The sequence below is a fragment of the Loxodonta africana genome, chromosome 16, assembly GCF_030014295.1.
Source record: "Loxodonta africana isolate mLoxAfr1 chromosome 16, mLoxAfr1.hap2, whole genome shotgun sequence".
NCBI lineage: Eukaryota > Metazoa > Chordata > Mammalia > Proboscidea > Elephantidae > Loxodonta > Loxodonta africana.
Window position 1 is genome coordinate 21,118,129 of NC_087357.1, and position 60,948 is coordinate 21,179,076.

The window sequence follows — 60,948 nt, forward strand, 5'->3', positions numbered from 1 at the left end:
AGCACAGAGTAGAACTGCCCCATAAAGTTTCCAAGGAGCATCTGGTAAATTCAACCTTTTGGTTAGCAGCCAAACTCTAAACCACCATATCACCAGGGTTTCCGATTTCCAACCCAGACTTAGTGAATCACAAGGGACTGGGGTGGGATGCAGGAATCTGCTTCATAAACAGGTCCTCCAGGATTCTCAGGCACCCAACCCTAAAGCTTGAGAATCACTTGAGTAAAGAGCATCTTCTACTTGTTAACCTAATTCCCTCTTCTGTCTTATTGGGAGGCTGAAATGGAAGTGGATGAGCTATCTCTTCTGGGAAACCCTCTCTGAATCCCTAGGCTTGGGGACGCTCCCTCTTCTGTATTCCAGAGCGATGCACACGCAATTCTGTTAGCTCATTGGCCCCAATTTAATGATTTGTTTACCTCTTCATAGGCAAGCATCATTTCTTGGCCATCTTTTTAGTCTCAACCCTAACACAATGCCTGACATTTAGTAAAAAACAAAACAAAAAGCCAAAAACCAATTGACTCATAGCAACCAAATGTGTGTCCGGGTAGAACTGTGCTCCACAGGGTTTTTAGTGGCTTATTTTTTCAGAAGTAGATCTCCAGGCCTTTTCTCCAAGGTGCTTCAGGGTGGACTTGAGCCTCCAACCTTTCAGTTAGCAGCTGAGATTGTTAACCATGTGCACCACTCAGGGACTCTTTAAACGTATGCTGCATAAATCAGTCTTTGGTATGATTCCCAGACTTCTGGGAGGCCTCACTTTGAAAGGCATAAACTAGAAGACATGCTCAAAGATAAGCGAATGGCAGGTCCGGTACACCTTCTTCCACTCAAATCTTTCGTTGAGGCTCACATTGTCATTATCATCGTCGTCTTTGATAAGCACTTTGTGCTAGCATTGCACTAAGCCCTTCACACACATTATCTCATTTCATCTTTACAACATCACTATCCTCATGTGTCAAAGGCGGAAGCTGACGCTACACAAGGATTTCCTAAGGTTCCACCAGTATTCAATGGTCAAAGGACAGAGTTGGGATTAGAACTCAAATCAGACTCAAAGCCTAATTTTTAAACACTAGCGGTAAAAGGCACCTCTGCTAGCCCTGGATCCGCAGGATAGTTTGATGCTGTGCTGAGTTATGCCTTAAACAATTGAAGCTGTGAACAGCAGTTTAGATCAAACCTATCAGGCTGTTTACACTTGCCTCTCTTTACCAAATCCTTCCTGAACCTCATGCCATCTGCCTGGGTCAGGGTCAAGCTCAAGAAACGCTCAGCCTTATAAATCTGCAGCCATGACCCCTTGTGCCTCCCAAATTCAAATACTTTGACATACTTTGGCTTTAAATACTTAAATCAAATGTATTAGAGTATGCCATAAATATTTATAGGGGCCTATAAACCAAAACTCACGCCAAAGCCAACTCATTATTTGGGTTTTGCGTTTTCAAATGTTGGTCACATACTTTGAGAGGGTTGTTCAGTTCCGGCACAAACCTGTAAGCTAATGGAGTTTCCATGTCCACAGCGGTACTGCGGTGGTAGCTGGGGCCTTCCAAATACCTCTTTGGTGTGTTTGTGTTAATGATTTATCAATCAAAAAGAATTATTTGCCATCTGATCCAAAATAAAACCCTGAGGTTTATCAGAATGGTAGGGTAGACCGGCAGGGAGAGAATTCTCTGAGTGTCCAGTGGGCTCTGAGGACAGGTGGGGAGAGACACAGGCTTCCATCACAACAGCTCCTGCCAACGAAAATGCGCAAGGAATGGCTCCCTTAATCCCCTTCTGTTTAGGAAGGCATTTTAAAGGCTGCAATTCACATTCTCAGACACTTTGAGAACATATAAACAATTCTATCATTTGGCAGAAGGCTAATTTAAAGTGGAAAAAGGCACAAAAAGTAGATACTATACCATGTAAACTGGGGGCATCGTATACTTTGTTGTTGTTTTAGTTTTTAATACTTAATTTTTTTAGAGCAGTTTTGGGTTTCCAGAAAACTTATGCAGAAAGCAGAGTACGCCTATACCCTTTCCTTCCCCTCTATCATATAGTTTTAAAAAGGGGGCTTCGCTGAGAGTTAAGAGATTCCCGAAAGCACGTCTTCCTTGAAAGTTCCAAAACACTGGAGCTAATTCTTCTTAGGCATAAACTATGCTATCAGCTGTGTTCCTTCCCGTTAGTAGCTAAGTGCATTTAATAGTCTGCACCACCCAGAGACTGTGCATTACTGTGACAGGGACAATGAATAGAACAGTCTACTTTCCAAAGAAGAACAGCCTGCAAATTCCCGGAAGAGCAGGGTACATGGTTGTTCGTCTTAATTCATGAATCTCCACTCAAATTCTGAACATTGGTGTATTTTAGGTGGCAGAAAGCCAAGGACAAGTCTCATAAGCAGGCCATCAAGTAGCTTTCTTATTGGGAAAAAAAAAAGCCAAGAAAACTTTCACACCATCTGATTTTGTTGCTAAGTTAATAAATAGCAGCCTACCATAAACAGCTTTCCAAGTTGATTAATCTTTTATGTGAAGAGTGTCAGCTTCCTAAATGATTGTCTACTCATTATTTTATTAGTGTTTGAGCTTCAAAAGAAAAATTATTATATCTGTGTTGAGGTCAAGTTAGTACGACAATTTTTAGTCTGTTTTCTCATTTCCTCACAGCCATAAGTAACTTCTAAAGGAAGGCAAACTGAGGTTAAGAATCAAGCAACCATATTTTAATCAATAAATATGAACACCTGCTTATTAACCAATTAGGCAGAATAAAATTTATCCAAGAATTCAAAAGATACCACCACCTTGGAAACAACGTACAAGAATCTTTGCCATGAACTCTTACCCACTTAACAGAATTAGAAGTAACAAAAATTTACCCAGAATAAGGCCTGATACAACATAAAAATTTCCAAGTCTGTTTTAAAGCTAAAGCAGATTATTTTGCACAACGTGGGAAATACATAGATATCCAAAAACTCAATGAATAAAACCATTGCATGGATGAATTGCTGAACATCAGGGAAAGTGATTATATTCACATTATATGCAAGGCTTACATCTAGTTATTGCTCCTCCGCTGCCTCATTATCCCTTGCTCTGCTCTGTACCACAGGAAATTGCATTTCCCAGGCCTCATGCCAGCTGGCTTCCAGGTAGGAATAGGATGGTATGGCACTGGTGGGTGACCAGAGGGCAAAAAGGGTGAAACCAGGGTATCTCTCCATGTCTGATTTGGCTTTAGGACTGGCTTCATCACAGGCAGTGGCTTTGTCCCTGTCATGGGCCCATTTTCCACACTTCCTCCTGGGTTCTGTCGCCCACTGGGAAACCTCCATCAAGGTGCTAGCTCCTGTGGACGGCCCCAGCTTCTCAACTCTGGGAAACCATATCTCCTCCCATTATCCTGATAGACACAGGCATGGTAACAGCTTCCTGTTGTTTAGCTGTTCTTTTTTCCTCTATGTAAATCAATTTCCTGTATGAAATTCCCTCTGTCGAAACACTGAGAATGGTTTCTGTTTTCTTGACTTGATCCTGACTGATACATATGGAATTATTAAGTATTTTTTTTCTCTAAGTTATCAGGGCATTTTTGCCTGAGGATTTGCCCTGAGCCAATTTAAAAAAAAAAAAAAACCACTCAAACCACACTCAATACCCATTTCCTGCAATACAGGTGAATGAATATCCTCTCAGCTGTTTTTTGTCAAGTACTGGGATTCTTTCTGCCAGGTGCAAATATCAATCTGATTTTCTACCAGTGTCACCACTGATCACGACAGACACAACCAGGAGTCAACTCAGGAGGTCATTTTTGTTGTATGGACTAAGTGTGATAACGAGGTAGAAGGAATACAAACAGAAACTAATCTTAAGAGGAAACTGCAGTCATCAAATGAGTAACATTGTAAAAAATGAGTCTCTGGAAAGTCAGAGAAACAAGGCAATAGCAGAAAGTTTCTTCTCTGTTGAATCAATAAATTTTCCTGAAATTAAAATCCCTTAGAACTTTTGGATATTTCAAGAGCCTCAAAAAAAAAAAAAAAAAAAACCGATTCATCAATAAATGATGCATAGCTTCTTGGCCAGAGCACGCCCATGAGATGGTTATTTTTCAGAAGTAGAGTTCTTTGGTGAGCATTGAGACCACACTTGGGATCTGCTTCTTCTCATGAAAGTGCGGGTCATTAGACTGGGACTCAAAGTCCCTGGCCACCCTGTTGTTCACTCTGGTGAGGAGCTGCATGATCTCCAGGTGTTTCCCGTGCTCGTTCAGGACGGAACAGAGGGCCTGCACAAACCAGGAGCCTCTTCCTGGGTTCCTCCACGAGTAATAGCCTTCAGAAGGAGAGAAAGGAGAGGATCAAATCAATTGGCCACGGCTCGAACTCAGCACTGAGAATGAGCTCTGGGGCCTTCACACATGCTTTTCTGAATGGATTCCACTCTACTTTGCATGCGAGTCACTTATGAGAATTAGGCTGGTGTGCTCAGGGTGCAAGCACCCTAGATTTAGAGGGCTGCATAAAGATGCCCAACAAATGCTTTGGTGTTCCAGCATGGAGTCCCGTAACATACATCACTAAGGGCCAGTGTTGGTGGATGTCGCAGGGAACTCTACCAGTTTTGATGGAGGCACCCATGTGATACAACAGATACCTAAGTGAGTGGGAGATAAATCTGCACACGGAGTTTTCCCAAGGAAATGTAGAACTTACTTCAGAATTCTGGAATTCCTAACCACCCTTTCAGGGGATGAATGGTACTTTCTAACCCAAGCACAGCGAAAGAAACTTGCAGGGGGTCACCTGGAGAATTCTGAGATATACTTTTGCTGTTGGGGGACACAGAGAACTAGGGCCTGGCTTCTGCTGAAGAAATCTAGAGGCAAGACATCAGCTGAATGACTAAATGCCTTAGGGTTGGTCTCAGGGTTGGAGACCTGCAGCCCTGAATGGCCGGCTCTGCCAGGACAAGGGATGTCTATGGCAGAGAAAGCTTGCTCTCGGGTTGTCCTGGGTCCTGGCAAGAGGATCTCAGCAGGAAGAGGCTAGACATTTACCCTGAAGGATGCCCAAGAGCTGAAGAAGAAATCACAAGGCAACCCAGGAATGAGACGCAAACCTTCAGGCCAAGGAACTGCAGGATCAGGGGCCCAGGGGACCCAGAACCTCAGGCAAGAACCCAGCTTTAATCATCTGACTGCTCAGAGCACCTACAACCTGACTGGGTTTTCTACACAAATATATGCATCCATTACGCTACTTCCCTTTCGTGAGCAGTTACCAGTTTATCAGTTGCCACTGAGTGGATTCTGACTCATAATGACTCACACAATGTGCGTCGGAGTAGAACTGTGCTCCACAGGGTTTTAAATGGCTGATCCTTGTGGTGCAATGGTTACAGCAACTGCTGCTAACAGAAAGGTCAGTGGTTTGAAACCAGCGGCTCCGCAGGAGAAAGATGTGGCAGTCTGCTTCTGCGGAGATGGAAACTCTACGGGGTCACTATGAGTCGGAGTCAACTCGATGGCAATGGGTTTGGTTTTTTAGTGTGGTTTAGGTCTACCGCCAGGCCCTCCTTCTGAGGCACCTCTGTGTGGTCTCAAACCTCCAACGTTTTGGTTAGCAGATGAGTGTGTTAACTGTTTATACTACCCAGGGACTTCTTCACGAGCAGCGAGAACAAATTATTTTCTATCTTATAAGATCCTTAAAATTTGTCAAGTTAGCAGTCTCACCAAATCCTCTCTGTAGATTCTGCCAGAGCTGGTTTTCCCAACACATTGCCCTACTTACTATAACTACTACCTTTCTATCAAGCACTTGACAAAACTACTATTCTAGCTGGAAGAATTCTAAACGAGAAGAATTCAAAACAAAGGAAGGACTTTGACTGAACGCTCCGGCAAACATGGTGTTTGGTAAATGACTATGCTGGCTGATGACTGCTATTTTCTGGTACCTGTTTACAGGATAAAGTGGTTGGAACGCAAGTCAAAGCTGCTGGTCCGAGCCACAGCTCACTGTGTCCCCAAATCTCTATCTGACCTTGGGTATATCGCTTAAGCTCACCCAACTGTAATTTTTTTTTTTCCATCTGTAAATTAAGGACAGCAGTAACACTTTTTCTAGCTATCTGCAATTATTTTAAGGGTGATATGAAGCAGAAGGTATGAAAAGCACTCTGTAAACTTAGAGCACCACAGAAATACTTTTTCTTGTAATTAACAATAGCGATAGTAAGCATATATGAGAGAACTCAGCTTTCCTGGAAAGAAAAGTAAATACATCCCCGTAGTAGGCAAAATAATGGCCCCCCGCAAAGATGTCCACACCCTAATCCTGGAGCCTGTGAATATATTTCCTCACAAAGCAAAAAGGACTTGGAATTAAGGTTATGAGTCTTGAGATGGGGAGATTATTTCAGATTCCAGATTAGGCAAACTAGTCAGAGGAGTCCTTAAAAGTGGAGAACCGTTCCTGGTTGTGGTCAAAGAGACAGGTGCTATGATGGAAGAAGATCAGGGAGATGTGAGATTGCTGCCTCTGAAGATGGGGTAAGAGGGCCACAAGCCACACAGGCTGCCTCTAGAAGCTAGAAAAGGCAAGGAAATGGATTCTGCCCTAGTTTCCAGAAAGGAATACAGTCTTGCCAACACCTTGATTTCAGTCCAGTGAGACTGGTATCAGATTTCTGAAGTAAAGAACTCTAAAATAATAAATTTGTATTGTTTTAAGTCACTATGGTTGTGTTAATTTGCTGGAGCAGCAATCAGAAGCTGCATTTTGACGTTGGATTGGAATGGTCCAGTTAGCAGACAATATGTGTGACTTGATACCTGGAACTGTGGAATAAGCGAAGAGAAAGTCAGCTTCAACTGGAATCTTGTGTCGGGGATTAGCATCTGTGTCACTGACACTCCCTGAGTCAGCCTGGATCCCATCATCCAACTCTGATCCACGGCAAGCCTAAAATCAAAGCAGAGATTGCCATGGAGCAGGAACGGAAACGTGTGTCACTCACTGCTGTGTCCAAGAACTGTGCTTGGCTTGTACTAAGTCAAATTGATTTCAACTCATAGTCGGTCCTGTAGAACAGAGCACAGGGAACTGCCCCATAAGGATTCTAAGGAGTGACTGATGGATTTGAACTGGCAACCTTGTGGTTAGCAGCCGTAGCTTTTAACCACTGCACCACCAGGGCTCCAAGGTATGTACCAGGAGCTCAATAATGCGATAAATGAATGAATGTTCTGCTGAATCACTAAGCAAGGCAAATAAAGCAACTGCAGTGCTTCAAAGGAAATATACAAATGACCGACAAATACACAAAAAGATGCTGAACGTCATTAGTCATTAGGGAAATGGACATCAGAACCACGAGATACCACTTCACACCCGTTAGGATGGCTATTAAAAAAAAACAGAACATAGCCACTGTTGATGAGGATGTGGAGAGACTGGAACTCTCGTGCACTGCTGGTGAAAATGTAAAATTGTACAGGTATAGCAGCCATGGAAAAGTTTGGTGGTTCCTCAAAGAGTTAAATATAGAATTACCATATGACCCAGCAATTCCACTCCTAGCTAGACCCAAAAGAATTGAAAACAGGTACTCAAACACACACGTACATGCACATTCATAGCAACATTTTACAATTGCCAAAAGGTGAAAACCACTCAAATGTCCACTAATGGATGAACGGATAAACAAAATGTGGGGTGTGTATATATATATATATATACACACATACACACATAAATATATACACCAAAATATATATATATATATATATATATATATATATACATACAAACCAAAAAAAAAAAACCCAAACCCACTGCTGTCGAATCGATTACCGACTCATAGTGACCCAATAGGACAGCGTAGAACTGCCCCTATAGAGTTTTCAAGGAGCACCTGGTGGGTTCCAACTGCCGACCTTTTGGTTAGCAGTGGTAGCTCTTAACCACTACGCCACCAGGGTTTCCATATATATATATACACACACATATATATACATACACACACACACAAAGGAATATTATTCAGCCATAAAAAGGAATGAAGTATTGATACGTGCTACAATGTGAATGGTCCTAAAGACACCATGCTAAGTGAAAGAAGCCAGGCACGTTTATATGAACTATCCAGACATAGTAAATCTACAGAGACAGCAGATCAGTGGTTGCCAGGTATTGGGGTTAGGGGTGTAGAGAGTGACTGCTTAATGGGTATGAGGTTTCCTTTTGGGGTGATGAAAATGTTTTGCATCTATACAGAGGTGGTGGTTCTACAACACTGGGAATGTACTAGATTCCACTAAATTGTTCACTTTAAAATGCTTCATTTTAAGTTATGGGAATTTCATCTCAATTAAAAAAAATTAAATGGAAAACGAAAGTACTGCCGTGTCTTAAAGAAAATTTCACAATTGTGATCCACTGCAATAAATATGCCAACCATGTAAAAGGTAGAAAAACAAAACCCCACATCTGCAGATCTCAACTAAAAAGCACGCAGACTTGTAAAAATGACAGAGGCCCAGCAACTGTAATCTTCCCCCATTTTAACCGCACTGGCATTGAAAAACGATTACCTGAATGAAGAAGAGTTTGGGTTTCTCTAGAAGCGTTTTGCATCTATCACCCCTAAAGCAGGCTGTCAAATCCTTTATTGGTGTTAATCCATCTGTTCCATAAATTAAATTTTCCTCTCCGTGGCTTAACAGGATGCAGGCAAAGCAGGCTGAGTTTGAATGGTCCTCTTCCGAAGCTACAAGGAAGTGATTTCAACACTGAAAAATCAGAACATCAGTCCAGAAGGACCTCAGGTATAGTGATCCCCTCCAGCCTTGCAGCTGTCAGTGGCTGTGGGAGAGGAATAGGTGGGGAGAGAGGAGCTGGCAGACCAGGTTCCTCTGGAGGGATTGGGCTTCATCTGCGCCATTACTCTCAAACACTTACCCTAAATCCCATCATACCCTAGATGGCATCCATTAGATAGTGTGATGTAATAAAATGCATGCTGTTCCAGAGGCGAAGACCAGGGCTCAAGTTTCACTTCTACCCCCCTCCCCCAACTGTATATTTATCCTCTCTAAAGTCCATCCTGGAAACCCTGGTGGTGTAGTGATTACACAATGAGTCAGAATCGACTTAACTGGCATACAACAACATGGGGATTATTATTCTCTACCTGCCACCGGGGTGAAGGAAACCCTCGGTGAGATGGATGGCACAGCAGCCACAATGATAGATTTGAACAGGGTGGTGGCGATCCTGAGGGTGATGCAGGACACAAGGTCGACATGGGTAGGAATCGGCTGGAGGGCATCTATCTATCTTATCTACTGATCTTGTCTGTTTAGTTAATCAATCTATCTAATCTGTTTATCTTAGATCTATTGTCTTATCTGTCTACCTATTTATCTAATCTATCTTGTCTATCTATATTTACCTGCAACCAGGGAAGAGCTTACACTTACACTCCATTCTGGACAGAATGATAGAGAATTGTTACTTCCTGAGGAATTACCTGTCTGAAACTGAGAGTATTCTGTATATTCTGCTGTCAGTTAAACTGTCGCCTTTTGGTGGAGGTATCTAAGTTTCCTCAAAGAGTCCTGTTTACCCCAGAGACAGGTCTGGACTGGAAAGAACTGAAGGAAAGACTTCCCACTCTGGAATTCCTCTGCCCTGCCAAGGCTTCCTCCTAAGGCCAGTGTGGGTTCTGCCCCTCTTGGGCACAGGAAAAAGACAAGAGGGCGGAGGGGTAAGCACGCACCTTGTTGAAGCAGGTTCTGCATCTTGCTACGAGAGCAGTCGTTGTAGATGGTCACCTCAAAGCCCAGACTTCGGAAGCACTTGAAAAGGGCCTCGGCATCTTTGTCCGTTCCAGTCCGGGTGCCCATACCTGTGAAAATCAAGCAACAAGTCTGTGGATGAGCAACCTCCGGCCAAACACTGGCGTGTGGGTATCATCAGGAGTCCCTGGGAGATGCAAATGGTTAACAAGCTCTGCCGCTAACTGAAAGGCTGGAGGTTCATGTTCACCCAAGTGGTGCCTTAGAAGAAAGGGATGGTGATCTACTTCCAAAAAATCAGCCACTGAAAACCCTACGGAGCACAGTTCTACTTTGACAGACATGGGGTCGCCACGAGTTGGAGTCAACTGGAAGGCACCTGGTAGGGTAGAAAGGTATCATCATGCAAGGCACTGAACGCAGGTACAGTGTAAATCCTCTGAGTACATACAGTGCCCTCCAGGGTCACATTTTAATGGAGGAAATGAAATGAAAAGTGACCCCAAATGACAGATTCACTCAGCCTACCCACAAAAGGTAAGGCCCACCTTGATAACCCTCAGCTCCGGTCAAGGCCAAACGGCTCCTGTATTCTGCCCTTTATTCTTAGTCCTTCGGTCAAAGTCCTACATCGGTTAATACATAGTGAGATGTCAGACTGAAAGCTCCTGATTTCCTGGCATTCCTTTCCCCTGGAGAGGAATACATGTCTTGATACAAGTAAAAGGAAATGGAAGGGAATGTAAAAGGCCAGACCATGTCCATAACACCTACCTGTCACTTGATCAAAGTTCTTGTTGTTTATTATGATGCATTTGCCCACCTTCTTGAAATTCATGTTGTACCGATATGCAGACACACTCTCTTGGTCCTGGGTTTTGATCGACGGTGTAGAGCCATTTTTTGTCTTCTTACTGGGGAAATAATAAAGGTGGTCAGGGGCTATGGAAGAAGAGGTTTGGAGAGCAACCGCCTCTTGATTTTACTACTAAAGGAGGCTCCCAAGAAAGCTGCCACCTGGGGTTGTTTGTTCATATTAAAAAAGGAACAGGTTCCTCTGCTAAACTTCATTAGACGCCAGAGAAATGCAAATTAAAATCACCACAAGATAACAGTGCACACTCACTAGAACGGCTACAATGTAGAAGAAACCGTGTGTTGTCCACCACATTTAGCACCTGGAATTTTCATAAACTGCTGATGGCAGTCTACTTCCTACATCCATTCTGGAAAAGAGGCAGCATCTACTAAAATCGAATTTATGCTTGGACTATGACAGAGCAATTCCACCCCTGGATACATATCCAAAAGAAATGCAAACACACATTACCAAAAGACGAGTCCACAAATGATCACAGCAGTACTATTTAGCAATAGTCCCTGTTATGGATTGAGTTGTGTCCCCCAAAAAGATATGCTGAAGTCCCAACCACCAGTAATTGTGAACGCGACCTTGTTTGAATACAGGGTCTTTGAAGATGCTGTCAGTTAAATTTACATGAGGTCATACCAGAGTAGGGGGGTCCTAATCCAAGATGAGTGGTATCCTTTAAAAGAGAAGAGACACAGACACAGTGACACACAGAGAGAAGAAGGCCGTGTGAAGACCGAGGCAGATATTGGAGTGATGCATCTACCACAAGCTAAGGAAGACCCAGGATTGCTGGTCATCACCAGAAGCTAGGTGAGAGGCATGAACTTATTCTACATTAGAGCCCTCAGAAGTAATCAACATAGCTGACATCCTGATCTCAGACGTCTAGCCTCCAGAACTGTGAGCCAATAAATTTCTGTTTTATTAAGCCATCCATTTTGTGGTACTTTGTTATGGCAGCTGTACTCCCAAAGAGGAAATAATCCAAATGTCCATTTATAGTTTTGCTGTTGTTAGGTGCCGTCAAGTTGGTTCTGACTCAAAGTGATCCTGTGTACAACAGAACGAAACACTGCCCAGTCCTGTGCCATCCTCACAACCATTGTTATGCTTGAGCCCATTGTTGTAGCCATTGTGTGAATCCATCACGTTGAGGGTCTTCCTCTTTTTCACCCTCTCTCTACTTTACTAAGCATGATGTCCCTCTCCAGGGACTGATCCCTCCTGAAAACATGTCCAAAGAACGTGAGAGGAAGTCTCACCATCCTTGCTTCGAAGGAGCATTCTGGCTGTATTTCTTCCAAGATAGATTTGTTTGTTCTTTTGGCGGTCCATGGTGTATTCAATATTCTTTGCCAACACAATTCCAAAGCATCAGTCTTTCTTTGGTCTTCCTCATTCATTGTCCAGCTTTCACATGCATATGAGGCGAATGAAAACACCATGGCTTGGGTCAGGCATCCCTTAGTCTTCAAGGTGACATCTTTGGTTTTTAACACTTCAAATGTCTTCTGCAGCAGATCTGCCCAATGTAATGGGTCCTTTGATTTCCTGACTGCTGCTTCCGTGGATGTTGACTGTGGATCCAGGTAAAATGAAATCCTTGACAACTTCAATCTTTTTTCTGTTTATCATGATATTGCTTACCATTTACAGTAGAATGGATAAATTGTTGCATAGCCATATAATGCTGAGTGAAGGGGCCCATATACAAAAGGGTACATATTGTATGATTCCATTTTTATAAAGTTCAAAAATATAATCCCTGGTATTAGAAGTCATGAGAGTGTTTTTCCCTATGCTGAGTGACTTAGGGACTGGAAGGGGACAAAGACTTTCTCAGGTGCTGGTCATATTCTGTTTCGGATCTGGGTGCTGGCTACACAGGTGAATCAGTTGATGAAAACTCTTGGGTACGTGTACTTTTCTATATGGATGTTATGATTCAATACCATTTGCATTAAAAAGAAAAAAATGAATACGGCAATGAAAAAAATAAGGAGGCTCCTTCTACCCCCAACACTCTCCAGTTTACCAAAAGTTTGGCCTATAGACACTGTAGCTGGAGCATCAGACTTCATTGAGAGGGGAGAGAAAAAGATGCTGAATGACAGAGTTAGAAGCAGTCTTACTAGTCATTCACTCAAATGTAAGCTCCATGAGTGAAGAGATTATCAGTTCCGAAAATTGTTGAATCCCCAATTACAAGAACAATGCCTGGTACATAATAGCTGCTCCATAAATATGAATGAATGAATTGCGTTTTGTCCCCTTGTTTTATGGATAGGTAACCTGCAATCCAGAGAAAGGCAGGGGTTTTCCAAGGTCTCATACCTGGTCTGCAGACTTCCGTGTCAGAGTCCCAAAACTCCGTGGTTTGAATACTTGTTAGGGTGCTTCACCGGACAGTCTACCAACACTCTTGTCCAAAGTGGGGAAAAGCAAAGTAAAAGTAAAAACTAAGCTTATGTCACCTGACAAATGTGGGTCTAAAGGTGTTTTACTCTGAGTTTTGCTTTAAATGAATCTTTCCTGTTAGAGTTTCTCAGGATCCCTGAAGGACATGGCCTTTCACTTTGGTCCAGATTACAGATCAGCTATAACCTTCACGTTCCTTATTGCCACTCCTTACTGCCACTTTTATACTGCAACGTGACTTTATCCTCCACTTTCATGGGGGTCAAATTTCTTCCACGGTATCACATGACACCATTTTTCTTTTTAAAAGAGAAATACCCTGAATCTGTTTTGCAATCTTTTCTAGGCTCTTCCCTCCCGTTGCTTTCTGTCTGGTCTACAGGAGTGATGCCACTTTTTTGTTTTTAACATCTTTTCCTGTGTTTATTTGCCATCCATATATCCTCTCTGGTGTAGTGTCTCTGTATGTCTACTTTTTTTTTTTTTTTTAATTAACTTTTATTAAGCTTCAAGTGAACGTTTACAAATCCAATCAGTCTGTCACATATAAGTTTACATACATCTTACTCCGTACTCCCACCTGCTCTTCCCCTATTGAGTCAGCCCTTTCAGTCTCTCCTTTCGTGACAATTTTGCCAGCTTCCCTCTCTCTCTATCCTCCCATCCCCCCTCCAGACAAGAGCTGCCAACACACTCTCAAGTGTCCACCTGATATAATTAGCTCACTCTTCATCAGCATCTCTCTCCCACCCGCTGACCAGTCCCCTTCATGTCTGATGAGTTGTCTTCGGGGATGGTTCCTGTCCTGTGCCGACAGAAGGTCTGGGGAGCATGGCCGCCGGGATTCCTCTAGTCTCGGTCAGACCATTAAGTATGGTCTTTTTATAAGAATTTGGGGTCTGCATCCCACTGATCTCCTGTTCCCTCAGGAGTTCTCTGTTGTGCTCCCTGTCAGGGCAGTCATCGATTGTGGCCGGGCACCAACTAGTTCTTCTGGTCTCAGGATGATGTAGGTCTCTGGTTCATGTGGCCCTTTCTGTCTCTTGGGCTCCTAGTTGTCGTGTGACCTTGGTGTTCTTCATTTTCCTTTGCTCCAGGTGGGTTGAGACCAATTGATGCATCTTAGATGGCCGCTTGTTAGCATTTAAGACCCCAGACGCCACATTTCAAAGTGGGATGCAGAATGTTTTCATAATAGAATTATTTTGCCAATTGACTTAGAAGTCCCCTCAAACCATGTTCCCCAGACCCCAGCCCCTGCTCCGCTGACCTTAGAAGCATTCATTTTATCCCGGAAACTTCTTTGCTTTTGGTCCAGTCCAATTGAGCTGACCTTCCATGTATTGAGTGTTGTCCTTTCCTTCACCCAAAGCAGTTCTTATCTACTGATTAATCGATAAAAAACCCTCTCCCTCCCTCCCTCCCTCCCCCCTTCGTAACCACAAAAGTATGTGTTCTTCTCAGTTTTTACTGTTTCTCAAGATCTTATACTAGTGGTCTTATACAATATTTGTCCTTTTGCCTCTGACTAATTTCGCTCAGCATCATGCCTTCCAGGTTCCTCCATGTTATGAAATGTTTCACAGATTCGTCACTGTTCTTTATCGATGCGTACTTTTCCATTGTGTGAATATACCACAATTTATTTACCCATTCATCCGCTGATGGACACCTTGGTTGCTTCCAGCTTTTTGCTACTGTAAACAGAGCTGCAATAAACATGGGTGTGCATATATCTGTTTGTGTGAAGGCTCTTGTATCTCTAGGGTATATTCCGAGGAGTGGGATTTCTGGGTTGTATGGTAGTTCTATTTCTAACTGTTTAAGATGATGCCAGATAGATTTCCAAAGTGGTTGTACCATTTTACATTCCCACCAGCAGTGTATAAGACTTCCAATCTCTCCGCAGCCTCTCCAACATTTATTGTGTTTTTTGGATTAATGCCAGCCTTGTTGGTGTGAGATGGAATCTCATCGTAGTTTTAATTCGCATTTCTCTAATGGCTAATGATCGAGAGCATTTTCTCGTGTATCTGTTGGCTGCCTGAATATCTTCTTTAGTGAAATGTGTGTTCATATCCTTTGCCCACTTCTTGATTGGGTTGTTTGTCTTTTTGTGGTTGAGTTTTGACAGAATCATGTAGATTTTAGAGATCAGGCGCTGGTCTGAGATGTCATAGCTGAAAATTCTTTCCCAGTCTGTAGGTGGTCTTTTCACTCTTTTGGCGAAGTCTTTAGATGAGCATAGATGTTTGATTTTTAGGAGCTCCCAGTTATCGGGTTTCTCTTCATCATTTTTGGTAATGTTTTGTATTCTGTTTATGCCTTGTACTAGGGCTCCTAGGGTTGTCCCTATTTTTTCTTCCATGATCTTTATCGTTTTAGTCTTTATGTTTAGGTCTTTGATCCACTTGGAGTTAGTTTTTGTGCATGGCGTGAGGTATGGGTCCTGTTTGATTCTTTTGCAAATGGATATCCAGTTATGCCAGCACCATTTGTGAAAAAGACTATCTTTTCCCCAATTAACTGACACTGGGCCTTTGTCAAATATCAGCTGCTCATACGTGGATGGATTTATATCTGGGTTCTCAATTCTGTTCCATTGGTCTATGTGCCTGTTGTTGTACCAGTACCAGGCTGTTTTGACTACTGTGGCTGTATAATAGCTTCTGAAATCAGGTAGAGTGAGGCCTCCCACTTTCTTCTTCTTTTTCAGTAATGCTTTGCTTATCCGGGGCTTCTTTCCCTTCCATATGAAATTGGTGATTTGTTTCTCTAACCCCTTAAAATATGACATTGGAATTTGGATCGGAAGTGCGTTATATGTATAGATGGCTTTTGGTAGAATAGACATTTTTACTATGTTAAGTCTTCCTATCCATAAGCAAGGTATGTTTTTCCACTTAAGTATGTCCTTTTGAATTTCTTGTAGTAGAGCTTTGTAGTTGTCTTTGTATAGGTCTTTTACATCCTTGGTAAGATTTATTCCTAAGTATTTTATCTTCTTGGGGGCTACTGTGAATGGTATTGATTTGGTTATTTCCTCTTCGGTGTTCTTTTTGTTGATGTAGAGGAATCCAAGTGATTTTTGTATGTTTATTTTATAACCTGAGACTCTTCCAAACTCTTCTATTAGTTTCAGTGGTTTTCTGGAGGATTCCTTAGGGTTTTCTGTGTATAAGATCATGTCATCTTCAAATAGTGATAACTTTACTTCCTCCTTGCCAATCCAGATACCCTTTATTTCTTTGTCTAGCCTAATTGCCCTGGCTAGGACTTCAAGTACGATGTTGAATAAGAGCGGTGATAAAGGGCATCCTTGTCTGGTTCCCGTTCTCAAGGGAAATGCTTTCAGGTTCTCTCCATTTAGAGTGATACTGGCTGTTGGCTTTGCATAGATGCCCTTTATTATGTTGAGGAATTTTCCTTCAAATCCTATTTTGCTGAGAGTTTTTATCTTGAATGGATGTTGGACTTTGTCAAATGCCTTTTCTGCATCAATTGATAAGATCATGTGGTTTTTGTCTTTTGTTTTATTTATGTGATGGATTACATTAATGTTTTTTCTGATATTAAACCAGCCTTGCATACCTGGTATAAATCCCACTTGATCAGGGTGAATTATTTTTTTGATGTGTTGTTGGATTCTATTGGCTAGAATTTTGTTGAGGATTTTTGCATCTATGTTCATGAGGGATATAGGTCTATAATTTTCTTTTTTTGTAATGTCTTTACCTGGTTTTGGTATCAGGGAGATGGTGGCTTCATAGAATGAGTTGGGTAGTATTCCGTCATTTTGTATGCTTTGAAATACCTTCAGTAGTAGAGGTGTTAACTCTTCTCTGAAAGTTTGGTAGAACTCTGCAGTGAAGCCGTCCGGGCCAGGGTTTTTTTTTGTTGGAAGTTTTTTGATTACCGTTTCAATCTCTCTTTTTGTTATGGGTCTATTTAGTTGTTCTACTTCTGAATGTGTTAGTTTAGGTAGGTAGTGTTTTTCCAAGAATTCATCCATTTCTTCTAGGTTTGCAAATTTGTTGGAGTACAATTTTTCGTAGTAATCTGAAATGATTCTTTTAATTTCATTTGGTTCTGTTGTGATGTGGTCCTTCTCGTTTCTTATTCGGGTTATTTGTTTCCTTTCCTGTATTTCTGTAGTCAGTCTAGCCAATGGTTTATCAATTTTGTTAATTTTTTCGAAGAACCAGCTTGTGGCTTTGTTAATTCTTTCAATTGTTTTTCTGTTCTCTAATTCATTTAGTTCAGCTCTAATTTTTAGTATTTGTTTTCTTCTGCTGCCTGATGGATTCTTTTGTTGCTCACTTTCTATTTGTTCAAGTTGTCGGGACAGTTCTCTGATTTTGGCTCTTTCTTCTTTTTGTATGTGTGCATTTATTGATATAAATTGGCCTCTGAGCACTGCTTTTGCTGTGTCCCAGAGGTTTTGATAGGAAGTATTTTCATTCTCGTTGCCTTCTATGAATTTTCTTATTCCCTCCTTGATGTCTTCTATAACCCAGTCTTTTTTCAGGAGGGTATTGTTCATTTTCCAAGTATTTGATTTCTTTTCCCTAGTTTTTCTGTTATTGATTTCTACTTTTATTGCCTTGTGGTCTGAGAAGATGCTTTGTAATATTTCGATGTTTTGGACTCTGCAAAGGTTTGTTTTATGACCTAATATGTGGTCTACTCTAGAGAATGTTCCATGTGCGCTAGAAAAAAAAGTATACTTTGCAGCAGTTGGGTGGAGAGTTCTGTATAAGTCAATGAGGTCAAGTTGGTTGATTGTTGTAAGTAGGTCTTCCGTGTCTCTATTGAGCTTCTTACTGGATGTCCTGTCCTTCTCCGAAAGTGGTGTGTTGAAGTCTCCTACTATAATTGTGGAGGTGTCTATCTCACTTTTCAATTGTGTTAAAATTTGATTTATGTATCTTGCAGCCCTGTCATTGGGTGCATAAATATTTAAAACGGTTATGTCTTCCTGATCACTTTTCCCTTTTATCATTATATAGTGTCCTTCTTTATCCTTTGTGGTGGATTTAAGTCTAAAGTCTATTTTGTCAGAAATTAATATTGCTACTCCTTTTTTGCTTATTGTTTGCTTGATATATTTTTTTCCATCCTTTGAGTTTTAGTTTGTTTGTGTCTCTAAGTCTAAGGTGTGTCTCTTGTAGGCAGCATATAGATGGATCGTGTTTCTTTATCCAGTCTGTGACTCTCTGTCTCTTTATTGGTGCATTTAGTCCATTTACATTCAGCGTAATTATAGATAAATAAGTTTTTAGTGTTGTCATTTAGATGCCTTTTCATGTGTGTTGTTGGCCATTTCATTTTTCCAAGTACTTTTTTGTGCTGAGACGTTTTTCTTAGTAAATTGTGAGATCCTCGTTTTCATAGTGTTTGACTTTATGTTAGTTGAGTCATTACGTTTTTCTTGGCTTTTATCTTGAGTTATGGAGTTGTTATACCTTTTTGTGGTTACCTTATTATTTACCCCTATTTTTCTAAGTAAAAACCTAACTTGTATTGTTCTATATCGCCTTGTATCACTCTCCATCTGGCCGTTCAATGCCTCCTGTATTTAGTCCCTCTTTTTGATTATTGTGATCTTTTACCTATTGACTTCCATGATTCCCTGTTATGTGTATTATTATTATTATTATTATTATTTTTTTAATTAATCTTAATTTGTTTGTTTTTGTGATTTCCCTATTTGAGTTGATATCAGGACATTCTGTTTTGTGACCTTGTATTGTGCTGGTACCTGATATTATTGGTTTTCTGACCAAACAATATCCTTTAGTATTTCTTGTAGCTTTGGTTTGGTTTTTGCAAATTCTCTAAAATTGTGTTTATCTGTAAATATCTTAATTTCGCCTTCATATTTCAGAGAGAGTTTTGCTGGATATATGATCCTTGGCTGGCAGTTTTTCTCCTTCAGTGCTCTGTATATGTCGTCCCATTCCCTTCTTGCCTGCATGGTTTCTGCTGAGTAGTCTGAACTTATTCTTATTGATTCTCCCTTGAAGGAAACCTTTCTTTTCTCCCTGGCTGCTTTTAAAATTTTCTGTTTATCTTTGGTTTTGGGGAGTTTGATGATAATGTGTCTTGGTGTTTTTCTTTTTGGATCAATCTTAAATGGGGTTCGATGAGCATCTTGGATAGATATCCTTTCGTCTTTCATGATGTCAGGGAAGTTTTGTGTCAGGAGTTCTTCAACTATTTTCTCTGTGTTTTCTGTCCCCCCTCCCAGTTCTGGGACTCCAATCACCCGCAAGTTATCCTTCTTGATAGAGTCCCACATGATTCTTAGGGTTTCTTAATTTTTTTAAATTCTTTTATCTGATTTTTTTTCAGCTATGTTGGTGTTGATTCCCTGGTCCTCCAGATGTCCCAGTCTGCATTCTAATTGATCGAGTCTGCTCCTCTGACTTCCTATTGCGTCGTCTAATTCTGTAATTTTATTGTTAATCTTTTAGATTTCTACATGCTGTCTCTCTATGGATTCTTGCAACTTATTAATTTTTCCACTATGATCTTGAATAATCTTTTTGAGTTCTTCAACAGTTTTATCGGTGTGTTCCTTGGCTTTTTCTGCAGTTTGCCTTATTTCATTTGTGATGTCTTGAAGCATTCTGTAAATTAGTTTTTTATATTCTGTATCTGATAATTCCAGGATTGTATCTTCATTTGGGAAAGATTTTGATTCTTTTGTTTGGGGGGTTGGAGAAGCTGTCATGGTCTGCTTCTTTATGTGGTTTGATATGGACTGCTGTCTCCGAGCCATCACTGGGAAACTAGTTTTTCTAGAAAATCCGCTAAAAAAAAAATGCAGTCAGATCCCTATCAGAGTTCTCCCTCTGGCTCAGGCTATTCGGATGTTAATGAAGCCGCCTGGGGAGGGTGGGGAAGGGATCAGAGAGATAGGAGAGTAGCAACTCAGAATATAGCCAGAGTCGCTTGTCTTGCTTGGAATGACTATTATATCTGAGATTTCCGTGGGGCACGTCGCCTATGTGTGCTGGCTGTGTGGAGATTGCCCCCGGGGGGTCTGGCCCGCTGGAGTCACGGTCAGATCCTCCGCTGCCAGCCTGGGATGGTGCACTCCCGACTCCAAAATCAGTCGCTGCCTCCCGGGGACTCCCCGTCCCGCCTGCCGCGTCGCCGCGCCACCTCCGCGAACCGGCTGGGGCCCCTCCCGGGGTCAGCTCAGGAGAGCGGAGCTGCTCCCTGCGCCTGTGCCGCGACCGCGCGTCCCACCTGGGACGCCACTCTCCCCGCTCCAAGACCCTTCATTGTTTCCTGGGGCCTTCTCCCACCGGCTGCGTCGCCACGCCACCTGCGCGAACCGGCTGGGCCCCCTCCTGGGGTTAGTTCAGGGGGGTGGAGCAGCTCCCCGCGCCCATGCCCCGCCAAAATCCCGGTGCGACGGCTCCCCAGCTGGGACGCCGCTCTCCCCGCTCCAAGACCCGTCACTGTCTCCCGAGGACTTCTCCCACTGGCTGCGTCGCCAGGCCGCCCGCGCGAACTGGATGGGCCCCCCCCCGGGGTCAGTTCAGGGGGGTGGAACTGCTCCCTGCGCTTATACCGTGCCCGCGGTCCGCCAAAATCCCGGCGGGACGGCTCCCCGTCTGGGACGCTGCTCTCCCCGCTTGAAGACCAGTCACTGCCTCCCGGGGACTTCTCCCACCGGCTGCGTCGCCACGCCGCCCGCGCGAACCGGACGGGCCCCCTCCCGGAATGAGTTTGGGGACAAGGGCTAGGCCCCTTGTTTGTGCCGTCTGCCCCCCTGGGCTCTGCCCCAAATCGGGGGCTGAAGGTCACCTGACTGGTACGCTGGCTCCAGGCTCTGAAAACAATCGCTGCCTCCCTGTATTTGTTCGTTCTCCGTCTCTAAATCTGTGTTTGTTGTTCAGGGTTCGTAGATTGTTATGTATGTGATCGATTCACTTGTTTTTCCGAGTCTTTGTTGCAAGAGGGATCCGCGGTAGCGTCCACCTAGTCCGCCATCTTGGCCCCACCTCTGTATGTCTACTTTTTAAAAATTTTTTATTCATTTTGTTGTTGAGAATATACACGGCAAAACATACACCAATTCAACTGTTCCTACACGTACAATTCAGTAACATTGATTGCATTCTTTGAGTTGTACAACCATTCTCACCCTCCTTCTCTGAGTTGTTCCTCCCCCATTAACATAAACTCCCTGCCCCCTAAGGTTCCTATCTAATCTTTCAAGTTGCTGTTGTCACTTTGATCCCATACAGATGGTTCTTAAAAGAGCATAATGCTCAAGGCAGATCTTTTTCTACCAGTAGCTAAACTACTATTTGGTTTTAAGAAGACTTTGGGGGATATTTTGGTTTAAGGTTTAAATATTACCTCAGGGCAATCATTCTGGAAGTTCATTCAGCCTCCACAGTTCCAGAAAGTCTGGAATTTGAAATTTTAAATTCTGTTCTGCATATCCCCCCTGCCTTTTGATCAGGATTCTTCTAGGGAATCTTTGATCAAAATGTTCTGTAATGGGGCAAAGCCAACATAGCTCTACAGACAGAAGCACCATGCTGTCCCTTTGCAGCAAAGACCCAAAAAACTAAGTAAAGCAGATACAAATATCAATCCTGGAACCCTAAGCATCAAATGAAGGAATAAAGAACTTGATCAAGCACTGAATAGGGTAAGAAACTGACAGAGAACAGAGAATGAAGAGAGCTACGGAGTGGAGGTCCCCTAACAGCTAATGCAGCACAGATTCACCATCTTGGACTATAGCCACCAAGGAACACAGACAGGGAATACGGGAAGGCAACTGCACAGAACTCCCAACAGGAGAGAGCACACCTGCTCCAGGGATACATGCTTTCCCACCACCCACCCTTCTTCCCTGTACGAGGCCTCTGCCACTTTCCAATGGTCCGTGGTCACTCAGCCAGAGAGATACCAGCTCACTGCCGCCCAGATCTGCCATCTTCGACCTCAGTTACCAAGAGCCGCAGACGAGATTTTGCTTGTGATCAGAGTTCCACAACGGGGACAGAAACAGAAAACAGAGAGAGGATTGGTGAAGACTTTTCCGACAGAAAACTTCCCTAATATCATGAAAGATGAAAAGCCAACCTTCTAAGAAGCTCAACAAACCCCATACTGGATAGACCCCAAAAGAAAATCACCAAGATGTATCATAATCACACTCCCTAAAAACAAAGACAAAGAAAGAATCCTGACAGCAGCTCAAGAAAAAACAAAAAGTCACATACAAAGGGGAAACAATAAGACTAAGCTCTGATTACTCAGCAGAAACCATGCAGCCAAGAAGGCAATGAGATGGCATATATATAAAATCTTGAAAGAAAAAGCTGCCAACCAAGAATAATATATCCTGCAAAACTATCGCTCAAATATGATGGTAAAATTAGGACACTTTCAGATAAATGGAAATCATGGGAATACATAAAAGCCAAACCAAACTTACAAGAATTATTAAAGTGAGTCCTTCAGTTAGAGAACCAACACCATCAGACAACAGCCTGAATCTAGGATGTAGGACAGAATCAACCAGATACCAACCTAGGTAACAAACTCTCAATGATAAAACAAACCTAAAAAATTTATATCAGGGAACCACAGAGGTCAGTCTGTAAATGACAACGTCAGAACAATAAAAGAGGAAATAAACAGTGTAGGTATAGAACTTTCAAATGGAGAGGAAGTCAAGGCTTTATCAAGTAATAATAGCCTTGTTTAAACTTAGGAAGACGGAGTTAAACTTCAAGGTAACTACAAAGAAAGTTAACAAACTTACTCATCAAAATAAGAAAAACATAAAGTCTCAGTAAACACAAAATCCACAAAAACGAAATAAAAAAAAAGAAATTCAGCACAGAAAAGAAGAACAAAGAAAACATCAGCAAGACAAAAAAAAGCACTACAAAATGACTGCAATAAATTCACACTTATCTATAATCACACTGAATGTAAATGGCTTAAATACACCCATAAAAAGACAGAGTGTGCCAGAATGGATAAAAAAACAGGATCCATCAATACGTTGTCTACAAAAGACACATCTTAGAAACAAAGACATAAATATATTAAAAATCAAAGACTGGAAAAACAATTATCAAGTAAACAGTAACTAAAAAAGAGCAGGAGTGACAATACTAATCTCAGATAAAATATACTTTAAAACAAAATCCACTACAAAAGACAAGGAAGGACATCATATAATGACTAAAGTGACCATCCACCATGAGGACATAACTATGATAAATGTTTATGCACCCAGTGACGGGGCTCCAAAATACATAAAACAAACTCTACCAGCAATGAAAAGAGAAACTGACAGTTTCACAATAGTAGGAGACTTCAACACACCACTCTCGGCAAAGGACAGAACATTTAGAAAGAACCACAACAAACATACAGAAGATCTAAAGGCCACGACCAACCAGCTTGACCTTATAGACATATACAGAGCAATCCGCCCAACGGCAGCAAAGTACACATTCTTTTTCAAAGCGCATGGAATGTTCTCCAGAACAGACCACATCTTAGGCCGCAAGCAACCCTCAAAAAAATCCAAAACACTGAGATAATACAAAGCATCATCTCTGATCACACCACCATAAAGGTAGAAATTAATAAAAGGAAGAGCAAGGAAAAAAATTGAATACATAGAAACCAAATAACACCTTGCTTAAAAACCACTGGGTAACAGAAGAAATCAAGGTGGAATAAAAAAATTCCTATAATCAAATGGGAATGAAAACACATACCAAAACCTCTGGGACACACCAAAGGCAGTGCTCAGAGGACAGTTTATAGCAATAGACTCACATGTCAAAAAAGAAGAAAGGGGCAAAATCAAAACATTAACTATACAACTCAAACAAATACAAAGAGAACAGCAAGAGATACCCACAGCCACCAGAAGAAAGGAAATAATAAAGATAAGAGCAGAAATAAATGAAATAGAGACTAGAAAAACGATAGAAAGAATCAACAAAACCAAAAGTTGGGTCTTTCAAAGGATCAACAAAGTTGACAAACCACTGGCCAAAATGACCTATGAAAAACAAGATAGGATGCAAATAACCTAAAGAAGAAACGAAATGAGGGACAGTACAACAGATCCAACTGAAATAAAAAGGATCATAACAGAGTACTAAGAAAAACTAAGAAAAACTATACTCCAACAAATCTGAAAACTCAGAGGAAACAGACAAATTTCTAGAAATGCCCTACCTACCTAAACTTAGACAAACTGAGGTAAAAAATCTGAACAGACCCACAACGAGGTGAGATTGGAAAGGCAATAAAAAAAAACTCCCCAAAACAACAAAGAAAGCCCTGGCCCAGATATTTTCACTTGAGAATTCCACCAAACATTCAGAGACCTTGCACAAGTACTACTCAAACTATTTCAGAACACAGAAAAGGAAGGGATACTTCTAAATTCATTCTATGAAGCCAGCATAACCCTGATACCAAAACCAGGCAAACACACCACAAAAAAAGAACATTATAGACCAATATCTCTCATGAATATAGATGCAAAAATTCTCAACAAAATTCAAGCCAAAAAAGAATTCAGTATCAAAAAAATAATACACCAAGACCAAGTGGGATTCATACCAGGTATGCAAGGATGGTTCAACATTAGAAAATTCATCAGTGTAATCCACCACATACATAAAGCAAAGAATCACATGATCATCTCAATTGATGCCGAAAAGGCATTTGATAAAGTCCAACACCCATTCCTGATAAAAACTCTCAATAAAATAGGTATTAGAAGGGAAATTCTAATGCCATAATAAATGTCATAATAAAGGGCATCTATATAAAACCAATAGCCAACATCATTCTTAATGGAGAGGCTGAAAACATTCCCCCTGGGAACAGGAACAAGACAAGGATGCCCTTTATCACCACTCCTATTTAACATTGGGCTGGAAGTCCTACCTAGAGCAATAAGACAAGAAAAAGAAACAAAGGACACACAAATTGGTAAGGAAGAAGTAAAACTATCCTTGTTTGCAGATGATATATAATTTACATACAGAACCCAAAGGACTCCACAAGAAAACTACTGGAACTAATAGAAAGATTCAGCAGAATAGCAGGATACAAGACGAACATATAAAAATCGGTTGGATTCCTATACATCAATAAAGAGAACTATGAAAAGAAAATCAGGAAAGCAATACCATTTGTAATAGCCCCTGAAAAAACAAACAAACTTAGGAATAAGTCTAACCAGGGACATAGAAGACCTATACAAGAAAAACCCTACAAAACACTACTGCAAGAAACCAAATGAGACCTACATAAATGGAAAAACATATCATGCTCATGGATAGGTAGACTCAACATTGTGGAAATGTCAATTCTACCCAAAGCAATCTACAAATACAATGCAATCCCAATCCAAATACCAACAGCATTCTTTAATGAGATGGAAAAACTAATCACTAACTTTATATAGAAAGGAAAGAAGCCCCAGATAAGTAAAGCACTACTGATAAAAAAGAATAAAGTAGGAGGACTTGCACTACCTGACCTCAGAACCTACTATACAGTTAGGGTAGTCAAAACAGCCTGAACATCTAGCTCAATTAGCATAATATCGTTTATAAAGAAAATGTTCTACATTCTACTTTGGTGAGTAGCATCTGGGGTCTGAAAAGCCTGTGAGTGCCCACTAAGATACTCCACTGGTCTCACCCCTTTGGGAGCAAAGAAGAATGAAGAAAACTAAACGTACAAGGGAAAGACTGGTCCAAAGGACTAATGGACCACATCTACCACTGCCTCCACCAGACTGAGTTCAGTATAGCTAGATGGTGTTTGGCTACCACCACTGACTGCTTTAACAGGGATCACAATAGAGGGTCCTGGACAGAGCTGGAGAAAAACGTAAAACAAAACTCTAATTCATAAAAAAAGACCAGACTTACTGGCCTGACAGAGACTGAAGAAACCCTGAGAGTATGGCCCCCAGACAACCTTTTAGCTCAGTAATGAAGTCACTCTCGAGGTTCATCCCTCAGCCAAAGATTAGACAGGCCCATAAAACAAAACGAGACTAAAGGGGCACAACAGTCCAGGGGCAAGGATTAGAAGGGAGGAGGGGATAGGAGAGGTAGAGTGTTGACATGTCATGGAGTTGTTAACCAATGTCATAAAACAAAGTGTAATAACTGTTTAATGAGAAACTAGTTTGCTCTGTAAACCTTCATCTAAAGTACCATTAAAAAAAAAAGTAAAAAAAAAAAAAAAACCCAACGTGATATTGGTACAACAACAGACACATTGACTGATGGAACAGAATTGAGAACTCAGATGTAAATCCATCCACCTACAGTCACCTGACCTTCAACAAAGGCCCAAAGTCCACTAAATGGAGAAAATAGTCTTTTTTTTAGCAAATGTTGCTGGCAAACTGGATGTCCTTTTGCAAAAAGATGAAACATGGGCCCATACCTCACACCATACACAAAACTAATTCAAAATGGATCAAAGGCCTAAATACAAAAATCTATAAAGATCATAGAAGAAAAAATAGGGCCAACTCTAGAGGCCGTAATACATGGCATAAATATGAAACAAACCATAACTAACAATACACAAACACCAGAAGGTAACCTAGATAACTGGGATCTTCTAAAAATTAAATACTTATGCTCATCAAAGGGCTTCACCAAAACAGTAACAAGAGAACCCACAGACTGGGAAAAAAATTTTGGCTATGACGAATCTGACAAAGGTCTAATCTCTAAACTACAGGAATATTCAATACCTCTACAACAAAAAGATAAATAATCCAATTAAAAAATGGGCAAAGGAAATGAACAGACACTTCACCAAAGAAGACATTCAGGCAGCTAACAGACATGAGGAAATGCTTGAGATCACTAACCATTAGAGCAATGCAAATCAAAACTACAGTGAGATACCATCTTGTGCCCGACATTACTGGCAAGGATCAAAAAAACCCAGAAAATAACAAATGTTGGAGGGGCTGTGGGGAACTTGGTATTCTTATGCACTGCTGGTGGGAATGTACAATGGTACAAAAATTTTGGAAAACGACATGGCGCTTCCTTAAAAAACTAGAAATAGAAATCAAATACCATCCAGCAATCCCACTCCTAGGAATATATCCTAGACATATAGGAACCGTCACACAAATAGACATATGCATATTCACGTTCACTGCAGCATTATTCACAATAGCAAAAAGATGGAAACAACCTAAGTGCCCATGAACAGATGAAGGGATAAACAATGGTACATACACACAATGGGATACTACACAACAATAAGGACAATGATGCATCTGCAAAACATCTCTCAACATGGATGAATCTGGGGGGCATTATGCTGAGTGAAATAAGTCAATCACAAAAGGACAAAGACTGTATGAGACCACTATTACAAAAGCTTATGAAAAGATTACACACAAAAAGAAACAATCTTTGATGGTTACTAGGGAGGGGAGGGGTGGCAATGGAAAAACACCAACTAGACAGTAGATAAGTGGTAACTTTGGTGACAAGTAAGGCAGTACACAATACTGGGGAAGTCAGTATAACTTGACCAAGGCACGGTCACGAAAGCTTCATAGATATAACCAAGCTCCCTGAGGGACCGAATTATTGGGCTGAGGGCTGGCGACCATGGTCTCGGGGGACATCTAGCTCAAATGGCACAGCATAACATAACATAACATAAACGTTTTAAATCCTACTTTGGTGAACAGTGTCTGGAGTCTTAAAAGTTTGTGAGCGGCCATCTAAGAGACTCCACTGGTTCCACCCCATCTGGAGCAAGGAAGAATGAAGAAAACTAAAGACCCAAGGGAAAGACTAGTCCAAAGGGCTAATGGACCACATGTACCACAGCCTCCACCAGACTGAGTCCAGCACAAATAGATGGTGCCTGGCTATCATGACTGACTGCTCTGACAGGGATCACAATACAGGGTCCTGGACAGAGCTGGAGAAAAATGTAGAACAAAATTCTAACTCACAAAAAAAGACCAGACTTACTGGTCTGACAGAGACTGGAGAAACCCCAAGAGTATCGCCCCTGGACATTCTTTTAACTCAGTACTGAAGTCACTCCTGAGGTTCACCTTTGAGCCAAAGATTAGACAGGCCCATAAAACAAAAAGAGACTAAAGGGGCACACCAGCTCTGGAGCAAGGATGAGAAGGCAGGAGGGGACAGGAAAGATGGTAACGGGGAACCCAAGGTCGAGAAGAGGAGAGTGTTGACATGTCGTGAAGTTGGCAACCAATGTCACTAAACAATTATGTAAATTGTTTAATGAAAAACTAACTTGCTCTGTAAACCTTCATCTAAAGGATAGTCTAAAAAAACGTTCAGTAATGGTAGCTGGGCACCATCCCGTTCTTCCGGTCTCATGGCAAAGGAGGTGGTAGTTCATGAAGGCAATTAGCCACACATTCCATATCCTTCTCCTCTTTCTGAATCCTTATTCTGGAAACCCTGGTGGCATAGTGGTTAAGAGCTACAGCTGCTAACCAAAAGGCCAGCAGTTCAAATTCACAACACGCTCCTTGGAAACCCTATAGGGCAGTTCTACTCTGTCTTATAGGGTCGCTATGAGTTGGAATTGACTCAACGGCAATGGGTTTGGTTTTGGTTTATTCCACTGTTGCTCCAGGCAAATAGAGACCAATTGTTGTGCCCTGGCAGTTACATGGTGTAACGGTGAGCACTCTGGCCTCTGAATCCAGCAATCTGAGTTCAAATCTCAGTGGGACCTTAGTGTTTGGAAATCCTGGTAGCATACTGGTTAAGAGCTATGGCTACTAACCAAAAGGTCAGCAGTTCGAATTCACCAGGTGCTCCTTGGAAACCCTATGGGGCAGTTCTACGCTGTCCTTCAGGGTTGCTATGAGTTGGAGTCAACTCAATGGCAACGGGTTTTTTTTTTGTGTGCCTTGGATAGCCACTTGCAAGCTTTTAAGACCCCAGGCCATATGCAACAAGCACTAAACATGTTATTAGCTGGGATGTCTCATGAAACCATGGCCTTAAACCTCCAAACCACGGAACCAAATTCCATGAGGTGTTTGGTTGTACATCAGCAGCCTCAGGAGCTATGTGACACCAGTTTTTCTTCACACTCCTTCCCTAGAGGGCCAGCACAAAAGCTCGCTGGACTTGGGGTCAGACAGAGCTCCATGTTCATCTGCCCATGTGACCTGGGCCAGTGAGGCCCTGCCCTTCGCAGAGTGCCAACTTCCTTATCTGAAAGCAGAGCTAGTCGCACGCAGTAGGTGAAGCATTTTGGAATCATCCCAAAATGGGATTGGAGATTTGGTGGCAGCAGGTACTTCCTGTACCATAAAGTTGTCTTCTCCCCCTCCCAGTCCACCTTAAAAGCTAACAGGAGATGAATATCAGCAAAGTGACTTTCTGCACTGTTCAGGGGCACGTTACTCAGGGAGAATTAGGATTTGTTTCCTCATTGCTGTCCTGTCAATGACCTTTATTTATGGACAGTGTCCTTTGCGCATGGTCTTTCATATATACACACAAAATCTGTGGTTATATATACACAGGAAATCTTTGGTTTCCAGGGGACACCTCTGAGGTGATTAGAGATGGCACAATCATGCCCATTTTACAGGTGATAATAACAATAAACATTATTATCAAATGGCAATTAACAACCACCACCACCACCACTATGGGTTTCAGATCTTGTTAAACCTTTCACATTGGATCCTGACCACCCAAAGAGGGAGGTAGACACTATCATTAGCCCCTTTATGGATGAGTAGTTAAGTACCTGGTTCAAGGTCACAGTAGTGGTGGGTTGGGTTGGGGGAATGGGCACAGGAGGCCCAAATCCAGGCAGTTGGACCTCAGAAGCCATCCTCCTACCTGCTGGGTGATGGGGAGCCTCCACGTAGAAAGAGCCAGGTGACGAGCTTCCAGACAAAGCCAAATAGGTCGTCTGTCTCCAGAGAGATCATCCTGTGTTCCTGGCACCAGGACTGACAGGACAGCGGCCAGGTGATCCTCCAGAGGAAGTCCACTTAGCAATGCATCCTGGGAACCGTCTCTCCACAGGAACCTACCCGAATATGCCTGGTTGGTTCTAACTACAGTGCAGTGGGGAAGCCAACCTTTAACCTCTCAGAGCCTCAATTTTCTCATCTGCAAAAATGAGTCTAGTAATCACTGTCAGGCTCAAATGGGATAATGTGAGAGCACTCTGAAACCCACATGTACCTGCTGTGTACGGGCCAGGAGTATTATAAAACCATCACCCTTCCTCACTGCCACACGGCAATTCTGCAGACAAACAAGTTCAGCTGAAATATGACCCCTGTGATCTGGCACTGTGGTGTGTGCTTTCTCTACTCTTCTGCATTGTCTTGGTTCTTTGAACAAACACTATCTTCGACATTAAAATTCAGAGACAAGATTTATTCCTCTTCTAGCTTACTTCCGGGGAAGCTGGAGTTTAACCTGTGGCCTTTCTTAATCTGGTCCTGCTCTCTGTGGAGCTAGCCCTCAACAAAGGCAGCTTCAGGATGCGCTTAATCCAGCATCCTCTGCAACCCTTCAGAAAATACCAGAATTGGATAAAAGGAGAGGAAACTGAACAGATAAAGAAGGGCTTTTAAATACATCACCTGTGTAGGATTCCCCAGACAAATAAAAGAAGAAAATAAAGTCCAGAAAGTATCACGGGGAAAACACCAGGAAAAAAAAAAAAAAAGACTGAAGCCCACTTCGTATATATTCTGCCAAAATGACAGCCCAGGAGATTACAGTCTGCTGCCGAATAGCTTAAAGCTTTGGGCACCTTCTGTCTCCTAGGGATCATCTCCCTTTCACCCCACTCTCCCTTTGTAGCTGTCATGAGGGCCACCATATTGGCTGAAAGTGATTTCCCATCCTGTCCCTTGACCTGTGGCTGTCACTGATTGGTTCAGGGGCACGTGAGCCCCAGGCTGTGCCACTCAGCCCTCTTCCTGGGAATTTGGGAACTAGAGTGGAGAAGGAGGGTCAGTTCTTCCCAAAGGTGGCTAAAATGGGAGTTGTTGGTGGCCATGCCTTACCATATGGCCTGAGGGGCAGAGACAACAGGTCAGCAATGAGGATGCAGAACAAGCTAAAGGACAGGGGAGACCTGGGAGCCTCAGGGGACAGACAGTAATGTTCCTGAAGTTTGAGTGATCCTTAACATACGTACATCAGATCCCAACTCTCCTGCTTCAGACCCCCAGGGCTCCCCACAGGACTCCTTTCCAAGGTCCCCAAAAGCCCTGCCTGATCCTCCCAGCCTCTCTGACCCCACCCTGTTGCAGCTCCCCTAAGCAGGCTCAGATCTACTGTGACTGTTCATGAAGACTGAGGGGACGTGCCAAGACTCAGAACACCCATGGTGAGCTCACGCCCTACTCAGCTGGGGCTTGTCCCTAGGTCCTCGAGTCTCTGGACACAACAATCCTAGTTCACTGAGCACCTGGCTCCGATGAGGACCCTGGAGGGCCAAGCCACATCATCTCTTGACCCGACAGCTACTGTCGCCACCTAGCGGCCTCCACGCTTTCAGTCTTGTTCTTGAACAGTCTGCTCCCCAAAGTGAGCTTTTTAAATAAATAAAAGCGATGAATCAGATGCCCTCAGTTCACTGCTCAGAGCCTTCCAGTGGTCTCCAAGCGTGCTGAGAAGGAATTTGGAGTCCTGACCACAGCCCGTGGGGCCTACCGGAGCAGCTCCCATTACCCCTCTGGCCTCACTGAGCTCTCTTGCCACTATTTCTTTGTGCTGACCTAACGGCCTTTGCTCTTACTCCTTCTCCTTCTATCTGGGCTTCTCATCCTTCAGTCACATGTCCCCCTCCTTCACGTCACTCAGCTCTCTGCTCACACTTCTATCTGTCTACTCCACGCCCCCCAACACCAGCATTCTCTATGCCCTTATACTGCCTTATGGTTTAAAACAGCACCTCATCCCCTGACTTCAGATTACAGAGCTATCGCCTGTCTCCCACTAGCGTGTAAACTCTAAGAAGGCAGGACTTTAATTAGTGACTGCTGTTTTCCCAGCTTCTAGAAGTGTCTGGTGCATAGTAAGTGCTACCTTAAAAGAGATCTGTAAATGAGTTAATATTCGCAAAGCACTTAGAAGAGTACATGGCATGTAATAAGTAATAAATAAATGTTATTATTGTTACTAATGTTATCATAGGATATCATTAAGTGGTTACCTATGTTGTAGGGAATGAGCCCTGACAGCGCAATGGTTAAGCACTTGGCTGCTAACTCAAAGGTTGGTGGTTCCAACCCACCCAGCGGCTCCACGAGAGAAAGACCTGGTGACCTGCTCCAGTAAATATTACAGCCTACAGCACCCTAGGGGTATTTTATTCTGTCACATGGGGTTGCTATGAGTAGAAAATTGACTTGACGGCACCTAACAACAACAACATGTTACAGTGGGTGGGGGCTGGGAGCAAGGCAGTAGGCAAGAGTGGGAGGAAGAATTATTATTATACACGATTTTTTATTATATGTGAATGCATTTCTTATTCAAAACATTGGTGAAGGAAATGAAGAGGGTTTCATGCCGAAGAAATTTCATGGGCAAAGTCCCTGGACAACGGCTGGTTTAAACAAGGTGCAGATCAGCCGGAACCTAGCTGCTGGTACAACCTGTGGACCACCAGGCACTCCAGAGGTGGATGAGGGAAGGGGGACTTTGGGATCATTCCTTCCATTTTGCCAATTAATGCTACAAGGCTACTGCAGAGATATCAATTAAGTACAGCCTCAGCTCAAAGCCCACGTTTAGGGAGAGAACTCATTTCTCAGAGGGAACTATTTTAGGGTAGTTTCCAGTTGCAGAAACACAGGGCAATTGTTTTACTTTAGCATTTCTTTTGTGTGAGACCTGACGCTATTTGGAAACATTTTGAGGCTGACAAATTTTCTTCCCTTTTTCCCCTGCCTCCCTCAATTCCAATTTTCATTTGTTCTTCTGATCCTTAATAGCATACCTCAGTTAAAGAGCCAAAAGGCAGTCAGTTGATTCAACTGGCCAGTCCCTCCTGTAACAACCAGCAGGGCTGGGATCAAAATCACATGCTATTGTAAAAAAGAATGAGGAAGCTTTCTGTGTTCTGATGCAGGACCATCTCTAAAAAGTAGTATTAAGTGTAGAACAAAACAAAGGTGCAGAACAGTGAACATGCTACCTTTGGAGGAAAGCTAAGAGGAAATAAGACATTTTTTATTTGCTTGTACTTGCACACAGAGACTGTGGAAAGACAGAGTAGTGGGTAAACCCATGGATTCCCAGGCTGGACTGCCTGGATTTGAATCCCGCTCCACCATGTAGCTGAGTGATCACTGGCAAGTTCCCTAACCTCCCTGTGCTTCAGTTTCCCATTGCAAGTGAGTTAATACTCACACAGCACTTAGAACAAATAGTCTGTGGCACATAAAAGCAGCTGCATTGAGTCAATCCCAATTCATGGAGACCCCAGGTGTGTCAGAGTAGACCTGTGCTCCATGGGGATTTCAAGGGCTGATTTTTTCAGAAGTAGATTGCCAGGCCTGAGAGTAAGGGATAAATAAATGTTATGATTACTAATGTTATTATTGTCTACTAGTAAAAGTGTCTATCTGTGTTATGGGGAGTCCAGGCCTGGGAACAGGACAGACAGCAGACAAGAGTGGGAGGGATGTTATCACAAAAGAGTGGCAGAAAGACTTTTTACTGTACACCTTTGTATTATGTATGAATGTGTTATTCAAAACTTTGAATTAAAAAATTATTATTTAATAGTTAAAAATCACTTACTGCAAATGGATTTCAAGAACAGGCCTAATTTAAAGATTACTGAGTTCATTTTTGTGTGTGTGCTAACTGTTGACAGGGCTTCCTCGCCGTCCGTCCTTCTGTTTTCTACGGTGTTTTTGCCTCTCTCGAGCCTTTTAACCCCCCTCCCTCTATGCTTCAGTAACAATAATAGGAAGTATCATTTTTTTTGATCACTTACTGCCTTACATATACCACCTCACTGACGTCTTGCAACTCTGTGAAGCATTAACCCCCTTTTATAGAGAGAGATTAAATTAGCTTGTCCAAGATCATAAAGCTAGGAAAGGGCAGCAAAAAACCCCATTGCCGTCGAGTTGATTCCGACTCATAGCAACCATATACAACAGAGTAGAACCTCCCCACAGCGTTTCCAAGGAGCGGCTGGTGGATTTGAGCTGTTGACCTTTTGGTTAAGAGCTGAGCTCATAACCACTACTTCACCAGTACTCTGGAAAAAGGCAGAGCCAGGATTTATTCTGAGGTCTAAAACCAATTCCCTTATGTCAAGGTTTCTCACCTATGGCAAAATCACCTGGAGCAATTGTTAAAATCCAGATTCCCAGCCCTCACCTGCTGAGCCAGTCTCAGGCCAGGCCTGGGCATCTTCCTGGAGATGTTCACAGGCTTTCCAGTTTGTGCAGGGCTGACCCTGTCTGCACACTGGGGGTGACCTCTTGGCCCTGACCTTCCTCTGCTGTCTCTATCCTTGATTTAAGCCCCCTGGCTATTTCCAGAGCCCATGAGAAGCAGAGACGATGGTGGCCTCAAATTTCAGCTGGGTATTCACACGCCCGTGGTGGGGGGTGAGGAGTATGGGCCTGTTTTACTGTGTCAGACACCACCCTCCGGGGCCACAGCCTTTTGGCCCGCTGGTTCTTGGGCAGAAGGCTGAACAAGATGTGCCCTCGGAAGCAGGCCTTCGAAAGGGCACTGCTCAGCAGCAGCACTGTGTATCCAGGAGACATGTGAAATTTACGGTTCTGTGAAATCTGCAAGATGGCCTCCCAGTAGTAATAGTGAACCTGAACATTAAACCGAAATTACTTTTACAACACAACCCAAATGCTTCCAGGAAATGCCATTCTGTGTGAAATGTCATCATTATTCTGCCTTGTTTGTAACAAACCGCTGGAGAGTTTCCGAACAGCCCTGGGTAAGTGGCCATGCTTGGTGTGAGCAGTATTCACTGTCAACACGTCAGGAGCAGGGGAGGTAAGTATACTTCATGTCCTATCAGCTACTAAATAGTTACTATCTGTTTGTAAATCAATTGCTGGAGCCAAGTAGATCATCAAACAACTGCTATTGCGCACACACGCGCACACACACACACACACACACACACACACAAAGGGCCTCAAGGGCTCCAGAGAGATTTTGCTAATTAATCAGCCAACTGCAGAAAAATGGCAACGTTCCACAGCTCAGCACCGCAGGTTCTCCCAGCAGTGGGGGGCGGGGAGAGAATAAGAAGGGAAATAAGCAGCTTTCAAAGAGCCAGATTAGAAACTTCTTCAGCCAGCGATCATCCCCAGGGATAAGATTTTCTAAAAACCCCAGGTCCATATGACCTTTCTAAAGAAGATTCTGGAATATGTGAGAATTGTGGTTGCACAGACCCCAACAGGGTGGGCAGAAAGAAAAGCACGCCAAGCTTCTTTCAGGTACAGATCAAGGAAAACAAGCCTTTCTGATGAACCTGACGAGTGGTGGAGGAATAAGTCATCATGAACAAGCATCGTTACTTTCTATCGCCGTAAATACATACATGTAACAAGACATTTGCCATTTCAGTGATCTTCCCATGTACAGTTCAGTGGCAGTAATTATGCCCACCATGTTGTTCAACCATCACCCTTATCCATGCCCAGGTTTTTCTATCATCAGTAATTTTATAGTGCTCCATGCTTTACGGCAGTAAGAGTCAGGATCCCATTAACCTGCAATGCGCAGATGACGGGCAGGGAAAGGCAGCAAATAAAATTCGGCCAAGGCATTTTTTTAGAGCCAGACTCTACCACTTCTCATTCTACCTCTTTTTTTTTTTTTTTTTCTGCCTTTGCTAATTTTACACTGTTAAACCTAGCCTTTATCTCGAACTTTTTTAACGTCTGAAGACTTTTGCCAAGATCACCATGCTAAGAAACACTGAATTCTTGCTTTGGAACCTGCTGTTTTTAAGGGCAAATTTCACCATAAACCAGACTAGTGAATTCAAAGTTCTAACTCCTCTGAAAAACTTTTGTGTCCCACAACTGGCTGCAGATTTAAAAAATAACAACAAAAAACCTGACCACTAAATCACTGTACTTATGGTCAGTCAGGCAAAATCACAACAGCTCTGACCTCCTGGTAGAATGATGTAGAAAGCACAGTGAAACGTGTGCTACAGGAAATGAGAAGTTAGTTTACAGAAGCAGGTTGAATAGGTGCTTCCTAACCACCCTCACTGTTTTGTGGTATTGTATTTCCTCATCTGGTTGCACAAATACCATTATCCTTATTCCCCAGATGCATTCAGACAAGCTCAAATATCTGCTGGGAGTAGAGAGAATTCTAGCCTTGACTCAGGAAAGCCAGATCGTCCTAACGCCTTTGGAACCTCACGTTTCACAGTGTGGGGCCAACTCCGTCATTTCCACTACAACCAAGTCAACACACAAAAATTACAACCAAGCTCAGCTGGTTATTTATAGAAAAAAAGCTTCCTTGAAGAGCCTACAGCAATTCATACCAGAAAACATTATAGGATAAAAATACTCTGCCTACTTTACAAAACAAATGAAAAAAGGCCAGAAAGTGCGCGAGGAACTTTTACATCTACCCTGGAAGCACGTCTCCATGAATGGAGTCTCAGTAGCTCTGTTTGCAGACATTCCTCAGACAGAAAATAAACACACCACCAGGCACACATTTCCCCAAGGCTTCTTCATTCAGAACAAGAGTTCTGGTTTTCATAGCTTTGTCTAAATGTTTTTGGGATGATTCATTCATGGTTTCAACATTTCAACAGAGGGCATCCCCACAGTCCTCAGGCATGGAGCAAGGCAGAGAGGTAAAGACAGCGTGAAGGCAGTACCTAGAGTCTCCATCCGAAAGCACCCCCCTCGGCATCAGAACTAGGCTTCCCCATGCCATGATGGGGAGTGAGCTTCCTTCTTCTCTGAAATAGTAAAAACTCAGCATGCTCGGGGTCCAGCAGGGGACAGAAGACTGGCACCGCCCGCCGGCCCTGAAGGCCTGTGACTGAATCAGCAGTGAGCCGTGCACTGGAGCTTTCCATAGGGCCAAATGAGGGCTGGGAAGGTCACATGGGCCTCACCCACCTCTGCTGACTGGCAGAAATGTCCAGGCCCCACATGGCTGCATCCCCCCAACCTAGCCCGGCTCCCAGCTCTACAAGGATGGGGTCCAAAGGGGGAAAAAAATTCCACAAAGATGGAGCCAGCAGCACAAACTTCAAGGGTAAAAAACTGGAAATATCCTCACTTTGTAAGAAGAGGGCAACGGCTAAGTAAGAGACCACATATCAACAGAGTAAAATACTGCACAGCTATTTAAAATGCCGGAAACGCCAAATCTACAAAGCAGGCTGCAAAACAGCACACAAGTGAATTGCAAATTATGTAAAATTACATGTGAATAAATGGACAAAAATAGGGAGGGAGTTTGCAATAAAACAGGCACTCCAGAACTGAGAAGAGTTAACATTATATTGAGTTCATTATGTTATTTTTTACCTTATAAGATGCTTAATTAAGCTAGTAGTACAAATTATCAAATAAGGACTACAAAGGCACTTCCTTTTTGAATCAGATTATAAACATTTCCAGTGATCTTGAATAAAGTGAACGATCCAGGAGTTATTGCACTTTGACACCTCAACCCTCTAATGCAATGAAAAAAATATGAACAAATAAAGCCAAAACACTGCTCAGCAATGTGTTTCTCAGTTTCCTGGTTCAGAGTCACAGTCAAGAAAAGGTGTGAAGCTGATGAAGTGAGGCGACAACACCCACTATGCTGGGGAAACCCCCTAGTCACTTGCTATCCTCGGGTCAATGAACAAGATCGAAAATTGGCTCTACATGTTTTTCTCTGAAACTCAGCTTGCAGAAACGCACCTATACTGGGAAACAAATTCAATTTAAAATGGGCCAAGGAGAAGAATTGAGTCCCTTCCCCAAAGTCTGTCAACCTCCAAATTTCCTCTTCCCCCTAAAGAAAGGCAGAGAGACCCCTGACAATAAAAATTAACAAAGGACTTAAAAAAAAAAAATCCAGGGGAAATAAAGGACTGAATTATTTCTAAATAGCCTAAGAAATTTAGTAAGGAGCTCTGGTGGCGAGACGGTTAAGTACGTGGCTGTTAACCGAAAGGCTGGCAGTTCGAATCCCCCCAGTCGATACACAGAAGAAATCTGTTTCCTCAAAGATTACAGCCAAGAAAACACTACGGAGTATTTCTACTCTGTCGCATGGGATCCCTATGAGTAGGAATCGACTCAATGACACCCAACAATAGATTAAGTGAAAGATATAATAGTATGTCTGTATTATGACTGCAGGGTACAGAATTTGGAAGGGTTAAAATATTTCAGTCCTCATTCTTGCGTACCCACTTCATCCATGTGTTTCACTTTCAGCAGAAGAGTACACAAACTCGCCATCACATGTGCTTGCCAGACAGCATAAGTCCCTGCAAGGTCAGGGTGAACATGCAATGCCACACCCTACATTTCTTACTTCTGAGCCTATCTTCACTCAGGGAGCAACCAATCAGGTTTTCATGGTACTTTTCTACTGTGAGTTGGCTTCCACTCATGCAACCCCACGCACAATTGAATGTCGTCTCCCCTTGATTGCTTGTGGATTGGATCATTGTGGTTCATAGGGTTTTCATTGGATGATTTCTGGAAATAGATCACCAGGCCTTTCTTCCACTTTTCTATTACTAGACTGAATTTTTATAATCTTAATGTTGTTGTTATGTGCCATGGAGTCGGTTCTGACTCATAGCGACCCTATAGGACACAGCAGAACTGCTCCCATAGGGTTTCTAAGGAGTGGCTGGTGGATTCGAACCGCAGGCCTTTTGGTTAGCAGCCGAATACTTAACCACTGTGCCACCAGAGCTCCATTCTATTAATAGGCTTAATTTTTATAATATTATCTTTAAGTTTCTACTACTATAAAAATCTGATTATTTACATCCCTTCTTTACTTTTCCTTTTAACTTCAGGGTTGATTTTTTTCTCCCCTTCTAGAACATGGAGGAACTACGGCTTCCACGTTTCCAAAGCCGGGGGGTGTGTTTTGCAGTGTGTGGCTCACAGCTCCTGAAACATACACTTGGACCTCCTTGTTGGAAAGTCCATCCCCAGCCCTGTTGGGAACAGCTGTCCCTACGTCATCCCTCAGCTGAAGTAAAGCAGAAAGGAAGCAGTTTTAATGAAGAATTAAATTTGCTAACCCACTTTAAAAAAACCCACTTAGGTGGAAGAAAATGCTCTGCTGGTGAGTAAATGTCATTGAGCAGCCTGCTGACACCACAGTTGTGGATGGCACTTGCTGTAAGGGGAGTGAGTGTTGGACCCCAAGTCAGCCTAGGTCTTGGCCCCGGCCCTGCTGGGTGACTATGGGTAATGCATTTCACCTCTCTGGTCTTGTTTTCCTTGAGTATACCAGAATGGAATTAGATAAATTACCTTTTAAGGAGTCTTCCAGTTTTAACATTATGATTCTGTGGTCTCTTCTGCATCAGATACATTCAGGCTGACAGTGACTTCATTTAATTCTCACAACTCAGTGGACAATTACAGATGAGGAAACTGAGGCTCAGAAAGGTTAAGTGACTTGGCTATTGTCTGCCCTCAGCTAGTGGATGGGATGCAGGATCAGGATCTAATCTGTCTGTCTGATTTCTGGAAACAGATCACCAGGCCTTCCACTCTGCCACTGCTGGGCTGTGACTTTCCGTGGCATCACCACTGCATCAAAGGCAGCTTTAAATCTTTATTACTCTTTATATAAAAACTTTCGAGACAGGGGTCTATTGTTCTGAAGTCTGAATTTCAACGCCCTGAGTATGCTTTAATCTTCATATTTTTAAAGAAGGAGCCCTGGTGGCACAGTGGTTAAGTGCTAGGTGCTGACCAAAAGGTCTGTGGTTCAAACCCACCAGCAGCTCCACAGAAGAAAGATGTGGCAGCCTGCGTCCATAATGGTTGGAAACCTTTGGAAGCCTTGGAAAGCCTCTGGGGCAGTTCTTCTCTGTCCTATAGGGTCGCCATGAATTGGAATTGACTCAACAGCAACGGTTTTTTTTTTTTTAATTCTTTTAATGGGCACGGATCTGGCCTCTTGCAATCAATAAATCTGACCAAACTGCTTTCACTCAATCTGCAACATTTTTAGAGTAAGTTAAGGCCTGTCTTCTTTGTTCTTTTTTCTAATCCCAAAGTATTGCTTTTTCTGAAACACTCTCCCCCTCTCTCCAAATGATAAGGCAGGTCACCTGGGTTTTTCTTATAATTACACAAATAACACATTTTTCATAGGGACCTGTTTACACATAACACTGGTGAAGAAACCCAAGCTGGAGTCCAGGGGAAGGAATTATAATCCAGTGGCATTTATTAAACACTCTCCAGGGGGACAAAAGATGGAAAACAAAGATGATACAGAAGATAAAGCCCACATGACCTCAACCAGTACTCCTGCAACAGGGAGGTCATCAAATTTCAAACACAAGCCTTCTCTGTGCCCTCTTCCCTCTGGGGGACTGGGAGGATAAACGGGCCCCTCTGCAGGAACACTCAGGCTCCAAGAAGGCCCTGGAGAAATGGGAGAATGTGTGAAATCTGTTTGCCACTTTGTTTTATTGTTTTGTTTAATTCTGACCTTGAGCAGAGCTCAGGAAGAAGCCTCAGTTTTAGCAAATGATGCATTCCTGGGAGAGGACACCATCCAGGCTGCAGCCAGGACTGGGTCCTGTACCTACAATGGCTCTCTGTGGCCGGAGCCATCAGGATCACACTCACCTGTCCAAGGGCCTCTGCCCACTTTCCAAGACCCTGTGCTACACGGCCTAGCCTGACCGTCATCCCCACCCTGTCCCCGGAAAGCAGGCTCTTCCAGTCCCAATGACCCCACTGCCTTTTCTCTGACAATTCAAGTTCTGCTCATCCTCCAGTGTCCTCCATCCTGCCTCTCCCAGCCCTCCCACAGCTCAGTCTGTATCCTACGAAAAATGCAGAACAGAATTTCAAATTTTTATGGAGTCCAGACTTTCTGGAGCCACTGAGTCTGAATGAACCCCTGAAACTATTACCCTGAGATAATCTTTAAATCTTAAATCAAAAATATCCACCGAAGTCTTCTTAAAACCAAATAGTTTAACTAGTAAAAAAGGTCTGCCTCGAGCATTACACTCTTTTAAAAACTATCTAAATGGGATGGCATTGACAACAGCAACTTGAAAGACTAGCTAGGAGCCTTAGGGGGCAGTGAGTTTATGTTAAAGAGGGAGGAACAACACAGAAAGGGAGGGTGAGAATCGTTGCACAATTCAAAGAATGTAAGCAGTGTCACTAAACTGTATGTGTAGAAACTGTTGAGCTGTTGTACATTTCATTGTGTATATTCTCAACAACAACAAAATAAAATTCAGAAAAGAAAAGAGAGAGAGAGAGATCCCTTGTAAGCGGCCATCCAAGGCACAACAATTGGTCTCTACTCACCTGGAGCAACAGAGGAAGAAGGAAAGTCAGGAATAGGAGGAGGATACGGACTGTGTGGCCAATTGCCTCCATGAACAGCTGCCTCCTTTACCATGAGACCAGAACTGGACGGTGTCCCGCTATTAATGAAAATTTTGATCAAAGATTCCATAGAAGAATCCTGATCAAAAGGTTAAAAATACAATACAGAATTTCACATTCTCAAGGACTCCAGACATCCTGGAGCCATGGAGCGTGGACGAACCCCTGAAACCTTTGCCCTGAGATAATCTTGAAACCTTAAACCAAAAATATCCCCTGAAGTTTTCTTAAAGCCAAACAGTAATTTAGCTTAACTAGTAAAGAAGTTTTTTAGTAAAGAAGGCCTACCTCGAGCATTATGCTCTTTTAAAAACTATCTAAACAGGATCACATCGACAACAGCACCTGGAAAGACTGGATAGGAGCCTTAGGGGGCAGAGAGTTAATGAGGCAGGGACAACTCGAAAAGGAGGGTGAGAATCGTCGCACAAGTCGAAGAATGCAATCAGTCACTGAACTGTACATGCAGAAACTGTTGAATTGGTGCATGTTTTGTTGTGTATATTCTCAACAACAAAATAAATAAAAATCAGGAAAAAAAAAGATTTCAAGTGTCCACAGGTGACAGTAGGCCTTAGTTATAAACTGTGACTCATAATTGATGTAGATATATCCATACTTATTTCCTTTAAAAGCCCAATGCTTTCCTAATTTAAAAATATCACAAATATTTTTCCTTTATATTTTCCTGCATTTCTCAAATGCTCTTCAGTAATTAGAAAATTACAAAAATGGTTTAATTAAAAAAAAAAAAAAAAAACACTAAATTGAAGAATAGTCTGGATTACTCAAGCCCTTGAAAATGGAAATAAAATGATGCTGTCCTGCCATCTAGTGGCACTGAGACAAAAAAGCCAAGAAAGTCTGACCCATACTCCTTGCCACGGAGTCAATTCCAGTTCACGAGGACTTGGAATTATTTGCAGCCATTAAGTCCTGGAGTCCCTCATGGTACAAATGGCTAATGTACTCAGCTGCTAACTGAAAGGTGACTGGAGGTTTGAGTCCACTCAGAGGTGCCTCAGAAGAAAGGCCTGGAAATCAGCCACTGAAAACCATGTGGAGCCTAGTTCTACACACACACAACACACACACACACACCCAGCCGGAAAGGAGGCTACTTTCCATTTCCCAGAATCCTTGAGGTCTTGGTGTTTGGGGGCGGTGGGGTGGAGGGAACACGTGGACAGCTGGTCCTCAAGCTGAGATGCTGCCTCCATTCCCCTACCTGACAGGGATCCTGACCACTGCAGAGAAAGGAACTCGGGTGGGATGGGAGGGGGAAGGTGCTGTCATCAGCTGCAAAGAGCACACAGAGTTGTCAGCGTACCGTATATGTGGGGTGCACAGTGCCCCCGACCCCAAAGGCAGAGAGGGCCCAGGAGGCTCTGCAGCACTTCCGGGTTTGCGGGAATAACCAACCACCTAGTGGCAAGTTCAGGTCTTCCACATCACTTAAATTCCAACAGAATAAACAATCCCAGCTAGGATTTTGCTTAAGGCACAGAGGTGAAAGTTTAGGGTGTCAATGGGCCAAGAGTGATAATGGACACTCATCCTCTGCTTCAAATTGCACTGTCTGAACCACACCTTACAGTCTCACCCTGTTACGATAAAGTCTGACACCACCCACATTACTTATGAGGGCTCAGTCAACAGAACCCAGGCGGCGGAAACATTTGGGGGAACCAGGAAAGGCAGCAGTCTGTCGTTATGAATATAAATTTCACTGCTCCTTTCTCCAGCAAGAGTGCTCAGTGGTCGCTAGATGATGTCAACTACCCCCGCTTCCCCGCCCTGGGGTCCCAGCTGCCATTCTTCTCATCGTCTCCCTCTTCTTCAGCCTCCTTCTGCCGGGTCACAAAGTCCTGTTACTTCTACCTCCCAGACACCTCTGGGGTCCATGCTCCCCTCCACTGACCCTGGTCCCCCTCCAGTCTAAACCATCCGCAGCAGCCTCCTACCCGGCTTCCCTTGCCCACCACGGCCCTCTTAAGATCATTCTCCTCCTCACTGAAGCTCACGTGGTTTGTTTTTTTTTTTAATGTGCTTAAGTCACTCTACTGCTTAACCCCTTTAAGGACTTCCACTATCCTTCGGATTAATTCCAAATCCTTAACATGACCTGTACCCAAAACAAATCTCAACCAGTTGCCGTAGAGTTGTTTCCGACTCCTGGCAACCCCATGCGTGTCTGAGCAGGACTTTACTCTATACGGTTTTCAATGGCTGATTTTTCGGAAGTAGATGGCTAGGCCTTTCTTCTAAGGTGCCTCTGGGTAGGCTCTAACCTCCACCCCTTTGGTTAGTAGCCAAGCGTGTTAACCACTGACACCACCCAGGGACTCCTTTCTAAAATCTGGGCCCTGTTCATTCTCCCAAATTTCTCTCCTGCCCCCTTCAACTTCAGATTGCTATCAGTTAGAATGACCCTGGACTCTTGCCCCAGGCCTTCATGCACCCCCCCCACCCCTCCTCATCCTCATGTCGCAGCACAAACATCACACCTCCAGGAGGCTTTACTGAAGCCCCAAGACCAGGGTGGGTGCTCTTGTTTTATACCTCAGCACCCTCTCCTGCCCTTCTTCTAGCCCCCTCACAGCTCCATCATCTGTTCTCTGTCAGCCTTCCCTACAGGAATGAAGTGTCTGAGGCAGGCACCATGCTTATCTAACTTATGACTGTATCCCCAGGGGCCCCAAACAGGGCCTGGCTCATAAAGGCAGCAACAGAGAATACAGGTTGAGAGGCAGGTAAATCTAGGTTCAAATCCTGGCTCAGCCATGTACCAAGTATGTGACTTGGTACAAGGACTTAACTTCTCTGTTGCTCCATAAATATTTAACAAAAGAATGAAAGAATGAAATGGTGAAGAAGAACAGCACCTGAAGTGGTTAATTTTAAATCTGGTGATGCTGGTAAAAAAATGGAAGGGAAAATCTAAATGTTAAGGTGTGTCACAAATCCTAATGGAATTCCATTCAATGGGCTGCATACCTGAGAAGTGGCGAGTAGGTCATTTGACACACGAATAGAGTCAGACACCTAGAAAAAGTAGAGAAAATAGGCATCTGACATTTCACAACCTAGAAGACTAAGACATTAAATTGCCATTTATTTTAGTTCAATATTGTTAATAATTCAACAATCATGCCTTACAATTCACACAGCTAAAGTAAGCATTTCAGAAAATGGAATTTAAATATTTTGCAGAGACATGTTCTGTTTATTTTGATAACGTGAAGCTTCGTGTCAACTTTAGTCACGGTCTAAAAAAGGTACAGTGAACCCAAGTGTAGGAAGTAATCCAGGCTTATTTAACCTTTCAAGAGGGAGGGAAAAACCATACGACAAGGCCACATACATTTTTTTGCAACAATGGGTCTTTAAGGCAGAGGTCCTCAAACAGGGATGCACAAAGCCTTAACAAGGGCTGCAGACACAGAGAGTTCAGTTTTAAGGGAATCAATTACCAGATCCTCAACTTACATTTGTATTTTTTCCTGCAACTGGTCTGGAGACCCTTTCCCCGTTCTCCCTTCTCCCGGTTCTCCTCACCCAGCCGAAACCCTACATGGTGTGGAAACCTCCAGGGCCTCTAACGAAAAAAAAAAAAAAAAAACCACTGTGGTGCATGGTTCTACTGTGACACACATGGGGTCACTATGAGTTGGAAGTGACTTGAGAGCAACTGGTCAGGGTCTCTAGCTCAAGAGTGATATAGTCTTTGAGAATAACCAGGGTATGAAAGAGGCAAGGTCATTAAACAAGATCTGTCATCATTTCCGTCCCATTCTGCCATATGATTGGGTCTGGAACATCCCACGCCGGCCCACATACCCCATTTGTAATACCATGCTGCAGCCGTAGGAGAGTCATGTATAAGCAGGAAGCCCCACTGCAGTGACTCTAAGAGTCACGGCTGCAGCATGGTATTACAAATGGGGTACGTGGGCCGGCGTGGGATGTTCCAGACCCAATCATATGGCAGAATGGGACGGAAATGATGACAGATCTTGTTTAATGACCTTGCCTCTTTCATACCCTGGTTATTCTCAAAGACTATATCACTCTTGAGCTAGAGACCCTGACCAGTTGCTCTCAAGTCACTTCCAACTCATAGTGACCCCATGTGTGTCACAGTAGAACCACGCATCACAGTGTTTTCAATGGGTAATTTTTTGAAAGTAGAATGACAGGCCTTTCTTTCGAGGTACCTCTGGGTGCACTCAAACCGCCAGTCTTTCACTTAGCAGCCAAGCACATTAACCATCTGCACCACGCAGGGACGCAAATACTGATTCCAGGAGGTAAACGCAGGGCTAGGCTTTGTGCCCCTACCTCCCTTTTTCTCTTCCTTCCTTTCCATCCATCCAACCATCCATCCTAAGATTTAGAAACAAGATGACTGTCATTGCTGTCGAGTTGATTCCAAGTCACAGCGACCCTATAGGACAGAGTACTACTGCCCCATAGGGTTTCCAAGGCTGTAATCTTTATGGAAACAGGCTGCCACATCTTCCTTCTGCAGAGCGGCTGGTGGGTTTGAACTGACAACCTTCAGGTTAGCAGGTGAGTGCCTTAACCACTGAGCTCCCAGGGCTCGTTCTGATGATTGTCACAGGGATGCCTTATCACACATTTGTTGAATGAAAAAGGTATCAGAGTTTCACTGAGAGAAAACAAGTTTGGCTTGACTGACAAGTTTGATAGTTTGACAAGGAAGCTCGGCATTACCAATGAGTTTTGACAGCAGACATTTTTCATGTATGAAAGAGCTTCATATCAAAAGTGATATTCACAAATGTGCATTATACTGTTTTAATCATCTTATCTCTTTTTTGAGTATTTTGTGTTAAACAAGTTGCTTGTAAGTAAAAGAGAAACAGGTTTAATTAACAGCTGTTTGAGAGGTTTTAGTAAAGTCTTTTTGGTGTGCTTCCCAGAAACTGAGAAAATAAAGGTCTTCAAGGGCTGAATAACAGTTTCTTTTGTAAGTAAGGGAATTTCCAATTCTTTCTCTTCAACACAATGGAGGAAGAACTTAAGTGAGTTGTCATTTTTGGCACATAACTCCGAAGGAATTAAAAAAATTAAATGACACTGACTCCTTGGAACATATCCCAGAGAAATAAGAGCCATCACATGAATAGACATACACACAAGAGCAAAAAGATGGCAACAACCTAAGTGCCCATCAACAGATGAACAGATAAACTATGGTACATACACACAATGGAATACTATGCACCGATAAAGAACAAGGATGACTCTGCAAAGCATCTCACAACATGGATGAATCTGGAGGACATTATGCTGAGTGAAAAAAGTCAATCACAAAAGGACAAATATTGTATGAGACCACTACTCTAAAAACTCATGAATAGGTTTACACACAGGAAGAAACAATCTTTGATGGTGACTAGGGAGGGCAAGGGTGGGGATGGAAAAACACTATCTAGACAATAAGTAAGTGATAGCTTTGGTGAAGGGTAAGACAGTACACAACACTGGGGAAGTCAGCACAGCTTGACCAAGGCAAGGTCGTGGAAGCTTCATAGACACATTCAAACTCCCTGAGGAACCAAATTACTAGGCTGAGGGCTGGGGATCATGGTCTGAAGGGACATCTAGCTCAAATGGCACAACAAAGTTTATAAAGAAAATATTCTACATTCTTCTTTGGTGAGTAGTGTCTGCGGTCTTAAAAGCTTGTGAGTGACTATCTAAGATATTCCACTGGTTCCATGCCATCTGGAGCAAGGACAATGAAGAAAATCAAAGACAAGAGAAAGATTAGTCCAAAGCTACCACAGCCTCCACCAGACTGAGCCCAGCATGACTAGACGGTATCCGGCTACCACTACTGACAGCTCTAACAGGGATCACAATAGAGGGTCCCAGAGAGAGCTGGTGAAAAATGTAGAATAAAATTCAAACTCACAAAAAAAGACCAGACTTACTGGTCTGATAGAGACTGAAGAAACTCCAAGAGTATGGCCCCCCAGACGCCCTTTTAACTCAGTACTTAAGTCATTCCTGAGGTTCACCCTTCAGCCAAAGATTTGACAGCCCCATAAAACAAACAATAACACACGTAGCTCAACCATGTATACGAGACTAAACAGGCACACTAGCCCAAGCACAAGGACCAGAAGGCAGGAGGGGACAGGAAAGCTGGACGAATGGAAATGGGGAACCTAAGGCTGAGAAAGAGAGGGTGTTAACATATTGCGGGGTTGGCAACCAATGTCACAAAACAATATGTGTATTAATTGTTTAATGAGAAACTAATTTACTCTGTAAACCTTCGTCTAAAGCACAATAAATAAAATAATCTCAATTCAAAAAAATTAAAAGACACTATTGTAACAAAACTCCTGCCACCCCTATGTATTTATTAATGGTTTCCAAACACTTATATATATATAAATGAAAAACAGGAAAAAATGATACTAAATTCTTTCTTATTTTAACAGTAAGTATTATTCGTCCATAGATCCATAAACTAACTTTTTTAAAAGTCCCATCTATCCCATTAAAGGAGTCCCTGGGTGGTAAAAATGATTAATGCAGCTGGCTGCTAACTGAAAGGTTGGCAGCTTGATACTACCTAGAGGCATCTCAGAAGAAAGGCCGGGTGACCTACTTCTGAAAAAGTCAGCCATTGAGAACCCTGTGGAGCACAGTTCTACTCTGACACACACTGGGTCACCGTGAGTTGGAATCATGGTAGTGGTGGTGGATCCCATTAAAAGCGGCAATTTCAATTTAATAATTATTTTGATTAATAATTGCTATTTAATAATACTAATGATTTATCAAAATGTATTTGTTTAGATCACATAGCATGAGCCTCCATACTTGGATTTTCCCTTCTCCATGGTGGATGGGGATGGCAGAGGCTTGGCAGGCCTAAGTGGCCCAACGCCACTGTTTAGCCCAGCAGGGAAGGTGACTTACTTGAAGAGTCTCTGGACAATCGAGGACCGGTCTGGCTTGGCATCGATCACATCTTTATCTGCTGAATCCCCGGCTCCCTGCTCCACCATACAGCTCTGATCATCTGCCATCTGGGAGGACAAAAAAGAAAATCAGTATCAGGGGACATCACCAATCTATGACATTTTTAAATAAAACTCATTACGTGACACAGGTTTTAGTTAAGCCTAGCAGTAAGTAGTTCAGCATATTTAGGCCCCTGGGTTACTGTACCATCAGTTCATCCAAGTGTCTGAGTGCCAACTATATTCTAAGCATTGCTCCAGAGACGGTATATAGCAAGGAAAGAAACGAAGTCCTTGAACTTAGGGAGCTTCTAATGTAGCATCCACTGTTTTGTTCAATACTCATTTGGGACAAGACACTGTGGACCGCCTGTCAAGGGTCGTAAACGAGTAACGGCTTTTGGAGATGGGAAGGAGAAGGCATTCAGCTTTGGGAGAGGTGCCCAAGTAGGCAAAGTGATGACCTCAGCCTCGAGTTCTGGGTGGCATTACCATGTCACTCTCCAGCTTACCTGAGGTTGAGCTGGGCAGTGGGGAGAGGACCAAGAGGGTAAAGTCCTACAGCCAGATCTTTACAATGACCATTGGCAGTCAAATGGCCATCTTGCTTCCTAACACGTCCTTAATCTCACCATCACCACCATGTGTTTCCATTTGGGAAGTAGATTTCTCAGATTAGGACCCAAAATGTTTCTCAACAGAGGTAACCCCATCTCCAGAGGAGCCACATGCAAGGCCAGGCACACAGAAAACACATGGTAATTTTTATTCTGTCCCGTTTATATAGACTCTGTTACCTTTCAGTGTTGGTTGCTATTAACAAAGTACTCAGATAGTCTCAAAACTAACAAGTTAAAGTTAGACAAAATCCACCAGAAAGAGACACTAACTTTGACACGTAGTGTTTCAGCCTGAGCCTTCCGCTGAAGCTCATCTTAAAGGCTGAACCTAGGATGTATGAGCATAAAGCAACGTGACCACTTAAAAAAAGAAAACCCTGAGCACAATATCTCCTGATAAGCTAAGCATTTTTTTTTTAAATACTGTTGGGGCTGTGCAGAGTTTTGGAAACCCCCTCCCTCACTCTCTTCCATAAACATTTACTGGAAGTCTAACGTACCAGGCCCAGTGCTCAGAGCCAGGGATTACCCATGAGCAAAACTGACGTGGTCCTGCCTTGTTGGGGACAGACATTGATAAAAGGACCATGTAAATATCTGTGATGGAGGTGAGTGCCACGAGAGCAGAACTAACTGTAACCATACCAGGAGACCTGACCGAGCTAAGCCTCCGAGCCTTTTCAGCCTTGAGCCTCTTTGAGAAGTCAGGGAAGGGTTGCAGGAGAGGAAATGTCCGCCTTGAGAACTGAACCACAAGTAGGGGTCAACTAGGTAAATGGGAAGCAGATGGAACATGGAGAGGACCGTTCAAGTCAGAAGGAACTCTATATGGCCAGGTTTAAACACCCTGTTTAATCTCATCCTTCCCAGACACTTGAACTTGGCTAGAGACATTAAGTTCAGGTGGATTTCTATGGCTCAAATGGCAGGAGGCTTTCCAGAACTTTCCCTCCAAACATTAGGCCATAAGAGTCTTCTTTTTGAAACCTATAGCCTCTCTGCGGGTTGATGCTGAATAACACCTGCGGGGCAGGTAGCTTTCCTTCCACCCACCTGCCAGAGTGAATTTTTGCAAGTCCGGTGGTACCTAACCTTTTTAAATCCATAAGGCTAAACGTTCAGGCTGAGTTTGATTTCTGGAGCCAGCCAAAGGGCATTCATACTCCAGGGGGGTGATCGAGTGGGGTGCCTGATCCCAGGCACACCATTTCAATCAAGAAAGAAGCTGCCTCAAGAACCAAGACTTGGTATAAATGGGCCCCTCATTTCCATTCATCCTCATGGCACAGCAAGAAACTCCAGGCCTATCTCAGTCTGCCACACCACCTGGAAACAGCTTGCTGGCACCATTTCCTTGTATTTGTCCCCTTCTGGGGGCCCACGGTGCAAAGAGCAGTCATCCAAGGGATACTCCTTACTGGATTGTTAAACATGTCTACCTTCTCTTTAAAAGTCAATACGATAGACAAAGCACTAACAGTGACACTCTGTTAGTCATTCCTATTACTATTAATGCTAACGTCAGCTAGAACTCTTGACTACTGGCAGACTAAGAGTGTATCTTAATCATCTTTCTTTTATCAGTGTCTTAGTTATCTAGTGCTGCTGTAACAGAAATACCACAAGTGGATGGCTTTAAGAAAGAGAAATTTATTCCTCACAGTCTAGTAGGCTACAAGGCCAAATTGAGGGCATCACCTCCAGGGGCAGGCTTTCTCTGTCGGCTCTGGAGGAAGGTCCCTGTCATCAATCTTCCCTGGTCAAGGAGCTTCTCAGCACAGGGGCGCCGGGTCCAAAGAATGCACTTTGCTCCTAGCTCTAGCTTCTTGGTGGTATGAAGTCCCCATGTCTCTCTGCTCGCTCCTCTCTATTCTATCTCAAAAGAGACTGGTTTAAGATACAATCTAATCTCGTAGATGGAGTCCTGCCTCATTAAAATAACTGCCGCTAATCCCATCTCATCAACATTGTAGGGATAGGATTTACCCCACATAGGAAAATCACATCAGATGACAATATGGTGGACAATCACACAATACTGGGAATCATGGCCTAGTCAAATTGATATTTTTGGGGGACACAGTTCAATCCATGACAATCAGGCACAGAAAAGTGCCCCACACACGGCAGGCACTCAAGAAATATTTCTTTATGAATGTTATAACTGAAATGCATTTTTAAATCCTTTAGTGCCAGAATAAACTGCTGACACAGGACAGACAACGGAACCAAAGGGACCCAGGAGGACAGTTGAGAGTCCAGGCACGGCAATCAGCTGATCTGGGGTCAAATCAGCTCCTCCACACTCCGCCATGAAACCTCAAAGTACTCAACGTCTCTGAGTCTCAGTCTCCTTATCCGGAAAATGGGCAAACCCTGGCACCTAAGTCACAGGTGGCTGTGAACACTGTGACACGTTCTGAATGTTCAATAAGTAGCCCTATTATCATCACTGTCCACAGAACTCAAGACTAAGGAGACATTGGACCATCTACTTGCACTGGTATTTTAAAACCACGTCCATGCTTTAAACAGCTTTTGTGAAGACAGAAACAAAATTCCTCTAGTGACTCTTTCAAAACACACTTAATTACTGCCCCCATATTAGGGCAACTGGTACATATCTGGGTAAGAAATCACTTCCCAGCATTGTCTGAACTTGGATTTTTTTTTTCATGAGGGAGAAAATGGACTCATTGCAGCTGTTTCTCCTGAAAAGCAACATGATGCAATTTGTGCTGCACTTCTTGACCAAATAAAGGCAATCTTTCTACAGGGCTCAAAGAGAAGCAGCCCTGGTGACCTTCACCTGTCACCTCTGCACCTGGGGGCAGCTCTCCTGGGCATTCAAGTGCTCCACTGTATCACCTGCTCCCCACAACACTGCCAGGAGACTTGAACCTTGCCCTCTGTTTTGCTGAGGTAACCTAGGTTTCTTCAGAGAGGCTAAGTAACCTGCCCAACACCACACAGTAAAGAGGTGCAGAAGATGGGTTCTGAATCCAGGTGTTGGAACCTGGGTTGTGATACTGAGGACGAAGGTCAGGCTGGTTGCCTAGAAGATCCTAAAGGAGGAAATAGCCCTTAAGTAAACATCACCCAGTCCAAGTGTTTCCGAGAAAAGGGTGGCGCATGACTCATCCACAGTCATGCGCAAGCAACTTGAAAACAAAACCGAAACCGAAGCCCGTTGCCATCAAGTGGATTCTGACAGACCGTATAGGCCAGAAGAGAACTACCCCACAGGTTTCCAAAGAGCGTTGGATTTGCACTGCTGACCTTTTGATTAGCAGCCCCGTGGTTAACCACTGTGCCACCATGGCTCTTGCAAGCAACTTTACTGCCCCATAAACCACAAAGCTGGGTACACTGGTGAAGGGTTGCAAGGTCGCCTGTAGCCTGGGAGTCCACAGGCCTTTTTCACCTCCTCGAGACCACTCCATGAGCCCCTGCAGCAAGGCTAGTCCGACAATGAGGGTACTAGCTTACAGGTATTGAGCCTGGACTGAGGCTCTTTTGTGCACCATCAACTCCATCCATGCCTGCAGCCACCCTCAGCCCGGGATCCCATCATTCCCATTTAACAGGCAGGCACAGACAAGGTCAAGGTCCTACAGCCGGCAAGCAGAAGTGAGGGGACTGGTTCCACCAGGCCTCTCTGACCTGGAGTCCTTGGTGTTAACTGCGGTGCCAGACATCGCACCCCTCCTTTCTAGCAGCGCAGTCGTTAAGAGCGCGGCTGCAAACTAAAGGGTCCGGCAGTTCGAATCCACCAGCCGCACCTTGGAAACCTAGGGTCGCTATGATTCGCAATCGACTCGACCGCAAAAGATTTTGCGGCCAGGGGGGCAGAAGCGGGGAGGCGGGATTCTAGCAAAATCCGTATAGTATGGGGTGTCCTAAGCCCCCTGGCAAGGAGGGAAGGGAGGACAAGCTGAGCAAAGCAAGCGGGGCTAGGGGCGGGGTAAACCGTTCCCCCAAAGTTTCAACGCCTGTCGTCCGGGCCGCCCTCCCCGCTCCTACCACCACACCACCCCGCTCCTAGCTGTCTCCAAACTGCGCTCGCAACGGCGGAAACCACGCATGGAACGAGCGAGGGAGAGGGAGAGGGCAGGCGGAGGGGAGGCCGCAGTTACCATTCCCAAGGCCGTCGGGCAGCCAGAGCTAGCCGCTCCGTCGGTCACTCCGGTCCGGGGGTCTGAGGTGCCGCTGTAGCGAAAGCGAAAGTAAAAGCCCGCGTGCTTCAGGGGGAGGAGCCGCCGGGGCAGGGCGCGGAGCCGAGCGAGACTGCGGGTACCGCCCCTGATTCGGGACCCGGCGCTCCCCAAAATTGACGGCGCGCAAGATGACCTGTGTCACTGTCGAGGGGAGCGCGCACCGCCGGGGAGAGCGCGCACCATCCCCGAAGAGGGCACTCTTCGCACCCGAGAGCGTGCCTCACGAAGTCTGCGGAGTTAAATCCCGCCGTTGCGCGCACAGTTCCGGGAAGCGCTTATTCTTCAAAAGTGCCGCTTTTACAGTGACCCAGTCGCGATGACCACCCACCCTCGGTCCCCAACTTCGCCCCCGCGGCTGCCCCTAGAGTACGACCTCGATCTTGGCCTTCGCATCACCGCGGATACCGAGTTCCCAGAGCCAGAGGGCTCGTCCCCAGCCTGACCCTTGACCCCAGTCTGTGCTGCTCCTGTCCCTCGGGCCGCTCCGCGCCTATATCTGTAACAGTTACCTTCGCCCCCTCCGGCCAGCCGTGGGATCTGCTGAGGTCTTCCCGGCTCCCAGACGTTGCTTCCACTTGGAAATTTGCCCTCGTGGGCGCGAGGATGCCAGCTTAGCCTTCTCAGGTTCCAACCTTGCCACACAGCCAGTTTTGGGCGAAGCAGCTTCAGAATCTTTCAGGAAATATTTTTTGAGCGCCCCCATGCGTCAGGCACTGAGCGTGTGGCCGGGAATAAATCAAGGATAGGAGAGAGTTCGCACCCAGTGGTTCTACCTCACCCTTACCGCCTCTACCAGCCTCTCCTCCAGTCTGTCTTCACCCCTCGGCTTCCAACACCTTTCTCTCAAGACCCCTCAGGAGAGCAACTAATTAACCCAGGCACACTGACGTTGTAAATATCTGTAAAGAAATTATGGTTTTATTCATACCAAAGATATTCGCTTTAAAAAAGAACTCTCGAAGCCTTGAGACAAAGGCATGAAACCTTTATGATATGTCAGATAAGAACTGTATCTTTTTGTTTGCTTGCTTGCTTTTCCCTGGGCCTAAGACTTCACTGTTGTCTCTAAAATCTCACCACGTAAAGGGCATTTTCTTGATTTGAAGAAAGACTGGGCTTGGACAAGCGTAAGGGGATAATTTATTATGATTGATTAACTTACGTAAAAATCCTGAATTCCTGAACATTTGTAACCGGCAGCTACACTAGTTACAATTATGGTTGCACTGTTGTTGCTGGGTGCCATCCAGTTGCCTCCGACTCGTAGCGACCCTATGTACGACAGAACAAAACGCTGCCCAGTCCTGTGCCATCCTCACAATCATGTTTGAGCCCATGGTTGAAGCTACTGTGTCAGTCAACCTAGTTGAAGGTCTACCTCTTTTTCGTTGACTGTCTACTAAGCATGATGTCCTTCTCCAGGGACTGGTCTCTCCTGATAACATATCCAAAGCATGTGAGACAAGCCTCATAGTCCTTGCTTCTAGGGAGCATTCTGGCTGTACTTCTTCCAAGACATATTTGTTCGTTCTTCTGGCAGTCCATGGTATATTCAGTATTCTTCCGCAACACTGTAATTCAAATGCATCAATTATTCTTCACTCTTCCTTATTCATTGTACAGCTTTTGCATGCTTATGAGGTGGTTGAAAACACCATGGCTTGGGTTAGGTGCACCTTAGTGCTCATAGTGACATCTTTGCTTTTTAACACTTTAAAGGGGTCTTTTGCAGCAGATTTACCCGATGTAATACTTCATTTGATTTCTTGACCGCTGCTTCCATTGGCATTGACTATGGTTCCAAGTAAAATGAAATCCTTGACAACTTCAATATTTTCTCCTTTTATCATGATGTTGCTTATTGATCCAGTCGGGAGGATTTTTCTTTCTGTAGAGGTGTTTTTTTTTTTTTTTTTTTTTTTTTGAGGTGTAATCCATACTGAAGGCTGTAGTCTTTGACCTTCATCAGTAAGTGCTTCAAGTCCTCTTCACTTCCAGCAGGCAAGGGTGTGTCATCTGCATATTGCAGGTTGGTAATGAGTGTTTCTCCAATGTTGATGCCCCATTCTTTTACATAATAGTCCCAGCTTCTTGGATTATTTGCTCAGCATACAGATTTAATAAGTATGGTGAAAAGATACAACCCTTACGCACAGCTTTCCTGATTTTAAACTACACGGTATTCCCTTGTTCTGTTTGAACAACTGTCTGTTGGTCTGTGTACACAAATGAGCACAATTGTTATGGACTTCTTATTCTTCACAGTGGTATCCATAATTTGTTATGATCCACATAGTCGAATGCCTTTGCACTAGTAAAACACAGGTAAACATCTTTCTGGTGTTTTCTGTTTTCAGCCAAGATCCCTCTGATAATCAGCAATGATATCCCTCATTCCATGGCCCTTCTGAACTTGACTTGAATTTCTGTCAGTTCCCTGTGGCTACATGGCTGCAACTGCTTTTGAATTATCTTCAGCAAAATTTTACTTGCCTGTGATATTAATGATATTGTTTGATAATTTCCGCATTCTGTTGGATCACCTTTCTTTGAAATAGGCACAAGTATGGATCTCTTTCAGTCAGTTGGCCAGGTAGCTGTCTCCCAAATTTGTTGGCATAGATGAGCGAGACCCTTCAGCACTGCATCTGTTTGTTGAAACATCTCAGTTGATATTCTGTCAATTCCTGGAGCCATGTTTTTTGGCAATGTCTTCAGTGCAGCTTCCTTCAATACCAAAGGTTCTTGATCATATGCTCCCTCCTGAAATGGCTGATTGTCAACTGCTTCTTTTTGGTACAATGAGTCCGTGTATCCCTTCCATCTGCTTCTGATGCTTCCTGCATTGTTCAATTTTTTGGCCATAGACTCCTTCAGTATGGCAACGCGAGGCTTGAATTTTTTTTTCAGTTCTTTCAGCTTGAGAAATGCTGAGCATGTTCTTCCCTTTTGGCTTTCTGACTCCAGGTCTTTGAGCGTGTCATTATAATACTTTACTTTGTCTTCCTGAGCCACCCTTTGAAATCTTCTATTCACCTCTTTTGCTTCATCGTTTCTTCCATTCACTTTAACTACTCTGTGTTCAAGAGCAAGTTTCAGAGTCTCTTCTGACATCCATTTTGGTCTTTTCTTTCTTTCCTGCCTTTTTAATGACCTTTTGCTTCCTTTGTGTGTGCTATTCTTGATGTTACTAGTGTTCAATGCATCAGATCTATTCTTGAGATGGTTTCAAATTCAGGTGGGATATGCTCAGGGTTGTACTTTGGCTCTTGTGGACTTGTTCTAATTTTCTTCAGCTTCAACTTGAACTTGCATATGAGGAATTAATGGTCTGTTCCGCAGTTGGCCCCTGGCCTCATTCTGATTGATGATACGGAGTTTTTTCATCGTCTCTTTCCACAAATGTAGTCAATTTGATTCCTGTGTATTCCATCCAGTGAGGTCCATGTGTACAGTCACTATTTAATGTGGTAGAATGGCAGCATTACTGTTTAATACCGTATTCCTGAAAAATGCTCTTGAAAAGACACTGAGTAAATTTTTTAAAAGAAATTCGGTTGTGAATCATTTGAGAAATAAAGAATCCTGTTAGTAAAGCAAATAAATTGCTCTCTAGTTTATCTAATTTGTAAATCTAAGTTTTGCGGGTTATTCCTGATGAGTGGAATTGACTTGATGGCAACAGGTTTTATAGTGAAACACACTGTTAGAGCTAGAAGTGGTCTTAGCAACTAATCTCTCCATTCACTTGATAGATAAAGAAACTGAGGCTCAGAGAAGTTGTCTGCATCCCCAACTTGCTAGTGTCAGAATCAGGTTACCTAGAAAAATGATGAACTTACCATTTGCAAGAAGACTGTACAATAAATTATATCATGGGAGTGTTAAAATATGTTAGCACACAGGAATTCATTGCTGGCCCAAATGGAAAGGTGGTTGGAAGGGAAACTTTCTTTTCTCAGTTCTTTATTGTGGGCTGGAGTGGGGAACTCCAAAATGGTTGCTCTGAGTCAGGATTATCCCCATATCATGTAAAATCATGGAAATACAGAAGGAAATAAACAATTTTAAACTTTGCCCTCAATAGTAATTGTACTGACTCTTTGGATCTAAATGTTATTCTCTTCTAAGTGTATCTCCTGTGTCTCCATAGCCTTGGACCATGTCATTATTTTATGTTTGCCTTTGATATTCACATGACTATAACATCAGCCTTCCCCCCCATTTCAGAAAAATCCCCCCAAGTCCCCACTATTTGGATGGATTCCTAAGGGTTGACCTGGGAGTTGGGGCAGGCGGGAGCTCCTGGGCCAATCCCTCTAGACCTTTCCTCCACCTCTGTCCTCTGGTCGCCAGGCTGCTGTAGCTAACTCTGTTTAGTCAGCCCCTAACCCTTGATCTGCTGGTCACAGCACCCCCAAATGGTGTCACCAGTGGTTACTCCTCCAATTCTTCACAGGACAACTCAGCCCAGGCTATGGCTCCACAGAAGGATATCCCAGGATTAACAGAAATGCCACTCTTAATGACTTCAGGCCCAAACTCAAATTCTGGCTACTGCTGAGTCAGTGAGGCAGGTTGGGTAGGAAAACTCAAGCCCCACCAATGAGGCATCTTCCTCAGTCAAGGTCCAGGCAGAATCCTCTCTCCTGGAATGAGGAATTCCTTGTACCTGTTATTGATTGCCTCTCAGCTCCAAATTCACCCTTTTTGCCTGTGCTGTGAAAATAAGACTGCACCCGTAAGTATTTTACTTTTGCCAACTTGAAAGCAAACCTGTTGCTGTCAAGTTGATTCCAACTCATAGCTACCCTATAGGACAGGATAGAACTGCCCCTTAGGGTTTCCAAGGCTGTAACCTTTATGGAAGCAGACTGCCACACCGTTCTTCCACAGAGTGGCTGATGGATTTGAACTGCTGACCTTTCAGTTAGCAGCTGAGTGCTTAAACGCTATGCCACCTGGGCTCCTTTTCTTTTGCCAGTAGAGGGCACTGGAGAGACTGTGAAATGAAGGGATTTTGTTTCCTGGTTCTGGTGTGTTCCTGTAGCCCCAAATTCCTGCAGCACGATGGCTTCCCAGTGCCCAGTTCCTGCTGTGCCCAGTGGCCAGTAACTTCTTCTGGCACCCCCTTCACCTGGCAGCAGTGAGACAACTCCCCATGAACAGCTTCTCTTTGGCACACTAGAGGAAAGTTTCCAGAAAGTTCTAAAGGGAAGATTTCTAGAATGTTCTACTGGCACTGCACCATAGTAATTTCTCTGCTATGCCCAGGAGTTCTCAGACCTGGGGCAGAGGGGGAGCAGGGGAGGGGAGAATCTTCCTTGAGTCTTCTATCTCAGCTCTAGAGGTAGTACGTAGTGCTGTCCAGTCGATTCTGACTCATAGTGACCCTATAGGACAAAGTGGAACTTCCCCATAGAGTTTCCAAGGAGCGCTTGGAGGATTTGAACTGCCGACCCTTTGGTTAGCAGCTGTAGCACTTAACCACTATGCCACAAGGGTTTCCAAGGGGTAGTACTCATATATTTTTAAAGTTCTCTTTACTTCTTGGAGCCTTGGTGGTGCGGCCGTTAAGAGCTACAGCTGCTCACCAAAAGGCTGGCAGTTCAGATTCACCAGCTGCTCCTTGAAAACCCTATGGGACAGTTTTACTCTGTTCCGAAGCATCCCTATGAGTCAGTATTGACTTGATGGCAACGAATTTTGGTTTGTGTTCTTTACTTCTTACTGGCCAATCTGTTGATACTTCAGTACCCTGTTATAGTAATAATAGTAATAGTTCTTTATATTAATCTTTCCATGTTCAGATTACTGTGTCGTTTCTCTTTCGTGACTGGACATGTCTTTGTGCTCCCAATCGAAGGGCTGCCTCTTTTCTGATGCAGCAACGACTATAATTTCTTGACTCAGAGGAAACCTCCTCCCCACTCACAGGCTGTGTCGTGATCCCCTGGCACAAAAAAAGGCAATCACAGCCGCTCTAACGCGGCTCCTGAGGCCTGACTCATTGAGATATAAATAAATCCATTGTGGCTGGTCGAAGTCCAGCCCAGATCGAGCTGAACAGATTCCTTTTCATTTTGCCTTCTTCCTTTTCCTTCTCCTCTCCCACCCCAAGGGACTCGTCTGGATATTCTGCTGGCTCCTGATGTCCCGGGAGCAACCTCTTAGACCAGGACTTGGAAAACTATGGCCTGCGAACCACTGTGTCCTTTTTTTGTATGGCACACAATCTAAGAATGGTTTTTACATTTTTAAAGGATTATGAAATAGAAGAACATGCAGTAGAGACCATACACGGCCTATGATGCCTAAAATATTTACAGTTCTGATCCTTTACAGAAAAAGTTGGCCAACTCCTGTCTTAGACCAAAAGACACAATCACGCCTCCAAAGGAAACGGTATTTTTCAACTAAAGAGGGTCTCAAACCAGATTGAGGTTTGAAGGAAGGCAAAATATTTCTATAACTTTCCTGGGCCATAGTCTTTTTTATGGACCCAATTTATGTTACTGGACAGGGCACTTAACATCCTGGGCTGAAGCATGGATATGAGGTAACGTCACCAATGTTCAGAGCTTCCCAGAGCAGTGGATGATACTTGCTTAACTACCATCGCCAGCATCTTGTACCCAGGCCTTGTACTCTGCTGCATAGAAGAACTTCTCTCTGAAGCCACCCCCTCCCCCCACCGTCTTAGGGTACCATAGAACTTCACTCTGTCCCTGTCTAACCCAATGTGAACACACCGCAGGACATATAAGCTCCAAGGAGTCGAGGTGAGGGAGAAGGGGGACGGTCTGACCCAGGAAGTGTGAGATCTAGAGGCAAGACACTGCTTCATGAATTCTCCATCTGAAGTTATGAAAGCAGCGTTGGACAGTGCAAGGTAGTGGAAGGGGCCTCTTAGGATTGGGAGGATTGATACCATCAACCTGGAAGAGTGGGTGGTGGGAGTTCATGGTACACCTCATATCAACAGTTTCCTTAACCCTGCCCTACAGCCTGTTTCTTTGAGTGGCCTACACTTGGAATACCCTTGCTACTTCATCTTGGTTCACTGATTTTAGCTCCTTGCATGTTGCCAGTCTTTCATTCAGCTCTCACAGCAGCGTCTCTCTGCTTCCCTGACTCTGGACTTTCTCTGAAGCTACAGGAGCTATTTACCCCGTGCTGGCAGGTGCATCCTTCAGGTGCAGGGGAGTTAATACCCCTGACGGTAATCCTCAACCAATGACAGATGGGAGTTGAGTAGATAAGTGCCCCAGCCTCCTGTCCTTCAGTGGGA

General features: G+C 43.6%; 1 protein-coding gene across 4 annotated transcripts; it reads right to left on the reverse strand.

The window, feature by feature from the left end:
* Positions 1–2,709: 2,709 nt before the first annotated feature.
* Positions 2,710–54,318, reverse strand: CASP7 (caspase 7). 4 transcript variants are annotated; one of them, XM_010588976.3, is made up of 8 exons: positions 54,167–54,318; positions 48,777–48,886; positions 44,811–44,858; positions 10,594–10,733; positions 9,801–9,929; positions 8,614–8,789; positions 6,853–6,982; positions 2,710–4,349 (listed from the first exon to the last, which is right to left on the reverse strand). In XM_010588976.3, exons 2-8 carry the CDS (start codon positions 48,884–48,886, stop codon positions 4,126–4,128), a joined length of 957 nt encoding a protein of 318 aa, XP_010587278.1. In that variant the 5' UTR covers positions 54,167–54,318; the 3' UTR covers positions 2,710–4,125. The 4 variants fall into 4 exon arrangements, with proteins under 4 accessions (XP_010587278.1, XP_010587277.1, XP_010587281.1 ...); XM_010588975.3 differs by lacking the exon at positions 54,167–54,318 and adding an exon at positions 53,577–53,703; XM_010588979.3 differs by lacking the exon at positions 54,167–54,318 and adding an exon at positions 45,303–45,411 and having other exon boundaries at positions 48,777–48,887.
* Positions 54,319–60,948: the final 6,630 nt, after the last annotated feature.

Bases quoted from the DNA above. Each gene is read 5' to 3' on its own strand.
- CASP7 (XM_010588975.3), bottom strand. The intron at 8,790-9,800 runs GTGCGTGCTTAC...ACTTCCTTGTAG, and splicing joins GCAGAACCTGCTTCAACAAG to CTTCGGAAGAGGACCATTCA. The intron at 6,983-8,613 runs GTAATCGTTTTT...CTTTGATTTTAG, and splicing joins CCAAACTCTTCTTCATTCAG to GCTTGCCGTGGATCAGAGTT.